Source organism: Orbicella franksi, chromosome 1 (assembly GCF_964199315.1).
Source record: "Orbicella franksi chromosome 1, jaOrbFran1.1, whole genome shotgun sequence".
Taxonomy (NCBI): domain Eukaryota; kingdom Metazoa; phylum Cnidaria; class Anthozoa; order Scleractinia; family Merulinidae; genus Orbicella; species Orbicella franksi.
Genome location: NC_138145.1, coordinates 12,292,238 through 12,363,762, shown reverse-complemented (window position 1 = coordinate 12,363,762; position 71,525 = coordinate 12,292,238). Strand labels below are relative to the sequence as shown.

Genomic DNA, 71,525 nt, shown 5'->3' with positions numbered 1-71,525 from the left:
TTAAAAAAAAATTGCTATGACTTAATTTAGGTCTATGGGTTAAATTTCGCGGAGAAAACGTTTTTTCCCAATTTGTGATGAGTTCTCTTTCATCAAATTTTCTCTCATCAAATGTTCGTGATACAATGTTAACCGAAAACTGAAGTTCATTTAAAAATTTAACAAAGCAAAATTGTACTTATTAGAGTGTTTCATGTGAAGAAACGTTTTGAATGACATTCCAATGGGGGAAACGAGCATTGTTGACTGGCCGTATTATCTATTGGACGAAACTTTGTGCTAAAATATTCAGAAAATACAAATTTTAAAGAAGACTCATGAATTATTATAACTGATCATAAAACGAAAATTGAAACTGTGTCAACACAACGATATTAAAGACATGATACAAGGTCAGCTAGACGTCGAACTGGAAATCCTTGAAAAAAACCCGGATGATATAATTAATAAATGGAATTTCTGTCGCTTATTTAAATCGACTTAAAAGATTCTACTTCTCGACTGGTTTTAAACTCACTACTTTGTTTTCAATTTCATTGGAAACTGCATGCGAAAACCTCTGTTTTTTATACATGAAAGAATGAATTTTGAGTTGTGGATAAGAAATGAAATAGTTAGCTTAAGCAACGACGATACCTACGCCAGGGACGACTCCTAGAAAGAAAAATGATATTTCTAATCTCGTAACAATCTGGATATCTGCTCCGTACCCCAATCAGTACTTAAAACTTGCTCAAACTAAATATGTAATGCCAGCGATCCATTCCAAAAAGAAATACAAAAAATTTGCCATCCCGACCTACGTTCTTCAAAATACACAGATCCTGTTCATGTCACGTTACGGCTACAAAATGCACAAAGACTTAAAACGCACGCGCACAGCCATTGTTCTACTCAATAAACCTTTTGTTTGGTGACGTTTTCGTTGCTGTTTTATGTTCTTTTTTTTCTTCATTTGGGATTTTTTATTTCCACAATTACATCAATTACAATCCTTTTTTAACAATTAATTTACAGAAGAACGAATAAAGTTTGGTTTACAGAAGTTAACAATGACACCATATTGAATTAATTAAGAAAAAAGATTTTGTCAATTCTTATCTTCATACTTATTTAACTTAACGATTTTCCTTAATGATAGCGTTGTCTACTATAATTATTAGTTAAAATTGCTTCCTCAAAGATCTTCTATTATTCTTTAAACAATTTAGTTTTATTCGATTTGAAATGTGTTTTTCAGTTTCATATTTAATTACCTAAATTCTTATGAAGTGGCTCAAGGAAGGTAATGTTTCTCTACATCGACAAGTCCACAAGAGAGATTTTCCTAAAATTACTATATAATTAAATAGATCCATCTCCTCCTCAAAAGACCCAACAATAACATTGCAATATGTAAGCGAGAGGCTTCTGCAACTCTTGATTGTGCTCAAAACCTTTTTCATTAACCTCATGCCAAAAAGAATATGAAAAAGAAGAACCGAACAAAATATGGGATATTGTTTCCGTTTGCTGATTACAGATGGAGTTGGGATTAGAAACGTATCCTATTTTACACAGGCGGTCATTAGTAAACAGAACAGAATTCAACACTTTGTACCGAAAGGAGCGTAGATACGGTTCATTAGCGGCCCTCACTGGCAGAAGAAATGCCTCTGAAACTTGCTTGTCATCAAGGCTAAATTCTTTCTTTAGCTTGACCCATTTACTTGGTTTTCCAATTTTTGTTTTATGGGAAAACAATAGTCAAAGTCATATTAGCGTTTGCCTTTACTGTGCTACGCAATGTTAGAAGATTGGAAAAAAAATAAGCATTCATTATCAACACAATACTAAGATTAATAAATTTCTACGTGACTGAGACTGCCCTTCCGTCCAAAAAATTTTCGTTGCCGTTGCCGTCGTGGTTTGCTTGAGCTCCCTAATGTCCGGAAAGTTAGAACACACGGGTAACTGGGAGCGTAAGGCGGTGTTTCGTAAGACATTTCCGTAAATTCAAATTTATAATCATATTACCTTTGTGGGATAACTGCTTGCAAATGATTTGTTTCTCCGCCTCTTTTAGCGTAATTCCGAGAGTAGTGAACGCAATTTTCCTGTGTTTATTTTTCTTTGGTGACATCAGACAATAAGTGTTTCTGATTTTCGTGAGTGGATAATTTCCAGCTAGAACTGATACGAAAAGTAAGTGTTCCATGAGTGGTGAATTCAATGTTTGGGCGTTAACAGGGTCTGAAGACAGATGTCAGCGAGGCATCAATTCTAAACCAAACCCGGTTGTTCACTGCATCACATGACTAAAAAAATGTATTATGGTTATGTTTGACAAAGGGAAATTGTGACAGGCGAGAGAGTTTACAAAACTGTTTGGCTACGTATATACCAGCCCAAAGGGAAATAAATAGAAAACTGACTCTTCGTATATCACTTGCACAAAAAAGTGACTTGACTCAGCTCGAAAGCTCATTTCAAGGGCACCGCTTTAAATATTGCAAATGAGCCAACGGATAATAAAGTTATAAAATTGACAGTGGATCAGCAATTAAATCTCTTGACTGAATTAAGACATTGCCAACGAGTCAGGTGATTAGAATAAATAGTAAATCAACTATGACATATTGTCTTGATGTCAAAATTTACAATATTTATTGCCAAATTTTCGTCTTTCGCATACAAAAATCTACGAGAAAGAATGTAGCAACTAAGTATTGAATGTTTCATACTTTTAAGTGGAAAAAATATCAAACGTAAGATTTATTTTGCCAAATCGCTCGCATTGTGGGCTGAAATAGCGCCACAAAACACCAGCAACAGATTGTTTTCAGTCGTGTGTCGTGACGAAAGCTGACTCTATGCATTGTTAAAGAGGAGGCTAGGTAGAAGAAATGTACAATTTACCATCTCTTTGCGGCGTTCTTATTGGAAAAGGTCAGAGAAAAGAATTGGATTTACGTGTTTGAAAACTTTGTTTAAGTTCAATCTTGACACCAAAATTGCAGTACATATTCAAGAAGGGAAATCGATGCCCCCAGAATAACCATTGAGTTTGATTTAGGAATTCTGGCTTTATAAATTACCCACAGACAGGTTGTAAGAACTGTTCTTGTGGCATATTGTGTAGATTTCATCTCGATACAGTCGCATTAAAGAGCATTAAATGAAGCGGCTGCAATTTGTGGCAGCTCGACTTAGCATGTTTTTTTAAAAAACTAAGTCAGTGACGACTAAGATGTTCAACGACAAAATAGGCAAAAAATTCCAAAGTAATACCAGGAGTGCGAATTTAATTCCTTACATGGTACAGTCACATGAAAAATGATAAGGAAAAACAGTACTTTTGTTTTAAGCGTCCTGTACAAAAAAAGTTAAGGTTGTGAAGTTCTTAACCAGTGATTTGTAGAAGAAAAAGTGAGAAACTTGCTGAACTGTAATTCAGAGGTGGATTGTTTATAAATTCAAGAGAAAGATATCTTTGCCATTTCGGTGAAAACGAAGATGTGATTTTCCAGCATACGCTCCGCTCCAGTTTTCACGTATTGTTCCTAGAAAGCGATAACAAATTCAAGTTAAAAAGTCGTTCATCACTGAAACGTGTTATGTCGATTATAGAAATGAACTCTATTATTTCTAAGAAATAGTGATCAACAGCTCATTTCTCCTTTCACCAGATGATGAGAATTTCAATTAATTTCAGTTAATTACAATAATATTAATTTCAACAAGATGATGAGAAAAAAGGAAGTCATCAACTTTGGATCATTGTCTTGCTGGAGCAGTGAATTGGCCATTTCCGAGTTTACCTTGTCCTTCTGTTTGAAAACGAGTTCTCGTGCAAAACCACTTTTGCGATGGAAGGCAAATTTCACTCTCGATTTCTGATTTTTTTCTAATTTCTTTGTGTACGATGACAATTAAAAAATAAGATGGTCAATACGCAGACACGTGAGTTAAGTTATAATTATCCATTTCCAACGTTCAATAGTGCTGCCCACTTTGTTGCAAAAGTAAACAAGAAGTGAAGTTATATTATTCCATGATGATGATTAGTTTTCGATTTTCCATTATTTTATTGTAACCAGAAGTAATTTGGCAACACTCTGTTAGAAATGCTGCGGGATAGCTTAAGGCATTTTAAAATTATTCAGTACCTTTAAGATTCCTGGAAGGAATATAGCCTAGAGTAATAAAATATTTCTGTTTGTCGTGAACGGATATTAAATTTTCCAGTTAGTACCGATAAAAAGTGGTAACTCCATACATGTTTGGAGCGTTTCTAGCTACGGTCTTGAGAGAGGTGTCGGCAAGGCATCAAATTCCCCAACAAACCCGTTCTCTGTATAAAATGACTTACTATACACGACAAGTTCAGTGAGAAAATAAAAGCACTCTGTTTAATATTTCCGACAGTGGGAAACCGACAAGCGAGATAGTTTACAAATCTGATTTTGCCATCAGTCTCCAAAACGAAATAGAGCTTCTCGTCTACCAATTTTGAGTTTAAAATATGTTTCTTCACACTTCAGTTACACAAATAAACAGTAATTTGAGGCTCACTTAAAGAATGGCTTGATTTAGCTCGAAAGATCATTTTATGGGCACTTTATAAAATAGTAAATGAGTCAAGTCAAATGCTTTGTCTTACGGATAAAAAGGGTTTAAAATTGACAGGGGAAGAGCAACGTGTTCGTCACGTATAAAATAGCGGCAAGGTAGAACTGAATGAACTTTTCAATTCTCAAGAACTAGAAATCAACATACAATTTCTCCTAGCTGTTTTTAAGGTAGCTGAAGTAGATCTACAGTTCTTATTCATTTTAGCAGAACACGTTGTTAACTAGACTTTCTATAGAATGATAATAGAATCCTGGTTAACGGATTTTGTGATAAAGAAGCACCCAAATATTGATGGCATCCTATCAAACCCAAACGATACGAATAGCTTGTGTATATGAAAAGAAATTAAAGAAAGAAAAAACTTGACATAGAGATTTGAAATTTTTGCGCTCATTCTTGTTAAACCAGTACAGTTGGCAAATTAGCATATAACGTCTCAGTGCACGTATTTTCAATTGTCTAGATAGCACTTACACTTGCCTTCTGACTGATCAATAATAATAATTCTTGTCAACAGGATCCCAGATATTAGACGGATCCGTTAAGAACATGGACTGCAGCACTTATCAATATTACATTCAACCACCTTAAAATAGTGTTAAAAAAGGAGGTCAGCAAGTCTTCGAAAAGAGTTAAACATTACTGACTTTTTGAAAGCTATTTCATCAATAAACAAGACTTGCAAGGTAGCTTTCATCAGCATTTTCTTCTCTGAAACAATGTGAATCAAAGTATAATACTTAAGTGAAATTTCGCAAAGCCTTTCCTGGTGTTAAGAAGGTGTAAGGGCTAATTAAAGGACTCACAAAAAAGAGCTCTGGAAACCTTCTACAACATTAGATCATTAAATAACGGAAACAAGATATATAAACAAGCCGCAAACTAAGTTTCCGGCCAAATCTTGTGTCCTTGTCCATTACTTTAAAACTTAAACGGTGTGTTAATAAATAAATATCTAACCCCCCCACCCCAATGATCGCAACATGTCAATCCAACATATCATAACATTATTGTGCGTAACATGTTCCACGCGCTTGCCCACCCTCTTGAGACATGTTCAATCATATTACGTGCTGATGGCTAATACTTAACCAAAACACCAAACATGTCGCAACAGGGTAGACAAACGCACACAACATGTTGGGAGGAGGTAGTAGGGAGCAAGGTGACTCTTTTTCCCTCCTTGCTCCTCCCCAGAGGAGGTAGTAGGGAGCAAGGTGACTCTTTTTCCCTCCTTGCTCCTCCCCAGAGGAGGTAGTAGGGAGCAAGGTGACTCTTTTTCCCTCCTTGCTCCTCCCCAGAGGAGGTAGTAGGGAGCAAGGTGACTCTTTTTCCCTCCTTGCTCCTCCCCAGAGGAGGTAGTAGGGAGCAAGGTGACTCTTTTTCCCTCCTTGCTCCTCCCCAGAGGAGGTAGTAGGGAGCAAGGTGACTCTTTTTCCCTCCTTGCTCCTCCCCAGAGGAGGTAGTAGGGAGCAAGGTGACTCTTTTTCCCTCCTTGCTCCTCCCCAGAGGAGGTAGTAGGGAGCAAGGTGACTCTTTTTCCCTCCTTGCTCCTCCCCAGAGGAGGTAGTAGGGAGCAAGGTGACTCTTTTTCCCTCCTTGCTCCTCCCCAGAGGAGGTAGTAGGGAGCAAGGTGACTCTTTTTCCCTCCTTGCTCCTCCCCAGAGGAGGTAGTAGGGAGCAAGGTGACTCTTTTTCCCTCCTTGCTCCTCCCCAGAGGAGGTAGTAGGGAGCAAGGTGACTCTTTTTCCCTCCTTGCTCCTCCCCAGAGGAGGTAGTAGGGAGCAAGGTGACTCTTTTTCCCTCCTTGCTCCTCCCCAGAGGAGGTAGTAGGGAGCAAGGTGACTCTTTTTCCCTCCTTGCTCCTCCCCAGAGGAGGTAGTAGGGAGCAAGGTGACTCTTTTTCCCTCCTTGCTCCTCCCCAGAGGAGGTAGTAGGGAGCAAGGTGACTCTTTTTCCCTCCTTGCTCCTCCCCAGAGGAGGTAGTAGGGAGCAAGGTGACTCTTTTTCCCTCCTTGCTCCTCCCCAGAGGAGGTAGTAGGGAGCAAGGTGACTCTTTTTCCCTCCTTGCTCCTCCCCAGAGGAGGTAGTAGGGAGCAAGGTGACTCTTTTTCCCTCCTTGCTCCTCCCCAGAGGAGGTAGTAGGGAGCAAGGTGACTCTTTTTCCCTCCTTGCTCCTCCCCAGAGGAGGTAGTAGGGAGCAAGGTGACTCTTTTTCCCTCCTTGCTCCTCCCCAGAGGAGGTAGTAGGGAGCAAGGTGACTCTTTTTCCCTCCTTGCTCCTCCCCAGAGGAGGTAGTAGGGAGCAAGGTGACTCTTTTTCCCTCCTTGCTCCTCCCCAGAGGAGGTAGTAGGGAGCAAGGTGACTCTTTTTCCCTCCTTGCTCCTCCCCAGAGGAGGTAGTAGGGAGCAAGGTGACTCTTTTTCCCTCCTTGCTCCTCCCCAGAGGAGGTAGTAGGGAGCAAGGTGACTCTTTTTCCCTCCTTGCTCCTCCCCAGAGGAGGTAGTAGGGAGCAAGGTGACTCTTTTTCCCTCCTTGCTCCTCCCCAGAGGAGGTAGTAGGGAGCAAGGTGACTCTTTTTCCCTCCTTGCTCCTCCCCAGAGGAGGTAGTAGGGAGCAAGGTGACTCTTTTTCCCTCCTTGCTCCTCCCCAGAGGAGGTAGTAGGGAGCAAGGTGACTCTTTTTCCCTCCTTGCTCCTCCCCAGAGGAGGTAGTAGGGAGCAAGGTGACTCTTTTTCCCTCCTTGCTCCTCCCCAGAGGAGGTAGTAGGGAGCAAGGTGACTCTTTTTCCCTCCTTGCTCCTCCCCAGAGGAGGTAGTAGGGAGCAAGGTGACTCTTTCCATGGTTAATTTATTCATATATTCAATTTAGGTAATGACTCCAGAAATCGTAATAAACAAGGTGGAAATGCTTTTATTATTTTCCGTTACTTTGCTTGGAAGGAGAATTACTTTGCATTTAATTTTAGTTGAATCCAAGATACATTTTTTATTCCTTAAGCGGAGCGCAATGCCTCAAGAAAATCGTCAGTGAGAGATACCCCTACACGATATTTCGGGCACAGTGGTTTATCTTTTGTCCAAAATTCCCCAAAATCTTACCGGGGAATATTGTTAGAAGAGCATTTATTTCTGTTCCTCAAACCTCCACTCCACTGAATGAAACAATCACGCGTGAGGAATAAATTTCTTTTATAATCCTTTACTTTTTTAACGAAGGAGATTTGGAGGGAAGTATATGTCTTAACCATAATCTCTTAATCTTTCCTTTTAAAGTCAAAAGTGGTTACATTTTCAGTAAAACTTCCTCCCAAAGTAATTTTCTTTAAGATGGTCAAGGTTTAGGAAACGGCTGAAAGACTAGACTGCTTATTTATGCCCATAGTGTCGACACAGTGTAGTTTAGTCTTACCGCTACTTCTTAACCTTTAACCCTCTCAGAGAAAACTACTTTGGGAGGAAGTCTACCTCATATTACAACCCCTTTTTGAACTTTAAAGGGCGAGTGGAGGATTATGGATGAGAGTTAAACTTCCTCTCCAAATATTCTCTCCAGGAAAGTAAAGGATTATGGACGAGATTTAATCCTCCTTCGCGATTGTTTCATTCAGGGGAGTGGGGGTTTTGGGGGACAGGAATTAAGACTCTTCGAACAATCTTCCCCTGTAAGATGGTGGGGGATTTTTGGCCGAAGATAAACTACTGTGCACAATGGCTCGTGTAGGGGTATCTCCGATTTTTTTATTATCTGACGATTTTTTTCTGGCATTGCCCTCTTCTTTGGGAAGGAGCAATGTTCATTGGATTAAACTGAATTTAAATGCAAAGTAAAGGACAACGACACAGGTTTAACCGCACTCACCTTTCTGGTTCTGCGGCATATTTTTTTCTACAGCTATTTTCTAAATAATATTTTATCACAGGAAGGTGTAAGAGCTTATTGGATTCTAGTCTTTAATTTGCTCTTTGCACCTTCCTTACATCAGCTAAGTTTACTTTCGTTATTTGCGAAAATCTCTATCTTTTTATTCTTCCCTCATACAGACTTGATATTATATATATTCACGTCCGCTTCATTTGTTAATCAACTATTCCATCGTAACTTACTATGAGGATCGACAGATTTACGATAAACGGAGCACAGGTGCTTTTCTTAAAGTTTATTTCCAAGTTCAAAGAGAATTTATTTGAAAGTGTTTCTGCATTTGTCTTTTAGCCAGTTGTTCGCTGTGGTGTATCATTGTTCACTTTCTTTACTATTCCTCAGGCTACCTGTTGATCGAATCAAATATTAACAGTTCATCAGAATGTGTCACGCAGAATCAGCATGTATTATTATGCGCTGAACTGTCGGAGTGAGGGTGCTGCTGCGATACCCTCCTACTCGTTCTAGATTTTCTTTCCAAATAAAACTTACGGTGCTTACATACATAATGAAATGTTCACAAGGTAACGTTAGCTTTTGGCTTCAGAAAAAAATAAACAAATACTAAGCAAAATAAACTAGTCGTTTAAATATAGAACTCTTACTAAATGATTGCCAATTAAATCTCTACACTTTAAAACGTCACCATAGTGTTATCGAGCGCAGAATGAACTGTCTTTTGAGTCCATCTTTCAGCTTTGTCCGAGCGATTATCAGTTTTTTTCTAAAATTTCGAGTGCTGTGACAGCAAATGGCCTTGTTTCACTGAGCCTTCTGGAGAATTTGATTATCCATTCAATATTTCTAAATCCTCTTCCGAAACTTCGGCGAGACGAGAAAAAATGTCCCTATTTTGCAGACTATCTTCAACCACTGAATAGTAATGGATGATCGTACAAGGTATACCTTAGCCAACCAAAATGCAGTATTGCATTAGTATAATCCGGTAGATTTGTACTAATGATAAACAGATTACTGTACCGTTGTCAAGCACAATAACTGTTGGTTATTAATTCTTACATAATGATCAAGAGTGATCACAATAAAACGTTTTCATGAAATCATTATGAAGACTGATTGACTTTGTGAATTCTTTTGTTAGAAAACATTTTTGGACCTAGAAATTTTAAAGTTAAAATTGTAAATTTCATTTTCAAAGTTAAAACTTTAACTTTGCAGCAACTATTTACTTCTGCTGGCATGTTGACACGACCTTTTTTCCTTACTTATGATCAACAACACGCTTTGCCTCGATCTGAACCAGTAGGGAAGAAATGACTTGCATTTAATGTCTTTTTTCGGGTTTTCTGAACTGTACTTAACAAATCTTAAGAAAGAAACTGACATATTCATTTCCACTTGTCTTATTCGCATCCTTGGATGGGCCGTGGCTCAATATTTCTCTGCAAACTGAAGTCGAGTGATACAAACCTTAAGCCCTGCTCCGCTGTGTTAATACTTGGTTGGATTATCGCTTACAGAAAACAGCACCTCTTGTCAAAGATAGTTTTTTATGTTTTTGGTATCCTTAAAGGGACACAGTCGGCTTTGGGACCGTGCTGACCTGGACACTAGTTTTCTCACTTTGAAAAAGTTCACCTCAACCTGAAATCAAAGATACTCGTCGAGTACATCTAGAAATCCGCTTCAATCTTCGCAGTGTTTTGCTTGATTTTCAATCGTTTACTGAAAAACCTGTTTTTGAGTGGGCTTTTGCTCATCCTATGTTTTGTATCATATTTGGTTAAAAACAGTATGGATCGTGTCTCTGTGATATGCAAATTAACTATGAAATCAGATGGTATCTAATGCGCATGTGCTCCAGCTGACTGTGTCCCTTTAACTTTTAATAGGGTACCACTGATTCATGCTTCAAAAGTATTCATATTATTGATAAAAGAACGTAAAACTGGAAAATCAAAAACAAAGCCTCTCCAGTCTTTTCAAGGTACTGGACGTTTTTTTAAGCTTTTCGAAATATATGAACTGATTATGTCGTTCTCAAACCTTTTTATCAGCCTAGCGTTTTTGTCAGTAGTCCGACATCACCAAGTCCAATTACATCCTTTACAGGGACAGGATCCGGTACTTCTTTTTTTATTAGGTTACGTCGGTTCTTGCAAATTGACCTTGTGTTTTCACTGCTTACCAAAGCGTGGCTTATTTAACTATCAGAAACCATAGTACACTTGCCTGCCAAGGAGTTGAAAAACAAATATTGCTTCGGAAACAACATCAAAACTCGATCTGCTATTACCGACCAGCTAAGAAATAGACTGACAAATGCGGGGTAAAAATACAACCTTTATCAGCAATGATGTGAAATGATTTCCTGCTGCAAATTATTAACGACCTGTTAACATGTCCACGACTAAATTTCCTCACGGTTACGTGTTTGATTCTCGGTTCCAGTTTCTTATAGGTCATCGATACAATTTCAAGCATATCCTTAAGACAGTTGCATTTATTCAAATCATAGTTAACAGAGGGAATGGTTAAGGATCCCAGCAAACATCAAAAAAGCAAACAAACAGGCTAAGAGTTATGTTGGAAGGTCTTTGACCCTGTACATCTTTTTGTTTTATGCTCCTAGACTGTGCATGAATTACGTAATCGCAATGTTTCTATTGGTTAGCTGTATGAGCACACATAACACCTTTTTGTATTTTTCCAGATTTTGGGCAGGGTCAACCTCTCTCCTCCGCCCCAAACAGCCAACAAAAACATACAACAAAGAAATTTGCCATGATTCATAATCATTTCCCTCTATTAACCATGTTCAAATGTATCGTGTTTAAGTACTTTCTTATCTCACTTTAATTATTAATTGCCAATGCGTCTCGAAATAGTATTTAGGTCAATGCTCTTTCCAGTATCTTGATAAAGTGAAAACATTGGAAACTGACGCAGATCAATATAAATAACTAAACTTGGTAACTCCTTGTTAAAACAATCAGGGAACGTTTTGTTGTGTCAATTAGTTCACTGCTTTTCTTGACGCTCCTGTGGCAAACAAGCACACTCAAAGGTGTTTTATGAGTTTTGGTGTACTTTTCTAAGCTCAAGTCCATGTTTTAGACATTTTTATGGTTTTTAAAAAGTCTTAATTAAGAAAAAAAAAATTGAATCGCCATATTTTTTAGTATTTTCAAACGTTTTGACATATTTGCAAATTTTGAAATCCAAGATGGAGGTCCTTTTTAAAAGCACGATATCAGTTTTACCTGACAAGTTATTGCACGAAACTTAACATTTCTAGATGATTTATCACCACATACTGCATATATGTTTTATTACTATACCGCATTTATAATTTGATGAACATGGAAAGAGACGCTCTCAGTTAACCTTCACCCTTTGCAGGTTCTAAAATTTGTTTCATTTTTAAAAACTCCATATAAGAGATAAAAAGGATAGACGAATATGATTAAAATTCAAAAGGTTTGTTCAAAAGTTCCAAAGCAAAAATTAAACCTTAATGATAATTATGTCTTGAAACCTTTCCTCAGGAATACTGCTTGTAAATACTTCTTGTAAAATCACGGTTCCTGCACTAAGTGAGACTAGTTTCTAACTTCTGATAATAACGTTTTCCAATGCAATAACTTTGTACTAATCTTCCTTATGTCGAATCGATGTAAAACTTTTACACTGAGTTGCTAAAATGAGCTTAGATCAGGAGCCATAATCGGGGACGGAGGCCGTAAGCACGCGCCATTTCTAGTATTGGGGCTGTCCCTATGATATGGGACAATTTTTCTATTTTTAGAACAAATTGCGCCATCGTGTGCGGAAAGCGCGCGTACACGCTGCGAGGATTTTTGCGGTTGTAGCGCGGGGGCAATGGCATCCGAAATTCCAGACATGTTTTATGCTTTTGGCCCACAATTCAATACGTTTATGTCTGTTGGAATTTTGGTCAAATATTTTCGTCGTAAGCTGCTCCAATTCGACTGAAGTAAGGCAGTGTCGAATTTAGGTATGTCCCGTTTTATATCATTCAGACCAAGTTGTGTTCCGCTGCTTCTTTTACAAGAGTTCCACATTACTCCACTATAAATTTCACATATGCTGAAGATTAACAGCTTTTCCGTAACACAGCAAAACAACTGGTTGGAAAAATTTGGATATTGCAGCGTTTTAGGACTTCAAAGTTTCCCTCCTCTTGCCACACGCTTGGGGGATTTCGCCAGAGTCTATCGCCACCGAAAAGTAGTAAACAATTGCAAGTTTGCATTTCGCCTGAATTGTAAGTAACACTTGATATTTCATCAAGGCCCAATAAGTTTACGTCTGTAGACACGGCTAGGCTTTGTTTGTGTAAACATTCAATAAATTGTCTGTTGTCGATGAATAAGAGCGCCCGCCGATCCGTGTTTTTTGCAGTCAGTAAACATGACAAATTGGACTTCCGCAATAATATCTCTAGTTTTTAAATATGTTCAAGGTTGATAAATGTTTGAGAACATATTAAACTGCTTAGCTGAAAATATGTGAATACAGCAGGAATAATCACCAAAGTTACGATGACGTTTTCTTTAATCAACTCGAATAACGATTTCGATTTTGTTGGCTGAGTTATCAAAACTCCTTGTCTATTTTATTTTCGCAGCTCACGTAGGGGCCAAACCACCCCCCTAATGTTTCATGAAGGCTATATTTGCTTGGTTTATATATTTCTGAACCAAGTTTGGCAGATGAACTTTCTTTGTTCTCCAGTTTATTTTAATTTGGAAGTTTTTAAGGAAAACGACCACTTTTTTAAGTTTAAAAAACATGTTTCGACAGAACTTCTGTCATCTTCAGTTGAATGAATGATTACAAAGCAAGTTGAATAATAAGTAGGCAAAAATGCTAATTAAGACAAATAGTAACGACAGAACGTGAAAAGGTGTAAATTAAAAGGATAATTTTAGATTTACATGGTGTAATTGCTGATTGAGGCAAGATAGTTCTTTTTGAATATGGATAGCCTCCTTTATCTTGAGTTGAAAGCTGGTAGTGGCGTGATCTAAAATATGAAAGCAGTCTATTGAACACAATGAGCGACAACGTTCAGAATTCTGAAAATGTTTGAAGATGTGAGAGGCCCTATCAACGGCTAAGTGCTCACGTACGCGTGTGGAAAAATGTCGGGAGGTTTCGCCGACATAACAGGCATTACAGCCCGCACAATTTGGAAGTTGTGACAAAATGTCAGATTATGACGTCATAATTGATGACGTCACCAAAACGTGCTATAATTTTTTGTAAAATCTGATGTAAAGATTATATCATTGGAAAGGCCTTGCCTTGAGGAGTAAAATGCCGGAAACCGTTTTCTGCTATGATGATTATTTTTTGAGATATGCTAAATTAAATATTTTTTTGCTGTCCCCCCCGGAATTTGCTTAACCATACTGTCCTTCTTAAGTCAGTCTCTCTGGTTTCTTTTTTTCAGTCTTTTTCTAGGAAGGCTAATAATCTAGAAAAATAGGAAGCTTGATGCTGTCAAAAATCGTATGGTTTCAGAAATTTGATTTTCGGCTTTGTTAGGATAGTATTAACAGTAAAAAAACGGCTGACGTCACAGGTTATGACGTAACAAAACTTATTTTAACGCAATAACACTAGAGGGATAATTTTTTATTCCGATTTTCTTCTTTATTTTTGCTTTAGTCATCTGGCACATCACATGTGCAACATAGCTGCATTTGCTGGAACAAAATTACGGCTCCAATTTGGTGATTTTTCTCAAGGGGGGGACTCCATATTTTGCAGAGTTATTTTTCATATTTAAAAATGCCATATTTCATGTAATTTTTGTGATATGGACAAATTTTTTTCAGGTTTCAACTCCCCTTGATGTCCTCTTTCCAACACATTGTACAAAATATGCATATTAAAAACTTCAAAAGTGGCAAGAAACATGACGTCATCACTGTGACGTCACAACTTTGACATGTACTGACATTTTTCACATAAATATAATTGGCAATAGGTCTCCTGCTCGTCTGCCAAGTTTGGTGTAGAAAGAGTCAATATTTTTTAAGTAATGCGAAATAATGTGAAATATCCAAGAACTGATGAAACATTTGGGGGGTGGTTTGGCCCCTAGCTGTGTAAAATTTCACTACGTTGAAGAAACACACATGATAGTAGCCTTTTGGCGTTAGTGAAAATTGTTGCAGAATCTCAGCACAAAAGATAACGAAAGAAATCTTTGTCAAGATTTGTTGCCAATTAGCTACAATTGAAAACACCGACTCGGACTTTAAAGTGCACGCCCTGGAGCTACTTGTACGCGTCAGACGTTCCTTCCAAAACTTGCCAAACGAGCAGAAATAAACTATGAAAACTATCAAAAACAGGTTTTGGTTATGATTAAGCACTGTTTGAGAAATTCACAAATTACCTCGATACCAGAGTAGAGAGATTTCTTACATAAACTTTATTCTTTAGACAACATCCACGCGAGAATCCATGACATGTGCGTGGATCCGCGCGGATGTATGTCCGAGTCAGGGTGGCGCAATTTGTTCTAAAAATAGCAAAAGTGCCCCATATCATTAGGTGCGCGCAGATCCCGAGACTTACGGTCTCCGTCCCCGGTTATGGCTCTTGCTTAGATTGAAGATTGTTTATTTTTTACGGAAAACGACATTCCAAGGAAGCGGGAGACTGCGCGTGCAGCAATTAACATACTATGTAAATTCAAAGCTTTCTAAAGTTTTCGATTCTATTTTATCTATTTTCTATTTCACTATTACATTTCATAAGTGTAAACAGTAGTTTTGATACCTTTTGACCTGTGTACTTGTTTTATTTATCTTTTTTTCTCTGGGTCCATTTTTATTTATTTATTTATTTATTTATTTATTTATTTTTATTTATTTTTTTTTGTTTTTGCTGTTTGTTTCAAAATGTTTCGACCATTACTTCAGTTTATCATTACAGCTACCCTGAGAGACTAGCGTCACATATTTATTCTAGCTGGAATGTTATTTGTTTGCTGTTTGCTTGAATACTGACACAAAAACTTTATTCACATGCAACAAACTGTTGTTTTCTTGAGGAAAAGAAAATACTCAAACTACACTTTGAAATCTATGTCAGTGAAACATCGCTACATCGAAAACATGACATTTCTCTAAAGGCTTGAGCCCACTTGTGCCCGGACACATGCAAGTACGTATCAAAACCAAATAACGCTCGTAAATATTTTCAGCCACCTGTTCTCTGTTCTAAACGTTAATTTTCCATGTTAAATGGTGTAGCAAGACACTAATTTGCCCTAGGCGATGATATTTTTTCATTCACCTCCATGTTTAACACTGTACTTATATCAGTTACACAGACGAAAAAGTAGTGCATGTTTATATAGATTGGTCAAACTTCGAACATTGATGACCGAAAAATGATCGTGTTTGGCAAAGCGCAATTAGAATTGTCATGCCGATAAAGTCATGAGCTCTATCAGTCGTTATAAATTAAGTTGCTGTTCGTTCTTGAATGCCTGACAATACTATTTTAAAACACATTTGATTTTGAGTAATTCCTTCTCTAAATGAATCGCCTTTAAAGTTCATTTGCGGCCTCGTATAAGGAAAGCATTGTTCGCACTGCAAATTATCATTGTACTATTAAACTGGAATTGTTCTCGTAAATTGTCGTACATGCTTCTCTGTCTGCAGCGTAAGTGGATCACTTCCTTAAATCTTCGTTCGCAAAGCCAAGCCGAGAGTAAGCTGAAATGCTACATTAGAATCGTTGTTTTTCACAATGTTTATATCAAAATAAATTTGTAACAATTTCTAGTACCACCACCACGTTTTTATTCTGTTAAATTTGAATTCAAAATGTTAGGAAAAAGCACTTCAATTTTGCATTGCGGAGAATATTCGGCCGTTTCAAGTTGTCCTTTAAAATAATAAATTGCGATGTTCAACCTTCCACTTCAGTCTCGTACTCAAAATATTAATTTTCCCAATTGATTGTCATACATTTCTTTTGTTGTTAGTTTATGAATTTGGTAACATTGCCTTTGTAACATACTTGACAACGCAACGAGGTACGATGTTATATTTTGATCACTCTTGGACTGAATCCGTTAATGGTAAACGACTAGAGAAACAAGAAAACGACTTATCTGAAGTAAGATATTTCCAGGCCAGGGTCCAAGAGCCAGTACACTGCTATCCAAAATGACTACACATTTCTTTGAAAGGGCATTAAACCTAGAAAGAAAGGAAACATCAACAAAATAGCTGGTTAATATTGATTGTATCACTTAACACTTACTGTTTTCACAATGTTCTTACGAAGGTTATAATAATTAACACCAGCATGTTTTATTCTGTAACTTTGATTCCATTATGTTACTGGACAAGTCTCCAATCTTCAAGTAAAATTCTTCTTACTAGTTACAATATATCCTGATTCCAATATTTTCTCTCCAACTGAAATGCTTATAACAAGGGTCAGGAAGGCATTTATATGGTCAGACTCTGATCACTCTTTGGACTGAAACCGTTCAATGGTAAACAGAGAAGAAAACGACTTACCTGAAAAAAAGGTGTTTTGCTGGCTGTCAACTTGAACCAGGCTTCGAGAGCTTACACACTTTGATCCAGCATGGCTACACTTTCTATTGAAACGATGTTTGCATTCAACCTGGTGATAAAAAGAGCAGAAAACAACAAATTAAATTACTTTTCAACGATTATCGGATCTCCAGTTGTGTTAATTTCGAATATTTGCCCCTAAATACACATTTACAGTGCTTTTCTAAAGCATTACTTTATTGAAATTGATGAACAAATCTCTCGCAATCGTGTACTTTTAAGAATTCGTTCGGACATCAGAACAATTCCTCGTTGCCCAACCGGTATGTAAGAGTTTATGGGTTCGAATCCCGTCACGGACGGAGATGTTCAATTCTTTGTCCCAAACTCACCACACGATCAAAATTTTATCTTTCACTACTCCCGATTAGATTTCTCTACAGGATACTTGGAATGACACAGTTATTAAAGTGGTCGACGACAAATTCAAGTAAAATAAGGAAAGGGTGAACTTATCTGAATTAAGATTTTTCCAATATGTCATATATAGTGCACCAGCGTTCAAGAATTACACACTGCAATCCAAAATGGCCTCACTTTCTCTTCAATATCCGAGTTCACCTGGCAAAAAGGGAGATTAAACTTAAAACGAACTATTTTTTTCATCAACAAATTCGAGACGTGTTTATAAATTTAATAACAGGCAATTCTGCAGTGACTTCTTAAAGCAGGTATCAATACTGTACGGTAAAATTATTTAACAAAACACTAAATTTTTGTTGGCTGGCAAATCTCAAACAAACTTCCTGGTTCTGCCGAGGACATTAAAATAGTTAAAGATTTTCTCTGCAAGATACTTTAAAATGTATTGACATGGAAGGAGATTTTATTAACTTTAGACTGAAACCGAAAAAAAAGGAAAATTTGAGGTGCTGGACTTATTGTAGAGAAAAAGCGTTTCCAGCCATTAGCAAGCAGTGAACTACTGATTGAAACCACTGAGTCCAAGAGCTAACGAAGTTGTTTTTCTTGCATTGGCGAATTTTCAGTCCTTCGTTTCATAAATTTTCCAGAAACCAAGTGAGGCAAGGTGCAAATAAATTTCTAACACCGGCAAAAAATATTTTTTGAACGTTACTGCTGAGCTTTGGTGGTACATTTAGACAACATTTCTCAGTTAATGAATAGAAAACTGCGAAGATAACATCTGGTCTATCTGAACCAAGATGTTTGCAATACTTACATTGTACCAAAGAACATTAGAGCCACGCACTGTCGTACAAAATGGTCTTGTTTTCTCTCAGCATATCTTTTTTAAAACCTGCATGAAAAAGAAAAGAGGAAGCTTTGATACACTGACTTTTAAAAACTGCGTTAGGCTTAGGAATTTGGTCAAAAAAATGCAGAGCTAGCGGTTCACAGAGACATTTAAAGCATAAATACTATTCAGGCAGCGTTTAAACGCACAAAGCAGTATAAACTTATTATTGTTTTGCTATATGAAGACAGTTTATTTGGTTATTTCCCTCAGGATGTACTCTACATAATAAAAGAAAATCAATTATTTTCTTCCTTGGACTGATACTGTAAATGGTGTAAGACAGAAGAGTTAAGAAAATGAGAACGAACTTATTTGACTATAAAATCTTTCAGATGTCGTCTACTTGCATCGAAGCGAAGGGTAAAACACTACAATCCAAAATGGCTGCATTTTCTTTCAATGCACGTGCACTCTGTGTTCAACCTTGGAAAAAAGAGAGCAAATGTCAGTAAATGAAGCAAATCTCCTTTATTCAATAGAGCAGTCTTGTAGTTGTACGATGTTGCTATTTTCAGGCATATTACATTGTATTCGCTAGCCTGAAATCAAGAGACTAGAGAAATGCATTTTATAGTAGTGACTGGCTTTCTTTTCGCTCAGAAAATTTACTGAGTACAAACGTGTTAGGTCTGGGATTCTGGTGGTATATTGTATTTCGATCAATCTTGCTCTGAATTAAATCGTTTACCAGGAAAACGACGAACAAATGACAAAACTACGATGTACTTATCTGGAATCAGTCATTTCCTGTAGTCAACTACCAGGTTGCGCTAGAGCCCAAGAACTACAACCTGCAATCCAAAAAGGTTTCTGGTGCATTTTAATTTAAATTACAATACACTAGAACAAAAAAATCATAAAATTGCAGCAAGCGTCAAACTGAACAATAGCAATCAATTTATCGTGATAGCTATCTTAGTCAGAATTTTTAAATCAGACTTTGCAACAAGGTCAGATCATACTTGTAAAATAAAGATAAAGTAAAACCTAGAATTTACCTGAAATTGGAGTTGATCGCAAAATGAAGAGACTGATAAGGAGAGAACGTAGCTTCAAAGCTGAACACGGCTGCTCATAATAGACTACGAGTAGTCCCTCTTTCACTTAGTCCGTCGTGCGTGACGCGAAAGAAATTCGCGAGAAAAAAATGGCCGCACGATATCCTAGGGGCTAGGAGCGCGCGAAAGGAGGGACTACCGCCTAAGCCCAAGGGTTTGCCCTTTCACGGCCGAGTGATTTTTCGGTGTAGGATTTCTCATCTTGACGTCCTCTTATTATCGCCTGTTATCAATAGCCCAGGGAGATCTGAATAAAATCGCTCTACTCTACTCTTCAAGTAGCCAGGCAAAAACATATGCAGTGAGAAGTATATCTTCGTTCAGTGTTCGTTCAGCGAAACTGCCAAAGAAGTTTTAAACAGAAGACGGCGAATGAGGCCTCTTGTAAGGATTTTCGCTGCGTCTAAAAGTTATTGCGAAAATTTCAACAGAGTTTCAATCGAGAATTTACATTATACATTATACATTATACAGAGGAGATCATCCAACTGCGGTGAAATGTTTGCCGATAGCAGCGGAAAATTTCAGGTGAATGTCCGGTTTCAAGTGAGAGTCCGGATCAATCTTTCAAATGGGCGGTAGAAAGGCCAAGTTCAGTGAATTGATATTCGCTGACTTAGACGATGCTGTTGAGCGGCGAAATCACTAACACGCTCGCAGTCGGGTTGGAGGCAGAAAGCTTTGCCAAACAAAACACTGGATGAATTTAAATCTTTCCAAAGCCTGTTGGCAGATTCGCAAGAACATCACGGCTTGCGAAGCGCGATTCCAACGCTTCGATTTGCTCTGGTACCGCTTCGATTTGCTCCGGTTCCAAAACATTCCTGCAAGACGTCACAGGTATCTCGAATGTTGACAACACGTTGTCAACGCGCCTAACATAAGCCAATCATATTTTTGCGTTGTGAGAGCAACGCATATAATTCAAACTCTTGGGCTTAGGCGGTAGTCCCTCCTTTCGCGCTCTCCTCGACTCCAGGATTTCGCGCGGCCATTTTTTTCTCGCGGTTTTCTTTCGCGTCCCGCACGACGGACTAAGCGAAAGAGGGACTATTCGTAGTCTAGCTCATAATGGTTACATTTCCTTTGGGTTCCCCTCTGTTCGTCTAATGCCAGAAGGAGAGAGGAAACTGTCAAAAATATATCACCTTGAGTTTGAGGTCGTATCAGTCGGTGAATCAGTTTGGTAGTTAGAAACCGGCCATATAACATCGGACAATATCGCCTGCATTAACAAATTTCTAATGTTCTCTTAGGATTATTTTCTCGCCAGAATTCAACGCAAGTTTGCTCAAAATTGGTTCCATTCGTCAAGTAATTTCTGATTTCACGAAAATGTGAACAATTATGAAAACATGAGGATGAATGAAGAAAAGCCACAATACAATTATAACTCAAATCTGCCTTTATTTCTAAAATTCTAACTAAATATTTTGATATTACTTACCCGAAAATGTATCAGAAATCAATCGTGCGACGAAGGACAAGGATGGCTGTATAACATCTCAACAAAGTCGCTCTCAAAGTAAAACCGACTAAATTAAACTCCAATTAAAACATTCACGAGCAGTAAGTTCAGCGGTTGTATGGAAACAAACTGTTCCTGCATGAGAAAAGAATTTAAATTCTCAGGGAATATTATTGACGTAACTTTAAAACTGTTCAGTCAGATCTTCATACCCTTAGCAACTCAGAGCATCGGAACAATGGACAACAAGCCGGGTCTAAAACACAGGTCACATTCCACAGGTCAAGAGTAGAAATCCTTACTCTACTGATGAATAACTATGCCAAAAGTTTCCCCTCGATCTAAAACAACATTTACGCAGAGTGCTAGGGCTAATTAGGGCTAGGAGACTGAATCTTGGTGCTGTTTATTTATCTGCAGCACAGTGACTCTGTACTCTGACTTGTGGAATGTGACCTGCAGTTCAGACCCATCGTGGACAACATTAAACAGTTACAAATACGACGAACAAGAGAGCTAGTATTTCTGAAATGTGGTGTTCAGTAAGAAACTTTCAAACCTGCTATTCCGATGTGCTTGTCTAAACGAACTTGGTAATTCTTTATTCCGAAAGTTTCACACCCTCCCAGTATTCAACAATTTCTTCACTGTGTGGAGGTAAAAAATTGCTCAACGAACTGGTTATACTAAACCACTAAACTGCGGAAAAGGGCAAGCGTAGCGAAACGAGGCGAAAAGCGAACAAGGTCAAGAAATGCAAAAACGAAAGCGTATACTTATCTGCGAAGGGGAGCACATCGACGAAGATACTGGTCCACCTTCACAACACACGACGCTCTCTGACACTAAAATGAACGGGATGTCCTTTGAGACTTCCTTACATACTTGATTAAAATTCATTCCACCCACTAGAAAAGTGTTTGCTGCATCAGAATATTTCATTGAGATTTCTGTGCGTCAAACAATAGAGCATACAATGATATCAATAAAAAAATATCGAATAAAGCACGCACTCAGTCGCCAGTTATTTTCTTTTACAAAAGCACAGGTATTTCAAATGAAATTCGTTGAATAGTTTTCAAGAAGTTGACTCTTGAAGTCCTTTGTGATATCACTTAAAACCCCAAGGAAAGACTGAACATGTGTCTTCGGGAGCTTGAAATTCATCGCCGCGTTTTAAATGCACAACGTGTCTTATTCTCAATTGTGGTGGCATTTTACAGAGCCAAGCCCTGAAAACTAAAGGTGTCAGGTGTTTACCATGACAGGCACGGAAGGCAGTGCTCGGACTATTCGGTGACAACACTGGGACTCTAAAATTTTGTAAAAGCAAAAAATATAAACATATCAAAAATAATTCTGATAAATGTATTTAACATCAATTCTGTCTTGAATTCCAAACATGATTTGTTACCCACAATGCAAGGATTTGAGTTAGAGACAAAACTAGAGGTCCAGAACAATGCTTTTCTCTGACTTTCCCTTGATAAAAATAACATTTCTCTAACCAAATAAACAACAGACATAGTAACGGTTTCTAGCCTGCCTTCAGGGGCAGCCCTCCTTTCCGCCCATTCATTATGACTGACAAGTTTTTAACAAATCCTTTTTTATAGGGAAAATGTCTTTTTCCTGACCATTTCCTGACCTTTAGCAGGGTGTCTAAAAAAACTCGATTAGCGAATAGTGCAGTGGTGAACAGTCATGGATAGTGGCGAATAGTCGTCAATAGTCACCGCTTTAGTTCAGCACTGATCTGGGTTCGTTGAAACTGATCACGTGAAAAAAAAAATAAAGTAAAATAAAATAAAATACGAATGTGAGGTAAGTGCTCTGTGATTAGTTTATCAACTGAAAAGACACAAACGAGCTGCTCTGATAACCGGTCATAAAAACAACGACATCTAAGCTACATCTTGCGTTAATTGATTATCCAAACCGGTGGCGAAAGTATATGATGTAAGCAAGTATGTCAGCATACATAGTTTAGGTCAGCGGTTTATTATCAAAAGGCTCGGAGCCATTCCTGTAATTAACGTCATGTTGCAGGCAGGAGTAGGCAAAATTTCCTATTTTCTTGTCAAAAGTTTACACAGTTGTGGAGAATACACATGGCTATACTGCATATGACCTGAATGGAGGGTAAAAGTGTTTCTTCAAGGCTGTCTACGAAAGACGAATGGACATCTCAGGTAGGCTGCCAGGAAGATACATTTTCACTTATAAGCAGCTTTTTTTTAAAAAAAAAATAAACTACTTAGTAGCTGAAGCTTATATATGGTATGTATTTTCCTAATATGAGTGTTTTGAATTATATGCAGATTGCAGTGCAGCCGTTGGATGATATTAAGTTAAAGGGCTCGCTACGCGCATTGAGGGATTTAGTTCAGACAGCGCTTGGACCAAATGGAAGGTAATTTTAAGTTCTTACATATAAAATCCCTAACTATATCAATGTAAGCGTAAATTTATTGTAATAAAATAAAACACTCAATTCTGATTGGTCCTCCCCACGTTTTAGTGGTCATTGTATTTAATTTGTTACTTGCATTGTAGCTTAGCCAATAACATGCTGTCAATCATGTTTACTGTAGTGTCGGCTGACACTATAGACCGATATATTGACCGATATATTGACCGACACTCAGCCAATACAAGGCTGATACAAGGCCGATACCTAGCTGATGTATCGACCGAGTATCAGTCAATATATTGGTCAACAGTATCAACCTGCACCACCTAATGTAAACATGATCCCATTTTGTTAATATCCCAGGTAATGAAGGGTTTAGTCTGCTAGATACCCTGGTCCCTGGGGTTTTCATTCTTCTTCTTCTATCACAAAAAGCCATATTTGTGGTGGTCAAAAAGAGTGTAAAAAGACATGTACTTCAGGGCACAAATTTGACCATTAGGATATGAAGAGAGCAAGAAAACCTCTGGAATCAGAGTATCTTCTCCAAAGACCTAGCACTAAATAAAGTTTGCTGATTCATGACCTGTATTTGACTGATTTGATAATGTACATTGATGTCAAACCCAGGAGAGGGGACCCTGGCCATATGTGAGAATTTGACATCTACTACACATCATCCCACCCCTTCAATTATTTTAAATACATGACATTTGTACATGTGGGTCCGGGCGTGAGGGTCGGGATGCTTGACTTTGTGAGAGGAGTACTGAGCTTGAAGCCTAACCATATGTAATTGTTGGATCATCTTGGGAATAAAACCCATGACAACTGTTGGAAGGGAAGGGTTTGTTTTCCGTTATGCCTCAGTTAATTTATAACTGAAGGTAGATAAATATCCATTCTGCCAGCTAGGTGACAATGGAATCTAGTGTCACACTGTACAAAGTAATAGCTGTACCGATACAACAATAATTTCATTCAATACTTTTCACTACAATACATTTATCTTTATTTTAAAAACATGTGAAGTTTCCCATCTTTATACTTGTCTGATACTCAGGTTGAAGTTCTTCCAGTCATCCTCTGGTGGTCATGTGACTGTAACATCAACATCAGGCAAGATTCTTCACAGCTTGTCTGGCTTGTCACACCCCATACCAAGGTTGATACTATCTGCTGTGAAGGGCCATCTTGAAGGCTACAGTGATGGTGGTTTGAGAACAGCACTTCTCTTACTAAGGTGCCTATTAACCTACATGTAATTGCATTTCATCTATCAACACATACAACACATTGCATCCATCCATGAAGCGTGACAAATTAAGCACACAGTTTTACTTTTCAAACGTTTCAACAACACGTACCATGACTGGTACAAAGGCATTTTAAAAGAAAGATTTGTCGCGTAAGATTTTAAATTTAAATTTATCTATGACATAATTTTTTATAATATCAATTATTAAATTCTTGAATTTATGAATTTACTTCCATTTTCAACAATGTTATATTGTTATATTTTTTATTGTAAAAAAGTCATTTTAATTTTGTGTACTTACATTTTAGCTAGGTTGTATTTTCTTTGTTTACTTGTTTATCAATTAATTTATATTTATGTTACTTACTTTAAGAGTGGGCTTCCTGCAAGGCAGGTTTATGGCTAAGCGCAGTTGGTACTATAAATATAGAATTGTCTTATCTACATTGAAAGTTTTGTCCGTTATGTATCACATGGAAAAATGTTAAATTATATTTCTCTTTCAAAGATAAAACTAGTAAGATGAAAGTCCCATATTTGGTACGGAACATGTACAAAAAATGTAATGTAGTAGAAATGATTGCAACAACAACTTGCTCACGCCTTGGGTTTAACACCTCAAAAGTAGAGAGTTGTATGAGACCTCATATAATCTTGCAGTTATAGTCAGGGACCAAATCTGCTAGTTTATCTTTTTTTGTAGAAAACTGTTACTGGTAATTGTAGAGGTGTGCATAGATTTATTGATCCTTATTGTTTCTCTGTTATAGTCTGATACAGTCATCCCTTGATCTGCCTGTCCCAAGAGCCCTCATCACTCAGATCAGTCAACATTCACTGGAAGTCATTACCAGTCACCTACAGTCATGTCGATGGAAAATGAACATTGATATTGGTAACATGAAGACCATGCTGTCCATTGTAAACAGCATAATTGGAACAAAGCCTGCTTGTCATCTTAGTGAATCTGAGAAACAGTATTTAAGTGTGCTCGTCATCAAGGTACAGGATTTAATATTTTTTGTGTGTTTATCTAGCGGTGGATACATGTTCAAGGTGCCAATGCACTCACTTAAGTACAAGTTTTTATTAATACCTCAAACATGACTTACACAAACTAAAGAGATATAACTACCCAGGCCAGTGCTTCAATAATTGAATGTTTGTTAACATGCTATACGGTGGCTTTAGACTCAAACTTAGAAAAACACATGTTTGATGTGAAATTTGACTCTGATCAGGGATGGTAATAAGAGGACATAACAGGAAATTCTTTTTGAGATAAACCTTGTTAACTTTTTTATTCCACAATGTCACAATGTCACAATGTCACAATGGTTTGACACAATGCATTGATCAAACACACAGGCATTTCTTCAGTCACTGCCAAGTAATTCCCAAGACTCTTCAGTGTCTGTCACAGACCTTCAGCCAGTCCAAATAGTGACTTGCGAGGGTGATCCTGTCAATGAATCCAAGATCATACAAGGTGTCATTCTTCAGGCCCCTGATGTTGCAACCTTTCAAAGAAAAAAAGCACTTTTAAGCCATCATGCCAAAGTGGCTTTGTATAATGTCTCAATGGCAGGGGACACTGATGAATGGTTTAGCGACAACGTTAAAATAGAGACAGCAGGAAGTGGTCATGATGTTAACATGGAGAGTGCTGTGCTACAGCAGATGTTGAAGGTTGCTGATTGGTTGCTGGCTATTGGAGTTAAAGTGGTAGCTTGCCAGAAATGCGTACATCCAGCACTGAAGCAGTACTTGAGAGATAAGGTTTGTATCCAGCCCAGGCAGACATAATCCTAGAAACAGATTTGGGCACCTACCTAAGTGCTGCCTTCACTTCATTTATTCACCTGCAAGATACAACTGGGAGTTAAGCTAAAGAATTCACCTAGTCATGCATACAGCTGTGTAGTGTTTCTGATATCATTGTAAATCTAAGGTCCTACATGTCCAAAAGACAGAGATCTTAAGGACTATGCATGCATGTACAGTATGTGATAGATACAAGTGTTTTTGACTGAATTATTGAATGTCTCTGTCATGAGATGAAAAATGGGACCCAAAATAGTTGTTGACAGCTGTTTTGTTGGGTGAGACAGTTCTAGTGGACTAATTTCTTATAAGGGATTAAAGACATAATACACTGAGATAATGCATAATTTGGACTGTCTTTTGTTTGTTTCTTGTTGTATGTATTGCTTGTGGCACATGGCAATAATAATTATTATCGCTGACAATTAATAGCAAGACTGGCAGCCCTGTAGTCTTCATGGAAGAAATGAGATCTAAATGAAATCTAAAACTCAGCTAATTTAGAAACAATTTCAATTTTTGTACAACTAGTGGGATTGACAGACCTGTACACAGCAGTCACTTGTTAGTTTTTTTTTTTTTTTTTTTGATAACTTGTTTTGTTTTCATCATAGGGTGCTTATGTGATTGACCGTCTATCCATTGTTCACATCTCTGCTGTGCGACGTCTGACTGGAGCAACAATCCTGAGCACTTTCAGCATGGACATTACTGAATCAAGCTTTGGTCAAGTCGGGAAGATTGAACATATGGTGTTGAATGACAAAAGGTCAGCTTCCTAAATCCAATAGTGCATTTAACGTATGGTGGTACAACCCACCATGTACTCTACACGTACATCACTTTATTTTAATTTCCATCCTTTGGTAATTATGATTACATAACGTCTTTTACCCTCAGTTTTCATTTTTTCATAACTGTTATTCTGATCTTGATTCTTACTAATAAAATTACTGATTTAGAGCGGTTTTCAACTGAGTGTCAAAAGTAATCAGGCAGTTACATTAGTCTTGGTTTTACCACAGTTTGAGATTGGTGGAATAGTCTAATTGGTAAGTAATGGTTTGGTTTTGGTTTTACGGCACTCAATTGAAAACCACTCTATTGAGCCAGGTTTGGTTTGACTTGGTTGAACTCTCCTATCAGAAGCATCACTTCAGTCCATTCCTTTATTAACCATACACTTGCAGTGTACAATGACAGCAATATCTCAAATAAATGGGCCTTCTGCATCCAATGGTCACATGATACAAAATACACCAAGCTGGATGGCAAAATAATACAGCAGTCTCCCAAACAAACTTAAGGGACTAACCAACCAGTCAACCTTGATTTTGCCTTGAATTAGAGGTACATGCCTGTGCAGAGCTTATCATGCTGCATGGTAAATGTCATGTCAGTGACAACTGGTTTCAAAAAGGCCAGTTAGCAAACCTGCTTTTCTTTTTCGTATATTTTTAAACAGCTACATTCATTTGGTGCCAGAGTCCTCATTAACTTCATCTTCTGTGTGTACTCTTTTGCTGTGCTCACCAGATGAGACATCCCTTGACGAGCTGAAGACAGTTTGTCAAGCATCTGTTAGTGCGTTATATGAGACTTTGGGATGCCCATATGTGGTGCCTGGTGCTGGATGTCTAGACACTCACTTAGCATCATTCTTGAGACAGTATGGGAAAACGAATGGCTCAAAGATTGCTGCAGATCTTGGCTGTACTAGAGGTAAACACCTTGTTTGGCACTGGTATATAGCTTTGTGTGCTTTAGCAGTAACCCTCAGGGTCTTCAACAGTAACCACCTGTACTTCTTGATCTAAGCCGGCTACCCTGCTTAGCTAGTATTCCCATTCCTTATAAAAAGATGGCAAAATCAGCCACCTTCTCCAGCAAAAATGCTGCTACTTGGAAACTCTGTGACGACCCTGTAACCTTACTTGCCACTAGAAATCCAAGTTGCAAGCTTGCTGATGAAGCTTGCCTGTTGGCTTGAAATGCAAATTGATTGAATTATTTTTAAGTTAGTTTGAAGTCCTTGGACATACCTTATAATTCCTACTTTAATCTCTAGGAATTTCTTTTTCTTAGGTCAATTTGTTGCTATCATCAACAATGTAGCCCATTGCCTTGAATCCTTGGCCGGATACCTAGAGCATGACGGTGGCAGTCACGTGACTGACTCAGCCAATCAGCATCACTGGAGTCTTTCTCCCAGAGCACTGGATCTTAAGCCCAGCATGCTTCACTGCATGTGTGGTTTGGTGTCATGTGATCAGTCATTAGAGTGGAGCATGATGGGACATGTCGAGAACTCCTCTGGTTATAACAGAAACAGCTGTTGCACAGTGGGTACTAAGGAAATATTTGACAATGCTGTCCTCGATGTGTACTCAATAAAGATAAATTCTTACAGGACTGCATTTGAAACTGCTAATGCTATAATAAGAATTCACTGTGTAGTTTGTAGCAGTGTGGCGGGAAATTAAAACTCGCAAGATATTTACGGTGCCGCATATTGGTTCAGTTCTCTTTTCAACGTCTTAGAAGTAATTTCCCTGTCATCTTTTCTGTTCCAGTTTTATAAACCACAATTACGTTAGTATTCTCTTTTTTATCATTTGTCTTGAATTTTTTGGGTGGTTTTTTTTTTTTTTGGGGGGGGGGGGGGGAGTTTGATAGATGAAAGTTGCACGTCCTTCTGATTCAAGTCCGAGGGAACAAGATGCTCCAGAGCTTACAACTGGGCCTGTCAGCTTGACCACTAAGTAAAACAGTATGAAAGGCACAGTAGAGCGCCGTACCTTAGCCCCCCTTTCCTAGGCAATTAAAATCTTCATGCACGCGTTGAGTTCTTATTCCATCTTAGTGGAAAGCCAGCAAAACAATCCTTTATTTAAAGTGGTCAGCACGCCACGAGAGTAACGCCACAAAATATTCGAAACGGAAAGAATCGAAAATGACTCCTATCATAATCGGCGTTTTACCGGCAGCCCTGTTTACCCTGAGAATTAAAAAAGCGCCGACAACTGTTTTTAGATACTATTAGATCTCCTGAAGGGTCGCGTTGTTCGAAAGCCGGTTAACGCTAACCCAGGATTAAGAGTTAACCGAAGTATTAATTTTTCCTACATAAAAATGTGTTTTACTGTTTACGTTTTGTGAAGTTTGAGCTTAGTCAGACTCAGAACAGAAGGACAAACAGTATAAACATAAAACCTCACCAAAAGTTACACAACTCAAATCAAAATTCTCGCTAATCCTGGGTTAGCTTAATCGGGCTTTGGACAACCCGGACAACAAAACGGAAGTGAAATTAGACAGTATGACCGTTAGTGAATTTATGTTTTTTGATTCATTTGGAGAAATCTACCAAACTTGGGTAAATGAATTGAAAGTCTAGGCACTGTCACTGCCCGCTGAGGAAACGGGCGGCGTTTCGACACACAACCCAAATAACTGTTGCAAACAAGACTGCGGAGGCCCTTTGCTCCCCACGGAGTGAAGGTGGCAGAGAAGGAGAGAAAGAGCAAGACGGGTGTGGTAACCTAATTATCAATTCAAAATGTGTTACTTTTATAAAGGAGTGTTAATCAAGTAACAATATCACTTGGAAATCATCGACGAGCCGAAGAGGTCACACAAAAAACTATTGAAACCTCTCGGGAAGATCGAGCACTACTACGAATGACGAACGCTAACTTTATCTTAAAGGTATATTCTATAGAAAATTCAAAAGAAAACCTCTTCGAGATGCGTAATGTTTGACGCCGCTCATTCGATATATCATGATATTATGAGCTCATAAACTCATTCATCAAAGGCGTCTTTGCTGTTACAAAACATAAAATTGTATAATATCCCTGGTATAGAAGCTTTCAGAGAAAGTTTAATTTTTTGTTATAGTAATCTGGCTGAGCGCACGTGGCCCTCAACTGCAATGCTCGTCTGTAGTGGAACTTATTTAATCATTTAAATTTTTCGCTCTGTGGTTAATGCTATCGGCTTTGTGTTTACTTTACTACCCTGTACCATACGAAAAACTAATAGCTTCCTGCAAGAAGCCTGAAATTGTGAAATTGACGGTTTCCAAACGAATTCATGATACATATCCAAGCCACGCTTATTGATACTTTTGCGTGTGGTTTAAAATCCCTTAAATAAACTTTGAAGTCCTTTCACTAGACATTTACAAATTATCTTTTCGTTTTTCAGCTAAGCAACGACATCAATGACAAACCTGTTGATTCGACTTGATGGCAGATAGTGATGACCACAGAAACACTGAGCGAGTAAGTAGTCTTGTAAGGGAGGTCGATGATTTAAAATGGAGTGCGTGCGAAAGCAGACGGATTTCAGCTTGTTGTTTTATGTAGAAGCGCTTGCAGTCCAGTTAAACAATGGTGGGGCAAATTGACTTGCAACCCGGAGTAAGTGCGCAAACTGTACTGTTAAACTTAATCAGCAGATATATTTAAGACGTTATCGAAAATCTGAATATCGCAATGGCAAAAAAATAACCCTAATGGAAATGATAAGACCAACCTGTCTTGAATCAGAGCTGTTCCGTGCTGCGCGTGCTCGGCTAACCGACGCCCCTGAAATATTGTTCAGCCCGGCCTGATGTGAATCCTAGACACATCGCCTTAGGGAACCAGGGAAGTTTCGTGCTATTTTTAAAATAGAAAGACTCGTTCTTCCTCCCGCCGACTTTCAGCAGAACATTCGTTTCAGAAATTATCCAACGAAACTTCGGCAACAGCAGGTTTTAATCGAAGCTGCTATGAACACGTTGCTTTCGCGAGAACAATTATTAAGTTCTCGTGTCATGAATATTTAAAAGATAGCTGAGTTTTCTAAAAAGCACATGCCTTGTCTTTTATTTGCTTCAGGAGGTTTTCCTCTTCTAATCAAGAATCTTAACAGAATAAGGCCGGTTCGTTTAATTTTATCTGCAGCTGGTGATTTTAATGCTGTTGCCTTTTTCGTTGCATTTGAGGAGCAATACAATATAAATTGGAATAGAAATCGCTCTAGCTCGCTGTCCTCAATGGAACATTGTCTGGGTGTGATCAAGAGCCCATCACTGGTGTAATATCGTCTTCCGCACGTGTTAGCAGTCGCAAGCTGTTTACATTCACAAACGCAAGCGAATAATTATTTAAATCATTGTCATTCACGACACACAATCATGGCCATAAGGCGTTAAAGACGTCGCCCAACGACGTTTTCCCAGCGGCCGCGTAATACCAGTTATTGACTTGACGTTATTGCAATAATTTCGTAATCGATAACTGATGAACAGTTCATAGATTAGATCAGTTACCAGAATAGTAATTGTTATAATGACGATGACGATGATGATGATGATGATGATGATGATTAAAAGAGGACTGTGATGACGGTAACGATGATTAATTTATCACATGTGGCTACTAAAAACATACTACGCATAACGCATCGAAAGAAAGTCGGCGCATGAATCACTATCTATAATTAAAATAAACTATAGTCGCTAATTCAAACGCTCCGAAAATTTAGGGGGCCTCTAAATTACCTCATGTTTTCGGAACTCTTTGTTACTATAAGCCGAAGTCCTGGAGCCATATTCCCTTTGAGAACCCGAATACATCGAGCACATTACGACGTTTAGTCTCGAATCATTTTCAATCAAATGTGATCACCTCAGATATGACTTTGTTAATTAGAAAATGTTCACAAATTTGGGTGCCTTCCATTTGACGAAAATTCCGGAATTTTCGAAACGAGGGCAAATTTCTTGAGAAAGTTTCCGAAAATTCGAAAATTACACAACATTTTCGAAAATTTAGATAAAGCTCACGAGGATATTCTCTTTTCGGTAAATTGTAGAAAATGCTGTTCTATTTGCCTCTGGAAATTTCCGGAAATGCAAACCTGAAGTTTTGGTCGGAAGGAAAGCGCCCTTTGACACCAATTAATTTTACGTCTTCTCAACCTAACAAGTCGCCATAACCATCTAGCTAGATAATGTTCGTCTCTCTCGATGGTTCTTTCTTGGTAATACGCTCGTAGCTAAATGCTGTAAGGTCGATTGTCTGAAATCCACCGTCCAAAATTAATTCACTGACGGCTCGCCCTACAGCGGGAGACTGCTGACTACCATGACCGCTAAAGCCGTTCGCAAAAATGAGATTCCTTATCTGGGGATGTCGTCCAATAATGGCATTTTGATCCAGTGTGTTGTACTCGTAGTGGCCAGCCCAGGCGCTCTTGACCTGGTGAATTGAAAGATAAAATCACAAGCGCTGATCCTATTACACCTTGGCTAAACATAATACTGTGTACCTTCAGAAGTATTCATAAAAACATTTTCCTAAAACAGAAATTTAAGCTTAAAATATCTGAAAACATAGTTGACTTAGATACGTCAGGTTCCAAAATGTTCCCTGCTTGCTTAGGATGTGTGGCATTATTGTTTGACAAGGGTACTTATGTGATCCCCCCACCCCAAACGACACACACAGACATAAGCTCCAGGCTAAATACGGTTTTTACGCTGCCTAGCACGAAACGGGAATAGAAGAACATTTGAAAAACGACTCTGAGGGACTTACCTTGAGACACTCAAATGCAGAAATTCTGTGAACTAAATTTGGCTTAATTCTCTTGTGAAAATACTCATAGTCGATTTCAAAATCAGAAGATTCGTGGTCATCTTCCTGTGTTAAAACAATAACAAAATGTTTTTACGCAGAAATTCCCTTTTGATGACAGTTTGGTGATACCAACTTTATAATTCTTGGTTTTTAAGTCACGAGTCGATAAGCAAGTAATTAAAACAATCTGAGCAGTATTATCCAGGCTACTTATGGCCCAGACCACCACTCTCTTTCGAAAATAGAGGAAGGCTTGGGTAAAAAAAATACTCTTGAGCGGTTATGGAGTAATTGGGGCTGGACACAAAGAACAAAATGTGGCAGAACGGCAATCCACGAGAGTAGCAGTTGGAGAACTAAGGAGCAACTAAATGAAGATGCTCTGAGAGCAATATATTCTTTGAATTGTGTAACAAGCAGAGAAACTGCCAAACAAGGGGTATTTTGAAGACGTAAAATGCAAGGCCGACATGCGAAAACTCTGTTCGCCTTACAAACGGCGGCTCCGCCCGCAATACGAGCGGCATTAAAACCGAGCTGTCCTACCGAAACGACACGATAATAATGTTCTTCTTCGCAACGGACAAAAGTAGAGACAATGCTTAAGTCGCTTTGACCTTAACTTGAGAATTCCGGGTTTAATTTGACGAGGAACAGCATATTTCGTTCAGAATAACGCAACTAATATCTTACTTGACGACACTCCACGAACTACGAGCGATTTGCCGGTGACCCATTTTTGGCGCCAAATTAGAAGCTTAGGGAAACAAAATGTTTCATACTTTTCAATTTTTGCAATCTGATATGATTTTTGGAAATGTAAATGCTGGTTAGTGAATATTTAATGCAATCTCCAGCGAGAAAAGTTGCCCGATTACAATGCCTTTCCTGTTAACATACATTAACGTCAAGACAGTAAAGTTTTTCCCGCCTACTGAACCCTGATTGGTCAATTCAAATTTCAGCCGCGCCAGCCGTATGCACGGTACTCACCCCCTTCCCACGCACTCCCCCGAAATAGGCAATCCCATAAGCACCCTCGCCGACACTATTAGCTAAGTATGGGTAGTCTTTTTCAAAGCGCTCCAAAAAAACATGACGTCAGCAAGTGCAGCTTATCCGCTGGTGTTTATGGTACATGTAACCTCACAGGACAAAGCTGTTCACACAAACACGTCATACTTTTTAAACCTTCTAAGAGAAAAGGTTACTGTTTGCTGTCTCACGAAGAACAACTCAATGGAAGGAACAGTTAAATTAGGCTGTGGCTTTTTGTTCTATGCAGGAAATCCGGGGTTAATAATAATTTTTAAAGACTGCAGGTGACAACCCTAAAAAACATTATTTGATAATCTCCTTGTATTTATGGCAGTTGTCTCAAAATTTCCTGTTCCCCCAAAGCAACGCCTGCACATAATTCACACCAACATACTTCCAAACTGTCAGTACAGTGTCAGAGTAAGTTTCGCAACCAAATGGGGTACTGGAGAAAACAATTGCATCCATATGTACAGGGTTTCAAAGCTATCCTTTACATTACAGAATGTAAATGAAGTCATTTTAAAGATTGGAATTTAAAGAGGCTTGTATTTTCTTTCAAGTTCCTTTTTCATATTTTTCCATTGGGAAGAAGAAAGGTACAGTACTCTTAAGAGTGAATGCCTATAAAAATGGACCTAAATCGCCTATCAATGGCACAGGTCGAAAAATTGATTTCGCTTGTATTTTGTCCGTGGATAGGTCCTAGTAAGAATAGAAACGGACCATAGTTAGTTTCTGCTAATACAGCTTTCTTTGGTAGAAATACGCCAAAAACGATTTCGACCCGACTGGGCTCAAAATCTACTTCCGGTTTTGCTGAATTTTCCGAATATTTGATTGCTTCGCGCTCCGCAGAACAACTACTTGAGAATCTTTCAATGGATTTTATATTCAGTTCAGGTCTTGGTAGTATGACTGAGCGAAAAATAAAATAAATCAAAGTTAGTTTTGAGCCCGAAAAGAGGTAAAACTGAAACGCAAAATTTTACAGTATGTCGCAAGAGAATTATTGCTTAAAAACATCGCCATATTTTTCTATGGGCTATAACTTTAAATACCATAAAAACACTTTCTACGGGTTAAATATACACCCACCTGTTAGGATATCAAAAAATATCTCTGGGCAAATGGTTTCAAGTCGCCCGCCTTGGCCTGTGTTTCTCATAGATTTTGCCCAAAATCCGCCGTTGGAATGTAAGCAATTGCGTGACGCGGATAGCCACTCTCGAGTAAAATATTCGTTTCCAGCAATCCGATGAAAGCAATTTTTGAAACGTTGTGTGGGTAAAATAATGGAAAATGTTTTTTTTTTTGTTGTTTTTTTGTTTTTGTTGTTTTTGTTTAACTTAGTATAAATATATATGTTTTTTCATTTGCATTGCGACACCCACGACATCCATGATAAAGAACGTTACTACAGTACTCCGGGAAATGATTTTAACACTTGTTTATTTTATTGATTTCACTGATAACTTACAACACAGTAGCAGTTTCAGAGATACACTTAACCAATCCTCTATGATTTATGGCAACTGAATCATTGACTGACAAATAAAGTCAAGTGGAAATACCATAATTTCTATAGACTACTAACTGCGTGACGGCATCTCAGCTCTTCTAGCTGTGTAGAAAATTTGTACCTACACAATATGCTCAAACTCAGCTAGAAAACCCGGAATTTCTTGAATTGAATTAGCCGAGGAAGAAATTGCGTTTAAGTTTCAATCATACTGGGAAAAAAATCCATCTTTTCTACTTTGGTTGTTTGATCAATTAACTGAAATTTGCAGATCAAAACACTGGTAGACAAATAAACATTACAGTGGTCGATCTAGGACTAGGTTTACAATAAAGGAGTTCCCGAATTCATCAATTTTAGAGTATTCGGATTAGTAGGGGTTTACAGTGAAAGGATATTCGGATTCTTAATCGTTTATACACGACGATAACTCCGGGAACATTCATGATGGAATGGTTAACAAGCAGTTTGTTGCCTCGACAACGAGAAACAAAATGCCTCCGAAAATAAGGCTAGGGGTAGGTTGAGACAGTCTGAAGTTTTCTTTCAACTCGCTGACCACGGTACTGTTGTCCATCATGCCAGGTTCCTCCAGGTATTTACTTAGGGTTTAGGGTCGAAAACCGTCGAGGTTTTCGATCGTGCCATCGTCGTCATCTGCGCAGTAAAGTATAAATTGGGCACGGTTTCTGAGGATTATGGCATTACCCATTATAAAAGTGATTACCTACACCTGAAACAGCACGAGGTAATCACCCAGCGACCGCCATCAAATGGCCATCAATGCGCCTACGACTCGACTACGACTGGATCATGTAATCCGCCATTTTCGTTCCACCGCAAACTCAAAAGATCACAGGCGGAAAAATATCTGGATTCGAGAGAAAATCTTTCACACGACAAAACTCTCCGGATTCAAAAGTTTTCGGATTCAAAGTTCCCACTTTAAATTCCGGATTCAAAATCTCCGGAGACACGACCAAACCGGGGGGTTTTTATTTCGGTTTCGTCCACTTTTGTGTAAATGGCAAAATCAATCCGGCACTAAAACATTCTGGATTCATCACGAATCCGGAACAATTTCCTCTAGTGTAAACTTGCAATCCTGGCCATAAGTTGTTGGGACACCTCCCATTTTTGCGCGCTGAAACCCACGATTTCAACTACGTCCTTAACGTTTTAGAACAAAAGATGAATGGAAGCAAGTACAATTGACCCCCCCCCCCCCTCTCCCCTAGCAATGTTGCATGAAAAGGAAGCTATTCTGAAGACTAGATTGGATGTGGGAAAAAAGGAAAAAGGGACAATAGAAAGTGGTTAGACAGTTGTGTTGGAACCAAACGCGATTGCTGAAAAATCGCTATTATTGGAATAAGACGTGAATATCTATCTTATCGTCTCTTTAGTTCGAGAATACTGTTCTAGGAGGCGAACAACTCTTGAAACGAGGCTATTCTGAGGCTATTGTCAAGGATTTTTTTTCTTCAAGATTTTTATCAACATTGACAGGGGGAGGGGGTAGGCGGGCTATCGCGGTTTTGGTCTTAAGAGAGGCTGCCTGTGAAGTCATCTGCCGTAACTGTCCCAACACTTTTGACCAGGATTGTAGTCTTAAATGAACAGCGAACATCCATCTTGTTTTGTTCGCGGAAGTCGGTCACAGAGGAGCGAATTTCAATGAAATATATATATATAATTTGATTAAGCAATTAGCCAAAAATAGGTTGGCCGCCAAAACAGTTTAGGGTTTAGCCTAACTTTAACCTTAAGTTTTAAGACTGAAGAAAAAAAGGAAAAAGCACTGAAAATTTCAGTTGTTTGAAACAGAAACATTCGCGCACAATGAACTATGTATAGTACGTGGGTAACCAGGAAAGCAATCCGTCCAGCCCAGTAATTGTTCAAATTAACAGCTTACCGAGACACTCGCACTGTCGATGCCTCTTATTTATGACTTTTAGGATTTGTTTACTTTACTTTTTCCGACTTTTTAGCTGGAGAAAAAGCACTAAATGTGCTGGCACAAATAAAAAGGTTTAACCGAAAATCGATCCGTCGAAATCAACAAATACAAATTTAATCACTGTAGCGTTCCTTCAGATCACGTAAGGCTACAAACCAACAATATCAACTTTTCATTACGCTTAACAAATGAACTTAGAACGATTTTCTTTCTAGAACTCGTTCTGGTAATTAAAATGATCAGAGAAAGAACGACAGCCTAAAACGACATAGCAGTAACACCCGAACTCCGAGTAAATTGCTTTTAATTGGCGTTTTTAATTAACGAAATTTCCAAAGCGATGACTTTCAAAATATAAAAGTTAAAAGTGGTCCATTATGTTTTTCTTTTTTCACCCAAATGTTCTAAGATAGCCATCTGCGGTTTGTTGGAAACGAATTATGTATTCAGGGTGACCGCCAGAGTCACGCAATTGTTTACATTCTCACGGCGGTTCAGGGAAAAATTCATGAGAAGCACAGGCCAAGGCGGGCGACTTAAAACCATTTGCCCAGAGATATTTTTTGATTTTCAAACAGGTGGGTGTACAGTTAACCCGTATAAAGTGTTTTTATGGCATGTAAAGTTATAGCCTATAGAAAAATATGGCGATATTTTAGTGCTATAATTCGTTTGAAACACATCGTAATATTTTCCGTTTGTGTTCGATCTCGTTTCAGGCTGAAACGAAGCCTCGATTTATTTTATTTTTCGCTCAGTCATACCATGAAGACCTGAGCTGAATGTAAAGACCATTGAAAGATTCTCAAGTAGCTGTTCTGCGGAGCGCGAAGCAATCAAATATTCGGAAAATTCAGCAAAACCGGAAGTAGATTTTGAGCCTAATCGGAAAAAAATCGTTTTTCGCAAATTTCTCCCCAAAAAAGCTGCATTAGCAGAAACTAACTATGGTCCGTTTGTTTACTAGCTAGGGCCAATCTATGGGCAAAAAATGAGCAAAATCGATTTTTCGACTTGTGCCGTTGTTTGGTCCATAATTATGGGCACTGGCTCTTAACAATCGAAAGCAGTCAAAGTGCTGTAGCTTACTGTCTTTGTTTGAGTGCGACGAAGAGTGCAGCGCGTGAAGCAAAATAAATGGCATGCCTAAACCGTAACAGAGGAGTTGAATTGTCAAAACATGGAAATAATTCGCGTACTTTATTTGCACGGTGGTGCAAAGAAGTGCCTCAAGACGAGGTGGCGTTTATATGACCGGCAGCCGGGAACGGTCTTGAACAGACTGACTAATTAATATAATTGCAAAGCAGTCTGAGATTTGTACAGATTTTTGATGGAAAGTCTTATTGAACACTCTTAAGAGTATTCTATGCTTTTTGGGAAATGCCAGAAAGGTTGGTTTATTTGTGGATGAGGAGATCAATCAGAAAACGTAACATCACGAGTATACCATTTGAACCTCTCTTATTCTCCCAATGTGGACTCTCAGTGTAAGACGTTGATGAGTAAGTGCACCATTTCCTCCAAAGCGCACGCCAAGGGTCAAGCATACATACATAGCCGAGGTGACTTTCCTGCGCCTTCCGGCCAAGCCTTGATAACTAAAATGTAGCTAATGGTCTCAAAACGACACCTCTTTCTCAGTGAAAGCGGTCACCTGGGTATACAGCCAAAACACCCGCTCGTCATCAAACAAAGCTATTTAAATCAAACAACTTGCATGGGGAAGCAAAGAGGTTATAAAAACGTTGAAAGTGCATCCTCAAACCAAGTCGCGCCATTGGCGAAACGACTCTATCTGTACGTCATTGTCGAAACTATACGAAAATGCGAGTAATGACGCTTTCCCCTTGATTTAAGAAAAGAGAGAAAATTAATGAATCAAAAAAAAAAAAAACGCTTAAACTCTTTTGCCATCAGTTTTCACGCTAGCTTAGGAATAAACCCGCCCCTTATCTCTCAGGACCGTTTATACTCGCCAAGAATTCAACTATTTTTCTCCGCAGTTTGGAACACAGGCTTTACTAAGGCTTCATGTTCCTTCTGTCGATTCTATATTGAGTTAGTGCACAACCTACAATCAGAACTTTGTGTCTTGTATAAATTCAGAAATATTCAGATATTGAGTTTGGGAAGAAAGAGTTCCACAGGCCACTGACGGTGTCGTTGAGTGAATTTATTTGCCCCAGGTAAAACGATGACAAAATCGGCAGAAACCGATTTTCACAATCTGCATTTTCCCTTAACAAGTATTTAATGTTTAAATTTTCAATACCCTAGAGCAATTTGAATGATTTTTTCAAACATCAATAAACCATGTCGATAAATCGTTCGAATAATTTCTGTTAATGATTTCATCAATATTTGGGCAAGAAACGACTAAGCAAAAAAATCACGTCGACAACGTCTTAATTTCTTTTAATTGTTCTCAAGAAAAGAAAAACATATTTTACATTTCTTATCATCTGTTCGTGATTAGTTCTTTATTTTAATTTCATCATTCAAAAAAAAAATAATGCCTCTTATTCTAATGGCCAACACAGGGCAAGTTCGTTTCCTGGTTAACTGGTGCTTCTACGACATCCTGATTTTTTCAACCATCCAATCCAACGGCATATTTCTTTCACCTTCTTAGACGTCAAACGTGTTACGACATTCTTCGGTTTCTTGTTGACTGTGCTCGACAAGACTCCGATTACATATCGATTATCACTCCTGTGATCCACCACATAAACGCCGGCTCCCGAGCAGCCGCCGGCGGCGTCACACTTATTCATGATTACAGTTCGGTAAGTGGTGTTGGTCGGCTGCCAACCGACGGGGCACGACGAGTACCACATCGTATTTTCAAGCTTGTCGTTCGGGAAGCAGGCAAAGTGCATTGTCGTAAACCGGAGGAGATTCTTCATTGACATGGCTACGATCTGAAGAAACGGTCGTCCGTGAGGCCGCTGGAGGGTCAAGACGGCGTAATCGTATTCCGGATTCACACGCCTTGCCTGGTACAAAGCGCGCGGTAGGAACACGTCTTCGACAGAGTATAAAGTGAAACGTTCATTACGCTGCAGGATGCCAATTTTTAAGGCGCGAAGTGGCGTTAAAGACCTGTTGCCGTCGTGAAAGCAGTGAGCAGCAGACAAGACATGGCGCGGGCCAATCAGGATGCCAGAGCATGATCCCGCTTGGGCGCTCATCTTCACTTTCACGACCGCTTTGAAAGGCATGATTTGGGTCTTTGCTGGTTTTACATGAATTCTATCATCTGAACCCACGATACTTTTCCTCTTGTACTTCAAAAATTCGTGAGTGTCTAGGACGTTTTCACTTCGAATTGAGAGGAGTTGATTAGGATCGGCGTCTCCAGTGGGTACATCCCTTGTTCTGTTTGAAGAAATTTTTTCAGAAGTACTTGGCAACTGCTGTGCAATAACTTGGAAGCTGTCCTCCCCATTTGCTTTCAGCGAGCCTGTAGCATAAAAAGAGGTCAAAAGAACTTAAAAAGACAACTACATAACCTTAGGTTATCTTTTCTTATTTTCATTCAAGGCACTGTTGGCTGCATTTGTCGTATCTTCGACTATATTTAATGTTAACACCTACCTGTGTTATGACCTTGAAATTCAGACCTGAATACTTGGCAAACAATGGAGTTACTCAATAAGAACACGAACGTTACCCTCAAGCACAGCATCTTCATTGAAACCAGCGGGAAGTTAACAAGCGTTCTGAAGATTTTAAGCGAACGTCAGTTCTCATTTTATATTCTTTGTTAAAAGAAATTTGATTAGATTTGTAAGTCACATGGTCCCATTACGCCCACAATAAAACAATGAACGAGATCAGCGTGTCAAAACAGGAAGAAACGTGAACTTTCTTTCAAGAGTGTTTCTGTAGCTTTTAAGGCCAATGGATAGATAACATGCTTATGAAAGTTTTCCCTAGCTTGCTGTCTGATATGATATTTGAGTGGTAAAACGGAACCAGCTTACAAGGGGATGCTGCACGGGCCTACGCACGAATTTAATTAATTGCTTTTACAGATTAAAGAAGAAAATAAAAGAATTATACGGTATTTTTTTCCTGCCATTAAGTCAAAACAAGGATTTTATGCCGATGGTAAGGTCGAAAATATAAGGCAAAATCAACATAAAGGTAAGCATCTAAAAACATTACAAGTCACAATGGCACTAATTGCTGATGGTTCAGCAAGTTTTTAGAAGTATTACTATCAAAACGATCGTAAAATCTCACCTTTCAACAAGACTTATGGATTGCGATTGTTCTGGTAAGAAACTGCAGTGCGTTCATTTAATTTAAAAGCTTATTTTTAAAACACCTAAGTGTTTAATGAACAGCAATTTGGGTTCGTGGAAAAGATAACAAAGTTTCACAGATCTGCCGACAAAACATGAACCGTTGTATAGAATAAAATTACGTGGAAGAATCTGTAAACAAAGCGTTTATTCATCATTTACTTCAATGTTTGTCTTCATTTCATGATTATATTTACATACCCTCTTTCCTGAAATAAATTCAAGACTTAATGTCCCTTCAGTTAACGACGAAGCAAACAAGAAGTGCAAAATATCTTTTGTTCCAACAACGCGTGGGTCAGTAAGCCGTGACATATTTATTTTGTAACAGCCGGATTCCCGAACTTAACAAAACTGAAGTGGTTTGGTATATGTACACGACAAAAACATCCTTTTTGAAATTGCGTCTTTACAATTTAACTTACCAGTTTTTTTTTTCCGAAGCTTTTGAGATAATAAATTTAGCTGCAAGTGCAACCCATTATTTAGCACTATACAGCCATAAAGTTAATCGTAGTTTTGGCGGCAATTAAGCCCCGGGCAATTAAGACGATCGAGATTATTTTATGGAGTTTTACTTGTTTCAAGTAATCGTCCCTATCTTAATGTACATATACTTGAAATTCTCTCAAAACTCGTAGTTTATTTCAAATGCATGTACGTTCTCCTTTATCCGCTTACATAAGATCAACTGACTTCTCCACATACTTCCATAATTTGACATTTTTGGCATTCAAATTCCTTTTCAATTATGTTTTCATCTTGTTTGCGTGCTCTAGATACTTTCCAGTGGAAAGTGATCGCATGTATCAGTGTGTAGATCTGGAAAAGCTTTACTTATAGTACCTAATATATATAGAGATAATCTTTTCGTTAAAAGGCAGAAGTCAGTTTTAGTAGACTGATTGACAGGTTCAGTTTTTTGAGGCCCAACAGAAGCATGGATAAGGCAAAGATAATAACGATATCTTAGCAAGACTTGCAAACATTAAGCGCTTTCTAAAAGAAAACATTCATGTGGCGTGTTTCACCTCTTTCCTTCAAAATCATTTTCTCATAGGAACATTTTTTTTTCAAGTTTGCTAAATACAGCGATAGCAGTAACATGTTGAACCTATCTATCTCGACTGAAGTGCTTGTTATCTCGGACTAAACTGAATGGGCTCGTTTTCGTTGTTGCCTATTTCAATTTAGTCATTTACCATCGACTATTTCGCGGGATCACTTTCTTAAACTATTTTTTGTTTCCTTGAGGCTTCGACAAAGCGGAGGAGTTTCAATTGTTTGTTCTCCAACGGCTATCACTTACATACATTGAGAAAACAACATACAATGATATCCGCGTGCACTTATGGCTATCGGAAAGAGGTCGAAACTGAAACGAAAGATGTTCTAATGTTTTTCCAGTTTGTTTATCACAGAATTTTTATTTTTTGAATAAATTGTTCGGATATGATCATTTATTTGTTTATACTATTGTATGACTAAAACCTCCAGAGTGAAATCTGGAATCTTTCCAGATGTATTTAACATTGATGGAGACATATAGCACACCTTACGGAGGTCCTCGATAGATAAAATATTACTTTTTGGAGAACAAGCCCTGGGGATATTTTGCTGGTTCCATAACAGGAAGAAGACATTTTGAGAGTTTACGCCGTTTACGGAAAAAAAAAACAACAAACCCACGTTTTTGGGGTGTATCCTTTTCAAAACTGATATAGCTGAAACCTTGAATTAAACTTAACTAAATTCCCAAAGCAAATCTATTCTTCACTTTCCAAGTCAGCCATACGATCACTGGCTAAGCGTGACTCACGATGTCATTGCCGGAAAAAATCTGGACCTTAGATCAAGACCAGATTTAATCGGTTCAAGAGTGACAACCTCAAGTGATCGGGATGCGAGAAAAACAACCTCAAGTTAAGTTCTATCTATTCTAGCGATTGACAGGAAGTTTTGGAGAATCTCAGCCGTTCAGCACTATTTCATATGCGGTAATGATAATTTAAGAGGTAAGGGCGCTCCACCCCCTAAACTTGAACTACTTCGTTTTGTTTTGGTTCAACGAAAACTCGGGTGAAAACTAGAAAACAAATAACTGCCGATGCGTTTATACTACTTATCAGCCCTCTTTTTTCAACCCAAGAATTAAGATATCGTCACTACTATAGACTTAGCCAGTCTATTTGTCTACTGTTTTAAAAGCTGATGCCGAATAAAAGTACCATTTGTACGAGGACAAACTTGAATACAATTCTGAAAACTAGAATTCAGAATTTGCCTTTAAGATACTCTGAGATTAGATTCTTTCATTGCAAGAGGAAACATGCTTTATCCATCGTGGAAATCAAAGTAGAACTAAAACTTTAACTTTCTTTGTAATCCATTTGTCAGCCACTGACGCCGGCGCCGCACCTCACCCGCTATCAAAACTCACCAGATTTGTAAAAGCTGTCCACAGTATTATATCAACTGCATTAACATGGTGGCGATTAAACTGAACCCCATTCAAAAAGTCCATTTTGATTATATTAGTATTGTCATGCATGTTCATTTTCACATTGGTGTACTGAGTTTAGGGGGTTAACAGTGCGTAACATAACACAAAATGTCGAGAGTTTTAGATTATGTGTTGGTGCGTATAGTTTGAGTTAAGACACCCTGTTATGCGTATATTTTGAATTAAGACACCCTGTTGAATGACATAAAGGTCTAAAAGCGTTTCTGCTGAAATGTTGTATTGATCAGGTGTGTAGCTAGATTCTAGACAAAGATGGAAACCGCCCATGAATTCACTGGTTATAGTCATGTACTAAGGATTCAGTCTATGAAGAAGACACCACTGACATCAAAAAAGACGAAAAATTTATTTGTAAAGTGCAGTTATCAAATACCACTGTCACAGCTAAACCTCTTACAATGTTGAAATATTTTCTGACTTACTTCTCAAAAAGAAACACAGACAAGCTGTTCGAAAATTACATTAGTGCATAGTTAATAACTTATCAAACCCATATATCCCCGACGAAAAATCTGTTAGTCGCCATTTACAACTCATGATTTTATTTTCCCTTATATTTACTAAGCCTTAACTATTAAGTTAAGTTGTAATCTTTAAAAATTTTAGTATCTTACAAGAAAAATGCTCGTTAATCTCGATCAGCCCACATTCACTACAATGTTCCGAAAGCGTGACAAGTTTCAGTTATTTTTCTGGCTCATTTCCGACGTTATAGCAAAGAAATTCCTCCGGTAAAGGGATGCGACGCAATGTAGTGTGATTTCAGGGCGTTCTTCTGATAAAACGCCTTCTCGCAGTACTGACACTGAAATGGTTTATGAGGCGCGTGCGTCCTCTTGTGCGTGTTCAGCGTGGAAGCCAGTGTAAATCCTTTACCGCATATGTCACACTTGAACGGTCGCTCGCCTGTGTGACGGTACACGTGGGCCTTGAGATTTCCCTTCTGATTGAAGCCCTTGCCACAGAACTCACACTTGTACATGCGCACGTCGGAATGCGTTCTCATGTGGTACGTCAGATGCGTCAGCTGCTTGAATCCCCGCCCACATTTCAAGCATTTGTGAGGCTTCTCTCCTGTGTGTGTGTAGCGGTGAATCTTCATGTCGACTTTCTGGTGAAACCGCTTACCGCAAAATTCGCAGCTGAATGGCTTGTAGTCGGAGTGGGTGCGCATGTGCGTGTGTAGGTTGGAGGCGCGGTTAAATGCCTTGTTACATTGTTGGCAAATGTATGGCTTGGAAGTTGTATGGGTCAGCTGATGACGAGACAGGTTACCAAGCTGTCTGAAGGCGCGGCCGCACTGTTGACAGACGAAAGGTTTGTCCCCAGTGTGAATGCGCTTGTGCGTGATAAGAGTACTGGAACGAGTGAATGATCGGCCGCACTCATCGCACACGTGCTTGGACTTGGACTTTGGACAAAGGCTGTGGTCATGCGCGGTCATTTCCTTTTGCCCACGTACAATAACTGCGGCAGGGAAATATGCTGTTTGGACCGAGCCAAAGACTTCAATCTCATCAAAGTTGCTGATTTCCTTGGCGTCTAAGCCAACAGATCGCCCTTCTTCACATGGAATCTCGTTTGGCATCAGTTCCTCTAGACTGTTTCTCTTCTTGATGGACAAGTTGTCTGTAAATAGGTTGTTTTCTCCCTTTCCTTGATCATCTTTCTCTGCACTTTCTGAGAGTGTATCTTGTGGTTCAGACGGTGGGTCCCAGCAGATGCTTGAGATGTTGGGTTTAGTACCCATTTCTTCACTGCAGCTTAGATGCTGCGCCTGATGAAAGCCTTGCACTGATCGGTTATCTTCGGTTTCGGATGACCTGTCCTGGAAGTGTGCTTGACGATCTTCTTCTTGCTTTACAGACACAGCTGTTTCATTTTCAAATCTTTGTTGGAAAGAAACTGAACTAAACAACGGCATAGGTGGTTGAATGACACTTCTTCTAAGGCACAATCCTCCTTGCGGCTCCTTGAAGGGGATCCTTAGATTGTAGTTCAATGCACGGCTGGCAGTGCGACAAATAACGGACTCACGGGGGTGGTGATGAACAAGGCGTGGCATAGACTCGGGTTGCGGTACTGCAAATGACTTGTTTGGCGAAACTGGTAGCCATGTAAACTCTCTCATCTGGCTGTAAAACGGTGGCTGTACTGGGCGTGGGCGGTACATGCTTGGCGTGGCTGAATCACGGCGATACAAAGGGTTGATGACTGAAAACGCTGAATTGTGAAATGGTGGCTGCATCGTATGCTTCGCCATTAGTTCGTTGGGGTTTAAACTGCTTGCTGTCGAAAAAACATGAAAATAGTAAGAAAATGAGCAGATGGACACAAATTGAACAAATTGGATGAACAATTTTCTGCCACAAAATAGTAACAGTACGTGATCATATAACAACTTGATACAAGACAAGATTAATCATCATTTACTTAATCATACAATGTAATTTGAGTGTGAATAGGTTTAATTTGTACAGATACATGTAGAGCAAATAATGTGACAAAAAAAAAATCTAACTAATATCTGCATCAGTCTTGTCAGTGTTGTGTTGACAATGACATTTACAGGTAAAGAAAAAATCGTATTGCATACATAATCATTAGGAAAGATATCGTTAGACACCCGCGATATACTGGACATTATAGCGAGGACATCACAATTTAATTTTGAACTCCAAGATATTGCTGTGTTCTTCGTAATATTATAGACCCTATTAATAAATGGCTGCCAATTAAAAATTCTTTTGTAAGTGTTAAAATAGGCCACTTCCGAGTTACCTTGTGCCTCCGCTTCAAAACGAGTCTTCGTGCAAAACCTTTCATATGAAAATGAGTTTGAAAACGAAAATGTAGGCGGAAAATATTTCCATATGAATTTTTTCGCGCGAAGACTCGGGACGCTTTCCATTGGACCAAAACTTTCCGTGTGAATTTCCGAAAATTTCCTAGCTGGGACGAATGGAACAGAATTTTCCGGTTGACTGCACCAGAGTGGAAAACGATAAGCCGTAATTTTGTTCGCTTGGAATTTTTCAATGACTACGAGGTTTTTTAATCGGAAATATAGAACCAAACAGAACACTGATATACGTCGCAATAGTGACTTTTTTGTGGACCGCAATAGCAGGGACGCTGTGCAAACCATAACAGTAGCGAAAACGTCGCAAAACAAAGGGTTAATGAGTGGTTCAATGGCTCTGCACGCGTTTTAAATCTTCTCACATTTAGGCTTGGGCAGCCTATGCCGGCAAAGCAAATAAATACACTATGGCGGCATATTTTTTTATTGGAATTGAACGCTTTCTTGACGAATTTAGCAGTAGCTTGTATTTATCGACAGACAAGTGGCAAGATTCTAAAGTAAAATATTGATCCGTCATCTTAGCGTGGGATGTCCAACTCGCCGTTGTCGCGGCCAAAAGAACTAGCGCTGAATGGACAATTGCGAATTTACATAATTTCGGAAAAAGAGGACAACCTCCCGAGGTATATCTAGATTTTCGAATTTTTTTTTCCTGAAAATTTCCGTTCCATTTGATTTTCCTTCCGAAATTTCCGGAAGTTTCAGTCGAATGATTCGATTTTCGGAAATTCAACACTTTTCGGATTTTCTGGAACCTTCCCCTGGAAATTTCCACACCATTTGTCCCCAATGGAAAGCGCCCTCGTTTTAACACGGAGGCAAAAGACAACTCGGAAATGCCTATTAGCCCAACTAACGTCAACTAACCTCGTTAAGAGTTGAAAATTCAAACGAATTTTTACTCTCAAACGGGGTTAGTTGGGCTTATTAAAATGCATACAAAAGAATTTTAAATTGGCAACCATTTATGAATTTGGTCTATTGGATTAGAATATTGTTACCTTTACTTTCAAATGAGGACACCTATTCCTAAATCGAGGCAAAATTTCGATTCGGATTTTGAGTTAGATCTCGAGTGTGGATCGAATACGAGTCAGGATATCCGGTCTGGATTTCGAAGTCGAGATAGCAAGTTAGGATTTCGAGTCGGGATTTCGACACAGGATTTCCGAACTTTCACGCCAGCTTGCTTTCGGTTAGCTTACACTCTGTTCTGCCGGCGGTTAGCGAATCTTGTTGCTTATGGTCAGATTTCCTTCCTTGGTTAGGGCAATACCATATATTTTTTACCAACAATGGCTGAAAAATTACATGAATATCGTGGTAACAATAACTTCACAGTTGCACTCTGTTCAAAAAAATATGGCCCTGCCCGAGATCCTAAATCGAAATCCAATTGGAAATCCTGCTTTTAGAGAGAACTATTCTCCCTGTAAATGAGTTTTAATTAGCTTAATAATTTGCCTAATTAGTCCAATCAACTGCAAATTAGAAAATAGATTATGATGCACAGAAGAGAAAGGTAAAGCTAAAATCAATTAGCCAGGCAATTAAGCATTCCAGTTAATTAAATAATCAGTTATTCCTCGCCGGTGAAATGTGAAATTGAACTAGAGGAATACATTTTACAGTGTTCTTCATTGTAAAATGCCAATTGGCTATGAAAAGGGACGGTTTGGAATTCGACAAGAAATGCTGTCATAAAGCACATCGAACGATCTGCCAGTTCAAAGCATCTCTAATTAATTGAATAACTAACTGATCAAATCATTAATTACTTAAAATAATCAATGACTGGTAACTGGTTGGTCCTTGAATTTGTTACTTACGAGAGAGAAACATTTTCCGCCTACGGGAGAAAAATCGACCGAACTTTTTCTATTTCAATGATTGGTTTTGGACGTAGAAAACAACTGGTAAACTGAAATGATGATATAAGAAATTTTAGCGTAGACCAGGAGAAAAGAGGCCTCGCTGTAAACATTCGACTCGGATAGTGCGCAATAAGCTTTTGATCAACAACGTCTTAAAAATGATCATTTCTTGACATTTTAAGTTAGCACGATTCATAGTCTTTGCTAAATTAGTTTTGCGTGGTACCAAAGCAAAGTTTCATCTTAAAAAAGACGATCGATGAGTTTTACTTTCAGAGTTAAGTAGCTCCACAATAATGAAGGACTGTGCTACATTGATGCTGTAATGTCCTCAATTGCAAGCTAACTGCATGATACGTGTCATCGAGATTTAGAGTAACGGGCGCAAAGGTTGATAAGTCATTGAATCCTATTTAAGGCGACAGTAATGCTTTCTAGAAATGTACACTACGCTATCTACAGACTTGAAAATCTTACCGTCTGTAATAGGTTCCGCTGTGGCATGAAAGTTTCCCTCGGCCTCCTTTTTGATCTGACCTCTTACCAGAAAAGCTTTTGGCATTTCGATGGAAGAAGTATAGAAATCCTGCAGAAATCGAGCCAGGAAATGTGTGAGAACCGAGCAAATTCGAACATTCGTAGAGAATTCCTTAATTAAAAAATGCATTACCACAATCGGTCGGGTGTAACTTACCTTGTGATGTAGTATCCTCTAGCGAGTGCTAGGAACCTTGCTCTGCTCTCTTACTCGAGTTGTGCAGAACTAATTAACGCTGGCACAGACAAGTCATTTTAAATTAATTGCCGTCCTTCGCGAAAGAGTTATGATCTGACGTCACAAAGAGGCCTGCTTATTAGTATGCAATAGGCTGATTACTTTTTAGTTTTGATGATAATAGCTTATCACGTTCAGAAACTGTCAAAATTAAGCTTAGCTACCCGAATTTTCAGTTTTTGCAGTGACCCTTTTTCAAGCTGTAAATTGCTAATCGCTTCTTTTTGCTTCTAGTTGCATCGGTAGAATATTGCTGTTTGGTCAGCAATAATATCATGCACAATAGAAGGAAATCTCCACTTTACTTAATTGCATAATTTAACGTGATTTCTCCCCCAGTCAAAACTATTCATCCGTGTATATTTGGTCGATTTAAAAACAAAAACGCCAAAAAGCAGCTTCTTGCCGAATTAACCGGATTTTTTCCAACCCTAATATTTTTAATCAAAATTCAGTCAAGTCAGTCATTGTTACAAGCACTTACAGACATTATTTCTAAAAGAACACCTAGATTTGTTTGAAAAAAACTGGATACCAAGCAACGTGTAGTTCCCTGAAGCACGACACGGCAAGACAATAGCGGATGAAATTTTGCTTAAACAAAACTGGAACATATTCTTTTTTTTCCAAAGAAAGTGATGCATATGTATTGACCAACTCACAAAGGTGGACAGAATTGACCCGTATTGTATCACGATAACGGGTGAGATCGTCCTAAGAATTCAAAAAGCATAAAAAGTCCCATAGAATTCCATTTTAAATAGGCTTCCCTTGTCCGTTTTTGTTGTTAAAAGTAAATGAATTCCCAGTTTGTAGCGTTGCTTGCAGTTAACTTGAATACAAATTTATATTTTGTATGAGTAAATTTGGAAGTAACTTATTTAATGTCAGTAACACCGGGAGTGCTTGCATAAATTTCTCCCGAGCCAGAGATTCCTGTTAGAAAATCTGAGTGTTGTTTCTGATGGTATCTTGTAGTTCCTGTGGCCCTAAAAAAAGGTTTTTGGACTTCTGTATTGTGTCAAGCGAATTCTGAAGTCAGCAGGCCCAAAATGTGAAGTGCAATTTGTTGGAGGCAGCTGTTATCGACTCCTTAGAAAGAGCAATAACAAACGAACAAGGAATACACCCTACATGGAGGGTGTGATATTTAACCAGCTGAAACATACGCATCGGGTTTGTTTGACAAATATTTGGTGATTAAGAATTAAGGTTTAGAAACATAAAACTCACACATAAACGTGGAATATCAAGTATGTGCTGTAAATCTATGACTGAAATTTCCCAGCATAAAGAAAAAAATAGTTTTGTATACATACATGACCAACTACTACAAATGCTGCGCATAAAACAATTTAAGTGTAATCAACTGACTTGCTTCAACTTTACAATGACTTTAAGAGATTCGAATGCTCTATTGATGTATTTCTACAAAACTTAAAATTTTGCAGTTGGTAAGACATAATTGTTCGACCTGAAGAAAATTTGGCTTTACAAAGGGAGGGTTTCGCCTTTGTTTAAACTTTCACTGCAGTCAAGATTTTCAATAACTCTATTCCTAATGGCAAAAATTTATACTAGAAATTAAAACTAGATACTATATTTACCATTCATTGACTGACTGGAACAATTCATTTATCATCTATTCCTCGTGCATTAAAACTAATTCGGAACAAGATAATCAATGTACTCACAAAGTTTACGTTCTAGAAACGTAAAGAAAAATTCCTTGCCACTTAAAGAAATCCCTAAACAAACCTCTCAGCCGAACACGCAACATTTAAAACCAACCGATCTTTCTTTTGTTAAAGCTTAAAGTTCCATTCAACTTACACGAGACAATGAAATGTAATCCGAAATTCAAGCTTTCTGTATAATCCTTTTGTAAGCTAACACAGGTACATGACACCATGTCATAACAAAAGGTACAATTTTAGTTGTTCACTGCTCTATTAAAATTTTGCAGCGCTTTCGTTAAATACACAGAACTGAAATGTGACTAGTACTTTTAACACTTGTGAGATCGGCCTTGACGGAGACTAAATAGAAATCTTGAAACATTTTTGCCGGTTCGTGTGGTTGTCAATGATATCTTAGTTCGCGCGTTCTCACCCCCACAATGCCGAATGCGTTCACTACTGACTAAAAAGGAAAATGGCAATTTTAAGACCAATTATTTTGCACTAATGGCCAGGGAAATAACCCGTGAACATCCTTGTGTAACATTTCTCACTCACCTTTCAAACCATATGCAATCTGACAGTGCGTCCTTTGCAACTAGCATTCGAATAAAAAAACTGAAACATTTTGTACTCACTGATCTTGGTTTTTCGGATATCTTTACAAATTATGATCAAATCGGTGAAGATTTTTTAAGACAAATTAAAAATTTAATTTACACCACACACAAGAAAAAAAAAAACCTCTTGAACTGGTTTTCACATATTGTTCCTGGAGTTGAGCGTTGGGAAAAAGATCATCTTCTTTTTACGGCCGCTTCTTTTGGGAACAAAAAGAAAAATCCAGACGCCATAACCTTGCACTAAACGTGAATGTAACTTGATGTAAGAAATATAGGGAGAAATTTTTTTTAAAAAATGTATCACTAAGTTGCTGATTCAAAGTTATTTTTTTGATGCAGACGTCGCTACAAAGACTTTGTTAAATGCATGTGTGCCGAACAGGTTAAACATATACCATTTTAGCATGCAAGCTGCAAGGGTGAAAATCTCGTTTGCAGTTCCATAAGAGGAAACTTGTCAAGGGTTCGTATGTATGTAAACAGATCAATGTGCCGTCAATTTGTGGAACTGCAAAATCAGACATGAGGTAGTCCACGTGTTAAACATGGGACAGGTATTTTTAATTGCGATAAATTTGTAAATTGTTTCTAACTAGCAGGTACCTGTTGTAGAGCTATTATTGAGGCCACATGTAAAAGGAGCGTACTGAATTCAGTAGACCGCTGCTTTTGAATTTCTTTAAAATTGTTAAGGCCTGTTAAAAATTGCTCGGTTGGCTTACTGACAAGAATATAACTGACAGTAAATATAAACAATGAGCCTTGTTCTAAATCATCAATGATCTTCTAGAGGGATTAACAACTTATTTTTCCTTGCAGTGTTAGTTTCAGTAGACAGGTGTTGAATAAACCCGTCCACTGAGAGATATTGTTTAGATGTATCATCCGAATAGACAGAATTAATTAGCTTGAAAAGAAATGATCAACGAGACCAGAGATTAGCTTTTGGGAGTTCTGTTACGTCATTTCTGTTTAACACGATTTATTCTTTAAAACCCTTTAGGAGTAACTCGGGCATTCATTGTAACGAATTAAACAACAAATGTACAACGCATGAAACAAATGTTACTAACCACACTTAAGTGTAAAATGCTATCTTCGAGCGTCTCGAACGTAAATTTTCTTCCCCAAATTCTTGGTTTTTCTATCTCTAGATCTGGGCAAACCGTGCCGACACCTGCACAACATTAAATTGGGGGGCCGGGGGTATCAGAGAACTATCGCGAGATGTATTTGTAACAAAAGAAGGGGCAACAAAAAAAAGCAATCGTACTTAACGCTCTGATTGATTCACTACAGTAAGCGATACAAGCTAGGGAACTTTCAAGTAATCCCTACTATATTTCAAAGTTTAATTTTATTGAGAACAAAAAAAAAGTTATTGGAAAATTTAGCACTCAAGCGTTTTGTACGAATAAACAGGTGGTATGTTGTACTGCAAACATTCTGAAGTACGAGGTTGCTTCAGTAACCAGTAGTACACGTGAATTTTTTCTTAATAAAAGTCCAAGTCACGTCCAAAGTTAAGGAGCAGCATTGTCTTGGAAGTTTGGCTCTCGTTTATTGAGGGAAATGTAATAAATTCAACAGAATTCGATTAGCAATACCTCTAAAAAGGTCATTAAAACACGTTTAACCACTCAGTCGAAAGCAAATGTGTTATCTTGATTGATGGTCCTCTCTGTGTAGTCTGACCAAGAATTTCCCATGCTCATAACCGCATCACTCACTTCACCTTTAACATTGCAGTGAAATCTTTCCCAGTTGTAGCACACTGGTGATTGATTCCTTTTAAGTCAGTTCATTGAGGTCTTTTTGTTCCTTTTTCTTACATACGAACCCTTGCAATATACCACTCCCTTTTAAGAAAGAAATAATGTTCAATTATTTTAACAAAACCGTATAAACTAATTTCTTTGATCGATCGAACTTGCTACGAATTTCATTAACTCGTTGCGAAGTTTCTTCCATGCTATTTTGCTAGGATTGTTGATTCGAAAATAGCAAAGGGCTTCGCTTCATTATAACATATAGTCGGACATTTGAAGTTTGTTGGAAAGCTTTGGAAGTACGTATTTCTTAAATTACTGAAGTTGCAAGAGCGTTTTCTTTTTAGGTAACGATGTTGTACCATTTTTTAGTTAGTAACCGCAAAATTAACAAGCAAATCACAATTCTTGCCGAAGCATTTCAACAGGCGAACCACTTAGAGCTACTTAATATGGCTATAATTGTCACTTCAAGACAATAGTTATTCTTATTCTTTGAAACAGTTGAAAGCTTTACCAAAAGGCCGGAGCATTTACAATAGGATGTTAAGACAAGATACTATTTCGCGGCTACCGTATTTTGTTTGTGCATGCAGTACACCAAGCTTTGCTCAAACAGTTCGACCCTCGGGACACACATTGGACTTGGTCTACGGTCTCGCGTCCAATTCAGAAGTCAGAGGATTTTTTTGAAAAAAAAAAAAAAATCCAATTACTTCCAAATTAGGCAAAACGTTCTCATGTTACGTGTTAATGCCATTGTGTACAGGATCATGTGCTGTCCAATTTGGAAAATAATTGGATAGTTGCTTGAATGGGATTTTACACTAGAACTTGTTTTAGAAAACCTAACAAAGCTAAAATTGCTCATTTAATTCGCTCCGCCATTCTCGTCTAGTCGCGTTTTCTGACGACCAAGAGTAGCCTAGCACCAGCTTTCAGTAAATCTGAATTAATTTAATAATTTCAGGAGGTTAAATTGTTTCTTAAAGTAATTTTTTTCTTTTGTGTACAGCAAGAAAAAAAAAAAAGATACTAAAATGAGCACAGACTAACCTGGATCTGTTCAACTGAATTCCTCCGACTTTTCCCATGATATCATTTCCGACTGAGAACAACCCACAAGTGGACTTTAGATGTTTCTTAGTCTCCAAAGACTCAATCACCTAAATTAGTAATGATTTAGCACGTAGGAAAATTTCGTACTTGTTACTTACTTGTTGTGCTTCTTATTCACTGCCGGATATGGTATTTGTTGGTTCTAGTCACAAAAATTTCCTGTAAATTCCGTGGAAAACCTTGTTCTTGTTTTGGAAAAAGCTCAACACTTACAATTATTTTTGCAGATAAGAGCATCAAATGGCTGAGCTGTGCGGAGAATCACACTGAAATAAAGACGGGAAGCGTGTTCCTATTCTTGTTAATATTGTTGCGGCCTTGAATGCCTCTGAAGCTAGAGTGAGGTTTGCAACTCCTTTGTTAGTCGAACAGAACATGCCCCTATGATTTCAGACCGGATCATATGTTCCACATATACATTTACCAGCAGGCCCGTCGGCATGTCACAAGGGATGAATGATTAAAAAGATCAGAAAATAGGCTTCTCCGAGGGTAAAATTGCTCGACACACTGGTGCGATAAGAGAAAGTAAGTATGCCAAATGTTCAATGCCCAAAACCTCTCTTCCAAAATGTTACGATTAGAAACCTTTTAGACATTTTTAGTTTACCTTGATCTGTGTAATGAACTAACATGAAAAACTGAATATTAATTATCTAGTTCGTATACAAATTCGAAAACTCGAAGTGTCTGGAAATCAGAGTGCCACAAATTTGCGGCGTTGGAAGAGACAGAGAGAGGGAAGATTCACACGCTTTACAGACATAGCATTGTTACTTTGCAATTTTTATTTTTCGATTTTAACAAGCCACTGACATCTGTGGTTTTACACCATAGACGTATTGTAAACTACCTTCTGTTATTCTCGTTTTAAAATGTTGTCCAATAATATGAACCAAGGCCTAACATTAAGCTTCAGTATAAACAAATTTTGCCAAACATATGCACCATGTACAATATACTTGTCTGTACCATATGGTACCAAGGGATCGGACCGTTAACATACTCAAACTGGTACATTATAAATTACTTGACCCTAATGGATACAGTCTGGTTCATTTAAATAACATTTTTCATACTCCTTTTCCGTTGTTCGGATCGTCACGTAACGGTTGTCGTAACGATTGAAATAACGGCTCGTTGGGGAGACTAGAATACATAAAGCTTGATATAGCTTTACTCCTACGCAGTGTCTATCTCTGACATGCTTACCAATTCCGCCTAACATCACAACAAACATTTATAGTTGACGATTGTTTTTTTTCACGACACATTCTTTTTCACGACACACACACAGTTACACAAATGGTGACACAAAAATATATCCTTTAACCGCTAAATAAAGTAACTTGGTTTACTCGCGAATTGCGAATATGACGTGTCCCAAAACATTCCCGTTTCAGATTTGCGACTATATAATTTTCTAAAGCCTTTACGATGCAAAACTATTGTTATCTCACTGGAGAGGAAGTGTTTTTTTTTTTTTTTCAGAAATTTTCGTTGTTTTGGCGTTTTAAGAGATCAGCTTATATTTTCTTCTTAAAATACCAGTGCGCAATCCAACAAGCAGCTCATGAGAAGCACCAGCGAGAAATAGGCCCTTTGCACGATCCGGTCACATGGTACAAAATCACACATGCTGGTGCGCAAGTTGCACAGTGGGACTTCCAAAGCAATGCAACTCGTACCAGTCCACCTGGACCTGCCTTTGTTTTGGAAGTCCCACTGCGCAACTTGCGCACCAGCATGTGTGATTTTGTACCATGTGACCGGATCGTGCAAAGAGCCTATTGTCTTGATATGCAATCTGGTTCTCCCAACTACAAGTACAATAATTCTCTATGCAGACTAAAAACATGACATTTCGTCTTCTCGTATCTTCCAATGTACAGTATACATATTTACATCTGATACCCTTTGACAAAATTAACACCATTTTCTTATTCCGTCATTCCCGTTTACTTTATAAGTTTGCTCACCAATTTTATAAGCCTAATGTTAAAACTCTGTTAACAAATACAACACAAGCACATGTTCGAATTCAAGTGACGAGACATCATCACTTGTGAAGAGGGAGAGGGGGAAAGCTTAGCAAATACCGCAAGGGTTTGATTTTTTTTTTCCATTTTGCAAGTCATTCACGAAAATTCAACACGCAAGAGAAACGAGTATTAAGCCTCGTCTACAAGAGCAATTTTTATACGACAATTTTCATGTGACAATTCTTATTTGTCCGTGTCGATGAGGAGAATTGGCCAATTTTTATGTGCCAAATACATTTGCTTAAAAGCTTGCGTGTTAGCTTTTATGTGACAAATCAAAGTCGTCACATACGAAAAATTGCTCGTGTAGACGAGTCGTCACATAAAATGCGGGGAATGCGGGGGCGACTAAGCAGTCGCGTCTTGTTTCTGCGTATCTCTGCTGTCCAAAGTCATTACTGGCGCACTAAACTTTGAATTGCTGACAAATATTTATTGCGCTATCTACAAGATCAAATATATTTGTCACATAAAAATTGCTCGTGTAGACGAAGCTTAAGGATACTTAGGTTTCAGTTACCGCTTTTGAAGGAGCTCAGTCACGGTATTTTGAGTTATTTTGGCCACATACAAAAAATTACCTTTAAATGGTAGGAAACCTGAAAATAACAGTTTAATAAGATAGAAAGACACCAAAGACATAATGATAAACCATAAAGGAACAAGGATGGCTGAGGATGGAGAAGATTAACACGGATTACAAACGACGAATTTAAAAAATTGAGGCTAAACCTTTCAATATGCGCAAAACCGTGACTAAGCTCCTTTAAACAATATAAATAAAACATGTAACACTACATTCAACATACGACTGTCTCACTACAAAAGCTACATTTCTTGCCTGAAAAAAAGCTTAGTCCGTACTTTTCCTATTTGAGAACCCTTTTATACATGTATGAGCACCCCACTTTAGTGTGGTGGCTAAGTGGTGCCAGATTAACAAATTTCACTGTCTGCTGTCAGTTGGGTGTCTGTACATGTATAAAACTGAGCTGGACCAATATCAAAAGACTTGATATATGGCACAGTCGTTCAAAATATCTGACACAGCCTAACCCCAGCACATACATGTTGTAAGCTTATGGCTGGTTGTCACTAGCGCATAAGCATAAGCATAATTTTATACTTAAGAGTAAATTTGCACTCAGGCTCTTCTCTGATCAAGAAGTCTTACAGAGTTACCATTGACTTGCTTATTCTTCAAGCAGGACTAAGCTGCACACAGTGCCTCTGTTACGTAGGAACACTGGAGCTAGTTGGTATGCCCTCAGTCCTTTTCGTCGTACCCTGATCAACCACTATTTCTGGCATCTCATCCACCGCACTTGGACTCTGGGGACTGTCTTTTCCCTCTGGCCCATCTAGAGTAGGCCAGCTTGTAGTTTGTTCCAGTTTTTGAAGCCTCTCATTTAGGGCTTTCAATGCCTTTTGTCTAATCAAAGAAACAGAAATATTTTTAATATTACTATTGGAAACTAGGGGTAGCCAAGCATTTTCCTGAGATATTTAGCCTTGAAACTAGAATAAAATGCTGTGTGTGTTAGTTACATATATATACTGTAACATTGTTGTCAAGTACAAGAGCGAATAAAGTTGTTGCTGTTGTTGATAGGAAAAGATTTATCTTCACAGATTTCCTCAGAATTTGCCTTTACATGCAGAAAAGCAAACACATTTATAAAGATCTCTTAAGTGTAAGAATGGCCAGGCCATGCTTATTAATTTTTATACTGAAAGCTGTTGTTTTAGAGTGTAAGACAGAAAATTTATGACGAAAGATGTGAACTTGGGAAGTGGCTGACTCAAAGAACTACACTCTTAGTCAACCTTCTTCTCTCAGCATCAGCAGGATCCATCCCTGGCAGGCTGATTGTAATTGCTGATGGCGCTCCTACATCATATGTTCGGACGGGCTTATGGCACACTTTCAGACGAACCAGAGTATTGAATACAATTGTTGACAGCGTGCTTACTGGAGCCCTGAGTTAAAAAAGCAACAGAGATATCATTCAGGCGAGTTTAAGACAGCCTTCCTGACAATTAGCTTTATGAAATTGATAGAATCACACACAAGCCAGTAGGAAAGATGCAAGGTCATTTACAGGTCTCTCTTTAATCACAAAGGAGTGAAATAAAGAAAGCACCCAGAATCTAGACTATTATAAGTTAAGAATGTCCTGCCAAATAGTCCCTTGTCTAACTGCAGAAAGTAAATGAAGAAGTGAAAAGGGTGTGGAATGCTGCTTGTGACATTTACAGCCTCAGCAAAAATTTTGCCAAATCTCATTGTGTAGTTCCAGAAAATATCCATACCTCCCCCATGGAAGGGATTTTGTCTATCCCCCACCCCTCTGAAAATTCCAATTAAGCATCAAACATTTCTCTGAACTTTTTTTGGTTTTTCGTCTCTCAGAATCCCCCACCCCCAGGAAGTTCCAATCCCTTCTGTGGGGGGAGTGTGGATATTTTCTGGAACTGCACATTCATGTACAATTCCAGAATATCGTACTCTTGGCAAATATACATTAATATGAACAAGGTACCACAGGTCACTTACTGTGCTACTTCTGGAAAGAAACTAGCGCAAGAGAAACTTTCACTTAGGTCTCCCTTGACTCCTTTGCCACGTGGCTGGTAAAACCTCAAGTAAACCCAGCCAATCAGAGTCCCTGATAGAACCATGACCAGAAGGATGATGGGAAGAATGCCCACAATGCAAAGAATGCTGTACACCAGAACAACTATGGATGGGACATGCTGAAAATAATGAAAAAAATGTTTGTCTAAAAAGTGCTGAAACAAAAGCAATAGATATCTTACACAGCATGCAAGGAACATCATAACTGAAAGGCTGGGGCTAGTCAATATTCCAGTTGCGCTAATGGATTCTGACCTTTGCTTGCCTGATGGGCAAGACAAGTTTTTATGGGAAATTTCTTTTAGGAAATTCAAATGGCAGCAGTACTGTAAGAGATGAAACCATCGTATAAATTTAATTCTTAATCTAAACCAACCTTTACACGAAGACCAAGCGAAGATAAGCTTATTTCCTGCTCAGGTTTGATCTGTTTGAATGCAACCACCATTCCTGATAAAATTCCAGTCATTCCACTGAACTCCAGAAACCTAAGAGTCAGAAAACACTTTACAATTGATGGGTGTAGGTGAAAGCTCTTAACTCACAACTATTGGTGACTATATTGTATGTATTTTAATTGTAATGCGCATTTGAACAAATACGTATGGAATTTGCACACAACAAATTCATTATTATTATTATTATTATTATTATTATTATTATTTAGTGAAGGCAAAAACATCCACGTTGCAGTTCGAAATAAGCAAGGCCAATGCAAACATGAACTCTTGCAAAATGCCATGTTTAAATATAAAAGCAAATACTCTTTCTGATCTTGAAATAAACCTGTTGTGGTGAACATGTTTAAAAACACTGCCCCAATACGAGGGATTTTGAAGAGAATAATGGCTAATCAGTGCATGAGCTTTACTCTGGTTGTAGCATGAAGTGGTTTGGAGCAGGGGTTCTCCTTTTGAATAGGATATTTACAGCCAAAAACATCCACGTTGCAGTTCGAAATAAGCAAGGCCAATGCAAACATGAACTCTTGCAAAATGCCATGTTTAAATATAAAAGCAAATACTCTTTCTGATCTTGAAATAAACCTGTTGTGGTGAACATGTTTAAAAACACTGCCCCAATACGAGGGATTTTGAAGAGAATAATGGCTAATCAGTGCATGAGCTTTACTCTGGTTGTAGCATGAAGTGGTTTGGAGCAGGGGTTCTCCTTTTGAATAGGATATCAATCAAGTATCTATTTTTACAGGCTTAAGCTAACAATCAATTGGTGCTTTTTACATTCCTGTTAGTAACAGCATTCTTAAATTGTACAGTAACTGTGAAATTGGTCGCTCCATGTATGTTGATCAAATTTCTCCTAATAGAAATTACAGTTCAAGTCAGAAGTCTTAGGACACTTCACCATTCTGCCAGAAAATGGTGGCTGTCTTCACCTCCCTCCCCCCACTCCCTCCTAAAATTTAATGCTCCTTTTTTTTTTTGGGACTGATGGAGCTTGGAAAACTGACAACAATTATTTTGTCTCTGGGTACAATTTTGTTAACCACCCTAAGGTCGTTTCTGGACATGGAGTGGCTGCATTGAATTTGGATTGTATTTTGCACAGTTCTTTGTAGTTGTCAACTTACCACATGTGTGTGTCAAATGTTGCAACATAAGCTATTACACAAATAGCTGATGTTATCAGTGATGTTCCTACATCTAAGATTAATACAAATTTCTGTAGAAAAAAAAAGAAAAACGACACAATCAATTTTTGCCCAATCACCAACATATTTCCCCCCCCCCCCAACAAACTGGAATTAGATGTCTTTCAAGTAAACAAAATTCATGGGTAGTAATTTTCAATCCGGAAACATGTATTAATAATTTGATTTACCAAAAATTCAAGTGCTCCCCAGAGAGGCTCTAACAACTGACCACACAAGACAAGAACTCCAATGTCTATTAACATCTGAAAAAAGACAAACATGTTTATCAATTGGTTGCTAATGTTTACATATACTGCATAATTTACATGTATAGAGTATGTACAAAAGGTTTTTTTGAAAAGTTAATGGATTTAGAACTGCTGCGCTAATCTGGGGACACCGTAAATAATAAACAAACAAAGATTGCAATTTAATGATATTAACAGGTAACTTAAGTTATAGGTTCAACCTGCATGTAGATCAGTAATTATTCCAGTACTTAATGAGCTGATGGTGTGCACTTACATTCCATATTCTATATTCTATAAATCCTCCTGTAATTAAAGTCCATACTCTAAAATGTGGTGGAATGATGCTAGAGAACACAAAAGAGATGAAAAGTTGAATTAACAACAAATATGCAAATGTGGTAGAAATTATAACTTAAGTGTAACAGCAACATGCAAGTAAGCACATGTGCAGCATAACCAAACAACCTTAAAGTACATGTCATGGATCTTTTAAAAATGTTAATGAATTTCATAAGCACTGTTTTCACACTTTCGTAAATAAAATTAAAGCAACTTGTATTTAAAAAAGTGGAATAAAGATGTTGACTTGGATCTCAGATTGTGTATAGCTTACAAACGCCGAGGATGTGATATACTGTTTTAAAGTAGAACTTTACAACATACGTGTATTCAGGTTTATCTATAAACAAAAGGTCGATCAAGCATGAAGGTTTTAAACTGCAGTCGTGTTTTATTATGTTAAAATGTGCAAACATTGGATAAGTGACATTCACATTAAAAATAAAAATTCTACCAATCTGATCTAACAGTACCTTCCCTACTAATACGAGCTTTAAAACAGAAATAAATTAAATAAAAATTGGTATCTTACAATCCAGGAGTGACAGCCAGCAATGAGTAAACAGAGGGAAGAAAACTCAAGCCATACAACAAGCACACAGTAGCACAGGAGAACTTAACAACCACGGAGGCATCGCCCAGTGCCTTGTTTATTTGTCCCTGGAGTACAACTTCGTGTGAGTAAAAATAGAGATCAATAGCAAGCAGTTCAAGAGAGATTATCCTCGTTATATTACCTTCAGACGATCAAAATCGACGGCGGCCATTTTGTTTCGATGTTACAGGTGCGCAGTCGCAGAAGTACAACAGATGACGAGTCGCAAAATGACGTGTATCTCTCGGCCCAGTCTTATTTGAGTTCCTAACAAAATGGCTCGCTGGAAACTAGAGCCATATTCTCTAATTTCCAATTGCCCATAATTCACTCAATTTGCCCTCCCAAATTTTGCATAAACTATTGTTGTGAAATGCTCTTGGGAGTTATGCAAAATTTGGGGGGCAAACAGAGTGAATTATGGGCAGTTGGAAAATAGATGCCATTTAAGATAGAGTCAAAGCAAGTTAGTGAAAGTTTCTTCTACTTGTCGGAATGCATGGCTGTTTTTAATTTGGCATGCTTTAGCCCGCAGCGTAAACGAGCAAGGTTTGTTCGTTGCCATGGCCACTAAGGGGTGGAGTACACGGTTAGTACATGAGTCGACAGTCGTTAAGTGTATGGGGCTGTTACCTGGGGGCATGTGCATGGTTATTCCAGGGGACTGGTGTGCGCCGTTGCTACAGATTGGTGTGCAGGGTGGTATAAGTGCGTAAACGGTGAAACTTGCCTTGCCCAACTATTGATTTTAAAAGTCGCTCAGATTTACACGGCAAAACGAGGTGTGACGCACTTTTGGTAGCAATGCGAGTTGCATGAGAAGACTTGTTGCGTGTGCATGTGCAAAAATGGAAGCAAAATTTGCACGTACATTTATTGATTTGATGCGATCATCTTAATCTCGTGAAGACACGCATGAGCGTCAGACAAATAAGAAGACACAAAGCTTATGAATAATTGATACGATTGGAAAACGTGAGCTGCCGTTTCCTCACGAATGGGTCAGGGGATAAGTTGACTCTGAAAAGAAACCGTTGAGCAGCTTGGAATGCGCGGTAATTTTGCTTGAGTGGTTATGTCTCTATTTTTCATAATTAATTGCAGATAAAGTGAATGAGCACATCACAGTAAAACTGACTCTTGACAGGAGGGTTTGGCTTACGCAACTGGGGCTGCTGTGCCACAAACGATGACGTGATGTTTAAAATGGTTGGGAAGATTAACATGTTTAGCAAATGATTTAGCGTCTCTTAAAACCGGAACTTTAACTATCACCGAAGCGAGTACCTTAACTTCTTCCTTGCCTGGGAACCTTAATGAAAGATGTGCAGGTTGTGCACATTTAAGACTAAAATTATCGGCAGAGGTGCAACCGTGGCGGATCATCAAAAAGACCTTCGAGAGTTCGAGATCATGTTGGTCTAGCCTTAAAGATATTGCAACATAGCTGAGCCCTTTGGAATGCAGCAATTAAAAACCAGTTTATGTACAATTCAATACACGTTCAAATTATTTTTTGATGGAGAGCTGCTAGAAGAGATAATCGATAGCTACAAAGTAAACTTAGATGACTTGCTCACGTGACAGCCAATACAAACCTCCTTCAAACAGACATGCCGACCCTTTCATGGCTTTCACATTCAAAGAGTACGTGAGTCAACATATGCTTGATCCCTGAAGCTATTTTTAGGAACTTTGCTGCAAGTTGAAAAGCTATTTTAATATCCCTTAGTCGCTAATATCCTCTTAAAAGAACCGCAATGTGAAGTCTTTAGGGCCCTTTAGTGGGAACAAATTAGCAAAGAGATGCCGATCACATTTTTGCGATGTTATAAAGCACATGATTGTTTAAAAATTTAATTAGTTCCTGAAAAGTTTACTCTATTTATTCTGTCATTAATTAAGGCTTATTAAACTAAAGTTCGATTGCAGTTCCAAGCATATGTCAACTGCATTTAAATGCAAAAAACTAAATCCTATTTCAAGGCCTTAATGCAGTGCCGAGCTTCCAGTATTACGTCATGTTTCGCCCTCTCTTCAGAGCTGAACAGATTTTTACTAAACAACGACATACTTCGATTGAAATTGACCAAAGAATTATCATATGCATGGGAAAGCGAATCGCTCGATAAAAGGTCGTTTGGTGGCATGTCGATTAGTGGGTTGTAAAGAACGTGTCGTAAAATAAATAAACTTAATCTTTTGTTGGCCAAGATATAACAATTATCACTTAAAACGACGCTCATGCAATCAAAAATTAGATGGCAGATGAATACATAGGGCTGCAGGATTTATTAAGTTTAATATCAAGATGTGAAGGAGAACCAAACATCACGAAACTATCAGTGGAACGTTCAAAGAAGAAACAAGCCCAAAATGAACGGACGAAAACAAATAACCGAGCGAAAAGAGCTCACACAATCTCTTAAATATAAAGGGATGATGAATTATCAAGAGTCTAAGAAGCTTAATTCTTCCGTGGATAGATATAAAAAGGAATTTGAGAAAAAACTTCGTGAGCTATCTGCACAACAATCCGTGCTTCTCGCTTCTCAGCGAAGACGAGACTCTCGGAGAGGTTCTCTCCCGTCCTGCCCCTCGGTCAAGGTAAACGGTGAAGGTAGTGACAAATTAAAGAGTTCATCTTCTGATTCAGCCTTGGACCAGCACGTTCTAGCTAAGGATTTAAGAACTGGCGTAAACTGCGACAACGGAACCTCATCGTCGCCGTCGCCTCTGAAACTGCCGAACATAGCAACTCACAAGAATAAAGGAGCACGAAAACTTGAGTTAGAGGACGTCGCATCCTTAAAGATGCCAAAAGAAACTCTTTACGACAAGCTGAAGTACTCAAGGCAAGTGAAACCAAGACTGGATGCTCAAGACTTGACAAGGAAGCTATCTAACGGTTACTCTACAATGGTTATTGCGTCTCCAACGATCACGAGATCGACTCGTCGAGGAAGTTTACAAGCAAACCACTTAGCTCCTCTGACAGTGGAGGAACCCGTGTCAAACCGCTCGAGGTTGCGGAGAGGAAGTTGTCCTAACCTGGGTTCCAAGTGGACCAGAGAAAAGACATTAACCAGCGTGGAAAGCAACGACGACAATTCGGTACAGGACAAGACATTTTCCAAGCATGTGCTTGAGATGAAGAAATGTCGGTATTTGAGATTTCCAACGTCTATAAAGGAGGACGAGGAAGAGAATGAGTCGGTGTTTATTCAAAAGTGAACTTGATAAAAGCGATGAGTCAAGGAGCCCGCCGTCAAGGCATTTCTTGAGTTTCATAACAGCTGTATTGTTTAACGATGAAAGATTGACAAAAGTTCGCGTTTGTGTGCAGAAAGACACATTAACATGGTAACTATGTTTTTTTCTGTTCGTGTAAAAAAATTAGAGGAGGTAGGTTTTCCGATTTGTGTATATAAACATTATGAATTTCGTAAGACAAAATTAACCATCAAATTCATGAAAATTTTGATTGCATCATAAGAATGACAGTACATTGCATGAATGTGTACATGTAAGACATGTAAATAAACGAGCAATAGACATAAATAAACACAGTCCCCAGATTGTAATACTTAATACTTTAACTCTTAAAACACTGCTTTAGGAGAGTCAAAGGTGTCCCAGTATGTTGCTATTTTGAATAATAAATATATTATTGAAAAAAATCTCTAGAAAAATCTCTCAAGGCCAGTTCCCCCTTACACATTCGACTCGTTACAGAGTATTCAAGCATGCACATGCAACACGTACCGAACATTTTTATTACTTTAGGAGTTTGGACTTCGAACTTAGGCCCCGTCCAAACGTACGTATCCGGATATTTTTGAATCCGCAACTTTTTTTTTTCCGGATACAGCTACCGTCCACACGCATCCGGCGAATTCGGCAGCGAATCCAGATATTTTTTAATCCGCTCTCCAGAGTGGAAAAAAATAAAACCGCAACGAATCCGATAACGCGTGGACGGTGAATCCGGATATTTGCGAATCCAATGACGTAACAAAATCGTGTCCAGTCTCTTAACGAACAATAAACCAATATGGCGGCACAACGTGTAGGCCTAGTTTGTCTAGAGTGAATCCGGGCACCATCGGATACGTGTGGGCAGGCGAAATCGATTTGAATACGCTACGTGTGGACGGGAAAATTTTTGAATCACGCGGAAAGAAAAAAGCTGCGGATTCAAAAATATCTGGATACGTGTGGACGGAGCCTTAGTCGAAGCTCAAATGAACGTTTCCAAGTAACCACACCTTAACAGGTAATGAGTTTGCCTGGTAATGTTACTACAAGAAAGTTCTATCTTTTTGTTCTTTGTTTATTCATTTCTGAATTTTTCCAGGAAAATTAATACGAAAGGAAGTTCCTTCACTGATCCGATCTGCAAACTGAAGATATTAATTTTTCGCGATGAGTTGTCAATTGAACTCTGTTATTAGTAATAGTCATTTAAACGGGTGGAGTAGAAATTCAGGGGGTAATCGGGTCAGTAATATTAAAATCGGTCGAAAAGCGTGAGGCCGATTTGAAATTAAGCCGAACACGATTGCTGTCTGAATTGTACGAAACAAGATTCAGTTATACTATCAAATTTCGCGATTGACAAGTCCTTTTAAATAAGAACTTCTTCTGAGCGGAAAAAGGCAGTACAGACAGGAAACAACCATCAGAAGAAAGCCATTAAAGCACACGTAGCTGACGCACGAGTATTAAGGGCCCATTAACCGATCTTTTCGAGCCGTTGCTAGGGAAAATTTATTCTCATATAACCTCGTCATTTTTAGTCACTTCAGAGTTATTTCATGTGTTTTAACTTTTTCATGATCAGCAACACTAGTGATGACGTCATCAGGCCACGCCCATGGTCATGTGACTAATACTGAAAAAACGCAAAGGCTCCCAGGCAAATTACTTTATCGGGATTTTTTTCATTGATTTAATATTTTAATTTAAATCCTCATTACGCTATGCATCGATTTTGTTTCATTTCTAAAAGGTCAGATTTTGAGAGAATTTCAAAATATTAAAAAGTTCGTAATTTTCTGAAAAAAGCATGATTTTGAAAAAGGAATGTATAGCTATGTTTCCAACGTTGGTTTTAATCGAAATCCGTCAAAAAAGGCTGGGTTTAAGGAAAAACCGCGTTTCCTTTAGCATTTAAAGAAACCGGAAGTGCGCCCGATATATATTGGAAGTTACCCTATCAGCACGTGCGCAATTTACACTTCCAGCTCTCTTCGGTAAGATCAAACAAAGCCACACAGAGTTAGTTTTTCTCTTTCTATTGCTCTTGTTTTTCTGTCTTTCTCTTTTTTTGTCTTTGCTTGTACTTTTTTTACTTTGCATTTTGTGAAACACAAAGAAAAACATCTAAAATGTGAGTGAATTTGGAAGTTATTGAGTTATTTTTATTTTCTGCGCTCAGGCTGACGTAAGTAACCGGAAGTGAAATTTCACCTCCTTAGCAACGCGCGCGAGCGCGCGCATAAATCGGTTAATGGGCCCTTAATGGGTAGGTGTTCAATTACAGGTATCCAAAGAGTTTAAGTGGACATACAAGTGATCATGCGTCAATCACGTGGCAATTAAGCACGCGCAAAACTAGTCAAAATTGAAAATTTTGTCAGATTCGATTAGAACACGAAAACGTTCTATAGGCTACTGCACCTTTGTTAAGTTACAGACTATTTGAGTGATTACACTGTCGCATTTGAACCTGACAGAAGAAATGTAATTTTTAATGTGGCACATCTTTTTCAGTTCTGAATGAGCATAAGGTTTCTTCGGTTTGAGCGTAAGTTGCAGTTAAGGCATGGGACACCCGGCTAATACGGAAACTTTGGCGTGTCATTTTCAACTGGTGTTCGCCGGTATAAACCTGGTTTCGTTGTAGTACTTTATCTCCGAAGCTTTCTAAATGAAAGGGTCTTTTAATGACTGACGAAGGATCTCCCGAAATGATGAATGATAAACGAAGAGGAATTTGTTCTTTGTCTTCTCCTCAACAACTTCCCTGATGTTTTTCGCTGATAGTTCGTTAGTGAGTCATCATATAAAATACTAAATATTTAAACTGCGGGAATAAAGATACACAGAAAGAAACAAAACATGAAAGATTATCGAAGTTACAACAGCAGCTATTTAGTTGTATATGTTTATTTGTTTTATTAGTATAGCTGAAAATTTAGGTGTCCTTCTGTTGTTGCAACTAAGAAAACCTTATATTGGTCTCCACTAAGCCCACCTTAATTTTATTTAGCTGCATTATTATGTTTTGCTACAGAGTACATATCAGTCAATCTTCTAATTGAGTACCTACATACTGCGTCAACGGTTGGTCTATATATTGCGGCATTGGGCCCCTAAGAAATCAATTGATCATGTCGCTTAATTTTTAGAACAAAACATTTGCCCGAAAGCCCATGCCAGCTGTTTACTTGTTTCAGTTTTCTTACTACTAACGCATCTGAATTTGACCTGAGTGAAAAAAAAAAACTATAGTAAGAACACTTTCCTTTATTTGGAACCGACAAAGTTACGGCAAAAAGGTAAAATCATCGCTCTTTTTGATCTAAACTAAACTACTCTACATTAACATTTCAATTAGGATTATTTTCATCAGTGCGTAGGGGCCTTTTAAACCATAAAATCGATTTCTTTTAAGACATTTCCTGCATCTAGTTGCTTGGTTTCAGTTGAATTTCCTGAATGGGCCATTTACACGTCATGTCCCAACCACTTCGTACTTACTTACGCGTTATAATACAAGGACATTTTTAAATAAGAGCACGGAACTGTTCGTAAAGGTGTAAACTTTTTGCTAGTCTTTGTGCACGGTGAAAATTAGTCAGACGACTTCTAACTTAAAATTTTGTCTCATAAATAAAATGATTTATGATCAGACAGAGCTAACGTTTGAAGGGGTCAACTCGCGCCTCCTTCTCCTATCACAATTTTGTTTCTTCCCAAACAAAGTCTGAAAGCTTCTACGATACGGACGCATCCTCCAAGCGTATAGCAGCGGATTGAGCGCAGAATTACTGTACAAGATCGGAATAGAAAATCGGTAACCTGCAAGGAACCATTTTTTCTCAGCACATTCCTTGCAATACTGGCGTATGGCAGTAAACGACCAAAATGGAACAAGAGATAGAGCGAAAACGATGACTATAAGAGACGCGGTTTTCATGAGTTGCTTTTGCAGCTCGGCCGACTGTTTGGACATTTTTTCTCTCCGCGTTGAGCCACGCTCCCGATGTTTGTTCTCACTATTGCCGCGTTGTCGATACACCCTTCCTGCCTTTATTTTCATCAGGTAATAGGTCGCACAGTAAGTGAAACACATCGTGGCAAGTGGAAGGACGAAAGTGATATAGAAGAAGATGATATCATACAGGTCCCGATCGACTGCTAACTCCAGACAACTTGTCACGATGGCCAGCCCCCAGCAAAACGCGCAACCGATAGCGGTCTTCCGCACGGTGATCGAAACGCGATACGTGTACGGAAACGCGACGGCAATGAACCGCTCCACCGCAAACATGGTCAAGATGTAGACACTTCCGCGCACAGTAATCTGGGAAATTATTTTAGCCTGAAGTAAGACTTTCTGGATGTCGAGTCCTTCAAGGATGTGGGATATTCCTACGTCCACAGCAGTAAGACAGCCTGTCAGGAAGTCTGCTACACCCAGCGAGATGACGACGACCGCGGTTGGGTTGCGAAATGTTTTTAGCGGGTCTTTGTATATCACAAACAGGAGCAAACCATTGGAAATTGTTATCAGCACTGCAAATAAGAGCAGTATGGCCCCGGTGATGATGAAGATTCGGGATTTGAAATCTTGAGTGACACTGGAATTCATGTTGATCTTACTGACGCGGGGAACTTCCCTTGTGCGTTTTAAGCTGTGTGCAGTAAAACGTGTCAACGGGAGAAATCCATATGCTGTTAAGAGTTAATATATTCCACATTAACTCCTTATTATCGTGATAAACCTTCTGGCATTTTTTGAAGAACCAACCGCGCTATTTTTAGCAGTAACTGTAGTTTGAAGATCTGTTTAAAAAAGGAGTAATAATATAATAACAAACCTATTTTCTCAGTTTCATCTCGGATGAATCTTTCTCAGAGCTCTATTACATGGAATCACCAAAGTAACTTATAGGTTGGATAGCGAATACACCGTAAACATTTCTATTAGCACCATTGACGCTGCTCACAATAAATGGACGAAAGGATTTTAAGATGTTCGTTTCACTTGGATTTATGTAGCAGAAAATTAGAAAGACAATAGGCGTGCAATTCATAAAGCTTTTAGAAATATTACCATAATCATTATGATGATATTTGACACATCATCTGCTCGTTTGGCCATCAGCTCATCATGATCCTACCAAAAGATTGGTCTACAAAGTAAATAGTAAAAATAAAGGTTCTAAGATAACTGTGAATAAATTTTAAGGTAATGACAATTTTTTCTTCAATAAAGTGGTTAATAGACAAGAAAAACAAGAACGCAGTCAAGACTGCGTCTCGATCCATAAACACGCCAACTAAAAAGAACTTGTCTAATATCTAACAACAGAAATAACAACAACAATAACAATAACAACACAAACAGTTTATCTGTACCAACAAGGAAAGGAAAAGAAAAACATTTCTTTATACGGAAGCCGAGGAAAAACGTCAGACTTCAGATCGTGTCTGAATTCGGATGTTTGAGAAGTCGGAACTATCAGTTAAAAAAATGCGTCAGTTCTCAGATCTGGGTTAAAATCTCAGCTATCACCAAACTAAAAAATAAATAAATAAATAAATAAATAAATAAGTAAATCAAACATTTAAAAAAGACCACACACCGTTTAAATT

General features: G+C 38.4%; 6 protein-coding genes and 1 long non-coding RNA gene across 8 annotated transcripts; 2 read left to right on the top strand and 5 right to left on the bottom strand.

The window, feature by feature from the left end:
* The first annotated feature begins 20,792 nt into the window (after nt 1-20,792).
* LOC145490947 (molecular chaperone MKKS-like) lies at nt 20,793-31,169 on the top strand. Of its 2 annotated transcripts, XM_081470075.1 has the most exons (9): nt 20,794-23,120; nt 23,250-23,341; nt 24,405-24,584; nt 25,370-25,601; nt 25,968-26,378; nt 27,038-27,192; nt 27,889-28,145; nt 28,509-28,765; nt 30,633-31,169. In XM_081470075.1, the coding sequence occupies exons 1-9, from the start codon at nt 23,064-23,066 to the stop codon at nt 30,672-30,674; spliced, it is 1,683 nt and encodes a 560-aa protein (XP_081326201.1). In that variant the 5' UTR covers nt 20,794-23,063; the 3' UTR covers nt 30,675-31,169. The 2 variants fall into 2 exon arrangements, with proteins under 2 accessions (XP_081326193.1, XP_081326201.1); XM_081470067.1 differs by lacking the exon at nt 30,633-31,169 and having other exon boundaries at nt 20,793-23,120; nt 28,509-29,547.
* On the bottom strand, nt 29,079-33,450 carry LOC145490963 (uncharacterized). Its single transcript, XR_014049744.1, has 2 exons — nt 33,014-33,450; nt 29,079-32,674 (listed from the first exon to the last, which is right to left on the bottom strand). It is a non-coding gene; the product is annotated as an uncharacterized LOC145490963 (long non-coding RNA).
* A 4,360-nt stretch (nt 33,451-37,810) lies between these two features.
* Nucleotides 37,811-41,871, bottom strand: LOC145490937 (serine protease 23-like). Its single transcript, XM_081470057.1, has 2 exons — nt 41,179-41,871; nt 37,811-41,044 (listed from the first exon to the last, which is right to left on the bottom strand). The coding sequence occupies exons 1-2, from the start codon at nt 41,273-41,275 to the stop codon at nt 40,140-40,142; spliced, it is 1,002 nt and encodes a 333-aa protein (XP_081326183.1). The 5' UTR covers nt 41,276-41,871; the 3' UTR covers nt 37,811-40,139.
* Nucleotides 41,872-44,041: 2,170 nt separating this feature from the next.
* LOC145490694 (uncharacterized) lies at nt 44,042-48,962 on the bottom strand. The gene has a single exon (XM_081469786.1). It carries the CDS (start codon nt 46,676-46,678, stop codon nt 45,125-45,127), a length of 1,554 nt encoding a protein of 517 aa, XP_081325912.1. The 5' UTR covers nt 46,679-48,962; the 3' UTR covers nt 44,042-45,124.
* Nucleotides 48,963-56,614: 7,652 nt separating this feature from the next.
* LOC145490793 (transmembrane protein 115-like) lies at nt 56,615-63,932 on the bottom strand. The gene is made up of 9 exons (XM_081469892.1): nt 62,782-63,932; nt 62,577-62,704; nt 61,980-62,049; nt 61,643-61,717; nt 61,392-61,483; nt 60,177-60,288; nt 59,720-59,919; nt 58,990-59,142; nt 56,615-58,594 (listed from the first exon to the last, which is right to left on the bottom strand). Exons 1-9 carry the CDS (start codon nt 62,809-62,811, stop codon nt 58,396-58,398), a joined length of 1,059 nt encoding a protein of 352 aa, XP_081326018.1. The 5' UTR covers nt 62,812-63,932; the 3' UTR covers nt 56,615-58,395.
* A 1,069-nt stretch (nt 63,933-65,001) lies between these two features.
* On the top strand, nt 65,002-65,923 carry LOC145490822 (uncharacterized). The gene has a single exon (XM_081469922.1). It carries the CDS (start codon nt 65,016-65,018, stop codon nt 65,871-65,873), a length of 858 nt encoding a protein of 285 aa, XP_081326048.1. The 5' UTR covers nt 65,002-65,015; the 3' UTR covers nt 65,874-65,923.
* A 2,500-nt stretch (nt 65,924-68,423) lies between these two features.
* Nucleotides 68,424-70,705, bottom strand: LOC145490814 (thyrotropin-releasing hormone receptor-like). Its single transcript, XM_081469913.1, has one exon. It carries the CDS (start codon nt 70,516-70,518, stop codon nt 69,553-69,555), a length of 966 nt encoding a protein of 321 aa, XP_081326039.1. The 5' UTR covers nt 70,519-70,705; the 3' UTR covers nt 68,424-69,552.
* Between the last annotated feature and the right edge of the window lie 820 nt (nt 70,706-71,525).

Coding starts and splice junctions, on each gene's coding strand:
- LOC145490937 (XM_081470057.1), bottom strand. CDS start 41,275: ATGAAGATGCTGTGCTTGAGGGTAACGTTCGTGTTCTTATTGAGTAAC. Junction 41,045..41,178: donor ATTTCAAGGTCATAACACAG/GTAGGTGTTAAC, acceptor TTTATGCTACAG/GCTCGCTGAAAGCAAATGGG.
- LOC145490814 (XM_081469913.1), bottom strand. CDS start 70,518: ATGAATTCCAGTGTCACTCAAGATTTCAAATCCCGAATCTTCATCATC.
- LOC145490694 (XM_081469786.1), bottom strand. CDS start 46,678: ATGGCGAAGCATACGATGCAGCCACCATTTCACAATTCAGCGTTTTCA.
- LOC145490793 (XM_081469892.1), bottom strand. CDS start 62,811: ATGGCCGCCGTCGATTTTGATCGTCTGAAG. Junction 62,705..62,781: donor TCGATTTTGATCGTCTGAAG/GTAATATAACGA, acceptor GTTGTACTCCAG/GGACAAATAAACAAGGCACT. Junction 62,050..62,576: donor CTGGCTGTCACTCCTGGATT/GTAAGATACCAA, acceptor TGTGTTCTCTAG/CATCATTCCACCACATTTTA.
- LOC145490947 (XM_081470067.1), top strand. CDS start 23,064: ATGGAGGGTAAAAGTGTTTCTTCAAGGCTGTCTACGAAAGACGAATGG. Junction 23,121..23,249: donor AAGACGAATGGACATCTCAG/GTAGGCTGCCAG, acceptor AATTATATGCAG/ATTGCAGTGCAGCCGTTGGA. Junction 26,379..27,037: donor AGCAGTACTTGAGAGATAAG/GTTTGTATCCAG, acceptor TTTTCATCATAG/GGTGCTTATGTGATTGACCG.
- LOC145490822 (XM_081469922.1), top strand. CDS start 65,016: ATGAACGGACGAAAACAAATAACCGAGCGAAAAGAGCTCACACAATCT.